The sequence below is a fragment of the Alnus glutinosa genome, chromosome 9, assembly GCF_958979055.1.
Source record: "Alnus glutinosa chromosome 9, dhAlnGlut1.1, whole genome shotgun sequence".
Taxonomy (NCBI): Eukaryota; Viridiplantae; Streptophyta; class Magnoliopsida; order Fagales; family Betulaceae; genus Alnus; species Alnus glutinosa.
The window spans coordinates 12,611,663-12,677,418 of record NC_084894.1 but is presented as its reverse complement, the minus strand read 5'-3'; the positions used below and the strand labels follow the sequence as shown (position 1 = coordinate 12,677,418).

Here is a 65,756-nt window from a genome sequence, read left to right as displayed (position 1 = left end):
AAATAAATAAAACAAAGGAAGAGGGGGTGGCTGCCGGAGGGGGTGGCAACCACCCTCTTAAGTAGAGGGCGTGGCCCCAGAGGTTGGTTCGGCCACCTTTGGGGCGGCTGACTGCCACTCCTCAGCCTGGGAGGCCATGCGGCCACCTTAGGTTTTTTTGGGGTGGCTACATGGCCACCCCTTAGGCCGGGGTGGCCTGCGGCTTGCGGCCATCTCAAAGAAAAACTAGGGTGGCCGTGCAACCCCTCAGGTTGCAGGGTGTTCGGACCCATGGCAGCCACCCACTTTCCTTTTTTTTTTTTTTTTTTTTTTTTTTTTTTGCTTTTTTTTATTAAATATATAAGTTTTAATATTTTTTTATTAATAAATTCAAACCAAATTAATAAACCAATTTTTTTATTTTTTTTTTATCAATTGAGGGCATTTTTGTCTTTTAATCAAAATTAACGTCCAAAACAGGCATAGGCAGCCACCCCCTTTCCTTTTTCCTTTTTTTTTGCTTTTTTGTTAAATATATTAGTTGTAATATTTGTTATTAATAAATTTAATCCAAATTAACAAACCAAATTTTTTATTATTATTTTGATCAATTGATCGAGGGCATTTTTGTCTTTTAATCATAATTAACATCCAACACAGGCATATTCCGTCCATGTTAACGGGTCTGACTGATAAAAGGGGGCAAAATGTGTAAAGTTGGTAGTTTGATACTCTATTTTAGTCAAGTTGGTAATTCGTATGGGTATTGCGCATTTTTTGATAGTTGCTAGAGGAAAAGGTAATTACCTATTTAATTAATTAAATATGATTAATTTTTTTTATTAATAAAATATCATTTTTAATTATTATTAAATATATATATATATATATATATATATATATATATATATATATATTTAAAAAATTAATAGGTTTAAACAATTTTTAAATGGCATAAATTAAAAAAATATAAAGAATACTATTAGCGTCGACTTGTAGAGGTCGACGCTGATACTACGAGTATCAGCGTCAACTTCTGTGTGTCGACGCTGATACTAAGAGTATCAGCGTCAACTTCTGTTTGTCGACGCTGATAAGTTTACATCATAAAAAAAAAAAATTACGCGGGTGTTTTGGCGCTACAATTTTTCGCACAACATTCTATATTTTTTTTTCGCACAAAATCAATTTTTTTCTCTAATATCTCACTTCAGGAATCCTCCACTGCCCTAGCTAATATCACGTCTGTCTCTCACGCTTCTCTCGTTCTGTTTCTCAATCTCTGGAGCCACGAAATCCTCCAGTAAGCCGCATCGTACCACTAGCATCCTCTACGTACGCAGCAAGCTCTCCCCAACTCGCCTCCATCGAACCCCCCGCAGGTGTGGAGAACTCCCTTGAAGTCTTCGGCTCTTTGATTAGACGGGGAACCCAACTAAAGGAAGTTTCTTCCCATTTTGTCCTCTGTTCTGTTCTTCAAGTCCGTCAACTGTGCAATCCAGCCCGTTGATCTCAGAAGTATTCAACTTTCCGAAGCAATCCAATGGCTGTACTGTAGATTTGTTGATTACACACTTGGGATCCCCCGATTTTTCCACCTAGGTTTTGCTATATTTCATTGACCAAAACCTTGATTCATGGTAGCTGATTGAATCGAAGGAACAGGGGACACAAGTTTCAGTTCATGGGTATCAGCTAACGCTAGCCCTGCGTGCTTTCAGTCTCAGTTTGAAGGTCTGTAATAGAGGTTTTTGATATTACCCTTTTAATTATTCACTCTGTTCTCAAATGGGTTGGCACAGTTTTTGTTGTTTGACACTAGTTTATAATCAAGTTTTGGTTTTTCCTCATTCGAGAATTTAGGCGGGTTTTATTTAATTATTTCTCTGAGCTCTGAAGTTAATGATGCTGTTATTGTTTTTTTTATTTTTTATATAAGAAAATGATGCTGTTATTGTACAATCGTTGAAACCTCTTTGGCACTTTGTATTTTGTTAGTGACTTAGTTTTATGGCTACTAACAAGAAACCCAATTTCAAAGTTGCGACCTTGCGTCATCTCTTGTCTGTAGTTTTCATCACATTGTTAGGGGTTTTGCTTCTGATATTTCTCCTTTGAACAAATTCAACTTCAGATTTTGTGTCACCGTCATTGGATGAAATAGATGAACTTAGTTATAATTATTCAGATTCTAGAGAAAAACTCGGTCTCCCTAAACAGAATAAACTGTCTGTTCATTTGGAGAAGCGAAACCAGTTGCCCCCAATTATGGATAGAGATAGCATAAGAAATTCATGTATTATATACAAACCATATCGAAATTAGTGAGCCAGATTAAATAAATTTTCATAAAATAAAAGATATTTAGGAAAAATATATATACTTTTCTTCCTTGGGTAAGCCATAGTTTTGGGTAGTCTTTTAGTACTGATTTAACTTGTTGGGCCACTTCACTCCATTTCTGTATTTATTTTTTTTCATGCACTATCAATCTTTTTTTTTTCCATGTTTGGAATAAATACACAAAAGTATACATTAAGGTGTACGTAAACAGTAAGAAAACAATAGTAGTGATTGTGATTGTGATTGTCGGAAATTGGAATACCTTCTCCTCAACACAGCGATAATGAACAGAAACACAGAACTTGTTGTTCTCCACTTTGGCCCTTGGAGTTGATTTCATTTTCTCCACCAATTGTTTGTAAACCTGAAAATTCATGTTTAAAAATGAGTTTGAATATAATCTTGTGGTTTGTATTCATCCAATGTATATATATATATGTTCAATAAAGAAAACAAACCTTGTCGATCATTGGAAGAAATTCACCGGCGGGTTGGAACAGAATGCCATTACCCTGAGGATAGTAAAGATGAAAAGAAAAGAAAACTATTAGAAATCAAATTAGGTTTTTTTTTTTTTTTGGGGGGGGGGGGGGGGGGGGGGGGAACAAAAAGTAGGGAAATCTTCACTTCAAAGATAAGATGAAAAGGTGTAGTGGCTGTTTAACAGCGACGTCTTTTCTTTGTTTTCCTAAGTTTTTAAATAAAAACTCAAACATAAAATCCCTAAGTTTCAATTTCAACACTAAGAATTGGGAGGATTCTTTTATTTTTTATTTTTTTTTATTTGTGTGTTATGATGATAGGAATTCTACAATTCTAAAAGCATAAAAAATGAAAAGAAGCAAGAGGGGAAGCAATTTATATATATATATATATATATATATATATATATATATATATATATATTGGCTGTGGTGACTAGACCATTAGTGTCGATTGTGAAGGGTACTGACCTGTTCTATAGGTTTGAGGAGATGCCTACAGACAGATTTGTTGAGAGCAGGTAGCTGTTTTTACCTTCTCTCATTGCAAACATATATTATCTCTATGATTAACACAAGGACTGAGGTGGTACATGAATTCTTTCTCAAATGTTCATATAGATGATGTAGATATGACTCTATGGTTGCGTTTGATACTTGTTCTCATACTTCTTTTTCTTAAAATTATTTCACTATTTTTTGTAGGGTTTGTATGGGAATAGCACTAAGAATTTTCATTTTAGACTTAATCTATTTCTCTCACTGATCCTTAGATGAGTTTGTGAAATTATTTATCGCTACTTTTTCTTCTCTTCTGTGCAATCATGTTTTGTGGATTTGGATTGCCTTAAATGTCAACTGCATTATTTGTTATCGGGTATTAATTGCAAAAGTTATGGATGGTTTTGGGTATTGATTAGGTTATGTCTAAGCAATATTTTAGCTGCCACTTTTGGTTGTATGTTTTGCATCTTTATCTATGGGTACGTTGAACGGAAATTGTAGTGTTTTGCTTTGAGATATAGTAGTGGAACCAAGTAGGCCCAGAAACAGCTTCTGTTTTGTTTCCCTTCAGGTGGACTTGCAATTTTCCGTCTCTCACCCGAAAACCAACAGTAAAATTGTATGCTAAATGAGGCTTGCATCTAAAGCTTTTGGTTTGATTCATCTGCCTTCCCTTAATGTTGCAGTTTTACAAGTGTTTTAACGATCTTGAATCAGCAATGAAGTCAGAGGTTAGTGGGTGATTTCTCATTGTAGCATATTAGTCTGCATCGTATGTGTGAATAAATGCTTATTTCACCTCATTCGTTTCTTTCCTTAGACAAAGGAGAAATATCAACAATATGTAAACTCTTTAACAGAGCGCATACAAACATGTGATGGTTTGCTTAGTCAGGTTAGTCTATTTCGACATCTATTGGTCTCCTAAGCTGCATTTTTTTTCGTTTGGATTTGGAGTTGTAAGATGTCTGAGTTCCCTTTTGAGCAAGTGGATGACACCTTACACTGCTTTGATGGACTACAGCTGGAGCACCAAACCGTAGCTACAAAGACAAAGTCAAAAACGTTTCATGATGCATGTGACCTGCTGGTATGTTTTTCTCCCATTTCCTATCTTAATGTCACTTCACAAGTCCACAAATCTTTTGATAGTTTTGTTGCATTCTCTGGAGGTTCAACAAAAAGCATGAGCAAAGACTGATTGAATTTGAAATACTGGAGGCAGTAACCTTTGTTTAAAATAGTTGACTTGTTGTATCACTTTTCTGTTCTTGTTGCAGGTCATAGAGAAGCAAAGAGTGATTGAATTTGTAGAAGCACTTCATAGTACGCTCAAGTACTTTGATGAATTGGAGAATGTAAGGTTTGAATGCAATCTTAACAAGAGTTTAAGTTTTTTTTGATATATTGTTTTTCTATTAGTCGAAGAGACCCACAATAAAAAACATTACTGAAGTAATGGGACAAGATTTGGAACATTATTTTGATATATAGCAACTAGCAGCTTCCCATTTAAAGTCATTGTTGTTTGTTGAAACCTCTTCCAAAAGTCACACTAGCTCATCCAAACTTCTACAAGCTTAAAAGAAAATAACTCTCTAAATGTTAGATTCTTATCTCCAAATTAGGTTGGTCATTCATGTATCTTCTGTGGCAAGATATGTAGTAGCTATGTGCTTACAATATTAATTATGGAAGCATCATCTTCATTAATTATCTATTTATTGATGCTGTAGTTTGATAAGCTAGTTTAATATGGAAAATATAACTTCCTGGAGGTTAACATTGCTGGCCTTATTGAGAATAGACGATTACTACCTCAAAAGGGTGTCCTTTTTAGAATAAACTTTGTGTAAAATTAAACTTTATTCATTGTATCCTTTAGCTACAGTAATTATTTATATATTTATCTAGAGTGGATGAAGATCAACTTCTCTAAAGAAATCTTGAAACAATATTGAAGTGGGTTTAAATCTTATAATATGTATGTTTTATATATATAGTTTCAAATTGTTACACAAGATCAAATGACAAATGGGTATTATCTGAAAGTCAAACTAAGTTGAAAAGACTTACTTTAGCATTTGTGAATGGTAAGTGGTATTCTGACACAAAACAAAATAGGATTGTAAAATGGCTGTTGTAAGTTAATGAATATCCAAAATAAAAAAAAACCCTTTAATTGTTAGTTCTACAACAAAGTAATAAACAGTAACTGTACATCTCGTTTATCCTTCTTCCTCTCTCTTCACTTGACATGCTTAATGACATCTAGTAGTTGTCAGATTCTGAATTAGAATGCACATTTTCAAACCAAAATCCACATTCAGATATATTATTATTGTTTATCCTTCTTCCTCTCTCTTCACTTTACATGCTTAATGGCGTCTAGTAGTTGTCAGATTCTGAATTAGAATGCACATTTTCAAACCATAATCCACATTCAGATATATTATTATTATTAATAACAACAATAACAACTCTTTTATTGTCTGCATTTCTGTTAGAAGCATCCAAAAGGACAATGCATGGTTGACAACTTCTTTTTTATTCTTTTGTTGAATGGCTGACAGCATATCTCCTATTAATAAGATAGATGAAGATTGAAATTTGAAAGCTATATCAAACCAAATGACTTTTTCTCCATTAGCTAATTTGGAAGTAGCTACCACCTAGACCCCAATATCTGAAAGCTACGTACGTACCCCTCACCTTCAATCATTCAAATGCTCTTGCCTCTGAAATGGGAATGCCAATTTTCTTCATCAAATGCACATACACAGTAATTGGTTTAGTGTGATTGAATTTATGAGTCCTGCAATAATAACAAGAGTACAATTGAGATGGGCAAGCTACTGGTTACTCCACCCCATAAAATGTTTGTAATCTAGGCTTGTATTAAATGTTACTTGTGATGCTTTGGTGTTTGCTATATATATGATGCTTAACATCTAGGTTTTATTAGTTGTCATAGGATATTGCTAATTAGTTTATGCGAGCTACTATTTTGACGCTAATGGCCTCTAAATATATATATATATATATATATATATTTTTGATTTATAGAGTATTAGCGTCGACTTAGTCGACGCTAATATGATTTTTATTTTTATTTTTTTATGTAATTAGTGTCGACTGAGTCAACCCTAATAGGCAATTTATTTTTTTATTTTTTTTTATTTCTTAGGTTATTAGTATCGACAAAGTCGACGCTAATAAGCTATTTAATTTTATTTTTTTTTAATTTTTTTTAAGGTTATTAGCGTCGATAAAGTCGACGCTAATAGGGTACTAAAAATAATTTTTTAAAAAATTAAATAGCTTATTAGGGTCCACAATAGTCGACGCTAATAGTCTATTATCAGCATCGACTTATGGTAAATGTGGTATACGTTTTAGCGTCGATCGAAAATAGCATTAGCGTCGACATTTGTTGACGCGAATAAACTATCATCAGCGTCGACTCTTATGTCGACGCTGATGATCGGCAGATGAGCATCAGGGTCGGTCTTTCAACGTCAACTTATTAGCATCCATTAGTCGACGCTAATACTTATTAGCGTCGACTTTTAGGCTTTTAGCGTCCACTAAGGGTCGATGCTAATGAGTGAATTTCTTGTAGTGCATGAATCATGGAACGAACCCAGTGGATGGATGTCCTATGGGAGGAAGTTGAGTAAGACCAGAGTTGATGCTCATGGCTTTAGAACTGTATAACCATAGAGCGGATGCTCTTGGCTAAAAAGTGAACCCTGTAGGTTGATGCCTTACGGGTGGAGTCAGTGTATGACCATAGAGTTGATGCTCTTGGTTAAGAAGTAAGCCCTGAGGATTGATGCCTTATGGGAAGTGTTAGTGTAGGACCATAGAGTTAATGTTCTTGGCGTGGAACGATCCTTGCAGATTGATGCCTAATGAGTGGAACATGTGTAAAACTAGAATTGATGCTCTAAGCTACAGAAACAGTTAGTCCAGAGTTGAGGCTCCTGGCACCAATGAGTTGATGCTCCTGGATTCAGATACAAGTAACAAAATAAAAGCATGCAATGTATGATAGTGTGTGATGTGATTTGAGATGATGTATGTATATGTATGTGTGCATGTTGGAATGAGATCATTATTGTTGTGATATGTCTGCGTCTACTCTATCAGCTACAAAACGTTTTCAAAACTAAGCATCATGCTATTGATGGCTGTTATTGTAAACGTACGGTAGGGTGAAAGATTGGTTCATTACAAACACCAATGTGTGATTTACTCCTGAGGTGGTGAACTCATACTTTCACCTGTATGGATGTGACTAACACTAGGACCATATAGATGATGATGCTTTGGCTGCAAGTACCACTGATGTTGACGACGACCGTGTGGCTAACTCGGGATACTATGACTAAAGCACGTCGTTTGGGTCATGAAGGTCTTTGACTTGGATGGTCCCTTTTGATGTACATTTTGTATATGGCTAGTGTCGCTTGTGAAACATAGTTGTTAGCCATTCTTTTGTTGTGTAAATAACTTATGTCTAAGCCTTAACAATAGACGTTAAATTACTCTTTTGTATAACTAACAATTTATGTTTATGGAGTTGATTTCTACTGTCTAGTTTTGCATTATGCTACATAGTTATTATAACACTGATATATCAAGTACAGGTTATGGAACTTGTGCTATGAATTGGCTGAATGACATATAGTCATACCACTGTGATGACTCATTTCTATGTTTTCAAAAAAAAAAGGGGGGGGGGGGGGGGGGGGGGGGTTGTCACAGCCCCAACAATTTGGCACCAAATGTGGGAACGATTATTCATTTCTTATAAAAATACGAAAATAAAAAATAAAAAATTCCATCATGATGATTAACACACATTCAGGAAGCCAGATCAATCGGCAAGGTAAAGTCTGCCAGAGCCGGTTATTCAGCCCAACTCGAATCTAGGAGTTCAGAACAATCCACAGCCTCCACCGTTTCCTCCCTGGGCAGCGGAGACCAGGATCTCATAGCACCGTTGAAAGCCTAGATTGAAGCCTTAACACAACAGAATGCAAAGTTGCTGCTTAGAATTTCAGAACAATCCCATCCCGAGGTGAACCGAGATGAGCATGAAGAAGAAGAGCGCAACAACCATACCAACGGCCACGATCTTTGAGACGACAAACACCAAGAAGATAATTTTCGGGAGGATAATTAATCACTGGGAACAGAGGAACGGAAGGGCCAACCGTCATGGAGACTGATGGGAAGATGCAGGAGATCTTAGTAGAATTATTGCTGAGTTGGAGAGAATGTGCACGTACATGGAGATGGAAAGGAAGAAGCTAGAAAAGCAAATTCATAGTGGTGGACAAGCTCTTATTAAGTACTGGCTCACCCTTCACTAGACGGGTAGCAAACTATTTGCTACCCTTATGCTGGAGATAGGGATCCTTTTGATTACTTGTAGAATTTTTGAGTTGATCAAGATCTTCACGAGACACCCGATGAAATGGCGTGCTGGGCCTTCCCTCTTATTCTCTCTGGGAATGCCCGGGACAGCTGGTTCAGGATGTTGCCCTCGAATTCTGTTTATAAGTTCAAGGAGTTGTGCAAAATATTCTTGACGGAATTTCTGTCTTTGCAGACAGGAAAGAATCCCTTGGGATATTTGTTAACATTGCATCAGTGCAGCAATGAAACTCTTAAGAAGTTTATGGCCCTGTTCAATCGGGAGAAGATGACAGTTGAAGAACCAACTAAGGATGTGGTCTTCACTGCCATCTATTGGGGAATTTCACCTAAGGAGCCCCTTATGAAGAAATTGGCCCAAAAGCAACCAAGTATATTGTTACAATGTACAAATGTATAGTACCACTTAATTTGCTATGTTTAGTACCCCCATGAAATGGTTTCTTTGCCTTTTTAAGCAAGTCATAGTACTTTAGCTCGTCACCTTTAACGGGTTCTTCATTAACAATTTCTTCACTCCCCTGCACCACGACCTCAGGCTCACTGTCTTCCTTGACTTCGTGCATGCCGAATGCATCACGCAACGTGCATGTCGCCACCCTGTTCTGTGCTTCAACCCGCTGCATCTGCAGCCAGGCGATTTGAATAAGAGCGTGCAGCAAGACCTTGTACATGGTTCTCACCATGCCAATATCAAGTAGTGTATGTAGTCATTATTCCCTAACCCCCCTGTCAAGTGGTCAAATATGAAACGGGGCGGGTGGCGCTGGTTATTTCAACACGACTTAAGGGGTCGTAGATGAATCCATTAGGGGTTCTATAATTACTAACTACAAAGTCCACAAATGATTTACACCCGTCTCTGTATTCCCTCGTACCCCTAGACTTTGTCATACAAGTCTTGTCCATCTTTTTCTCTAATGCTCCGTTTGTTTCGACGTAAAATGGTTTTCGTCGTAAAATATTTTCGACGAAATCAATTTCAAAAGAAATTATTTTCTCGAAAATATTTTTCGGCGTTTGGTTCGCACGAAAAAATTACGAAAAGTGAAAATACAATTGTCGCCGGAATCCGGCGAACATGTTTGGCCGGATCCGGCCAAAATTGCCGGATTCTGGCAGGAAACCTCCGGGCGCGGTCAGATCCGGCAGGATCCGGTCATTTTGGCCGGATCCGGTCATTTTGGCCGGATCTCGGCAGGATCAGTGGCCGGATCCGGCCGGATCAGTGTCCGGATCCGGTCATATCCGGCCGGATTCCGGCCATTTTGGCCAGATCCGGCCGGGTCAGTGTCCAGATCCGGCCGGGTCAGTGTCCGGATCCGGTCATATCCGGCCGGATTCCGGACATTTTGGCCAGATCCGGCCGGGTCAGTGTCAGGATCTGGTCATATCCGGCCGGATCCCGGCCAGTTTGGCCAGATCCGGCCAGATCAGTGGCCGGATCCGGTCAGATCAGGCTGGATTCCGGCCGGTTTCTGTCCATGGCCGGATTCCGGCCAGATTCCGCCGGCATTCGGCGCAGTTGCCGGATGTCGCCGGATTCCGACCGCCGGCAGTATTCCGGTGGTCGGATTCCGACGCCGGCATTATTCCAGTGACTTAATGATGCTGGATTCCGGTGCTGCCTATTTTCGAACGACCGACTATTGTCGGATTCAGACAATCAGATATCAAACGTGCGTGTAAGGACGAAGAATATAATTTTGGAAAACGATATACGATTTTAAAAACCGTAAATCGTTTTCCAAAAATTAAAGAAGGTTTTACGGTCAAACCGAAAATGATTTTCGTTGACCGTTATTTTCACCCCTACCAAACACCGTAAAATACCGAAATCATTTTACGCCGAAACAAACGGAGCATAAGTACATTACGAACAATAACAAATGAACACATAAAATTGATAAAAACAATATAACACATATAAATGTGTACAAACCACAATAAATGTGGACATATTCATCATTGTCTATAAACATTTAAAACGCGCATTTAGACCCATATAATGTTACTATATAAATAAATACTAAACATAGTATACTATATAAAAAAATAAAATAAAAAACTAAAACCTAAAAATAATGTTACCATATATATAATTAAATAAATAAACCTAAGGACCTTCTATTCCCCTTCTTCTTAGTTCCACTAATATTTGGGTAAAAAAAAAAAAAAAAATCAATGAAATTGCACCACACAAAAGAGAGGTTTAGTGAAGATGGTGATTATTAACATATAGTATTTTAAAAGGCTTTTTCTTATTCTTTGCTTTTCATCTATATGATAGTAATTAAGGTGAGAAACATGTGAAGAATTTTGACAAATAGATAAGTGCTACTAAATATGGGGTATGTGTTGGATAGAAATTTCCTATAAATTGGTTTGTAGAAAATTTCCTACAATCCACATATAAAAAGAACACATGCCCTTTAAACATGTGACAAGCATATGTTTTTTATTCATGCTATTAAAAAAACATGTAAAAAGTACATGCTATTTAAATAACATGTGTTTCTCACATGCCAGGGGACACATGTCAATCTTATATGTGGGTTGTAGGAAATTTCTTACAAACCAGTTTGTAGAAAATTTATGTCTATATGTGTTGACATCTCCATTACCCTCAATAAATGAAAAAAAGTTGAACTTTTGAAGCATCTTTCATATGCATATAAGTAGGCTTAAAAAATATAGTTCATATCATAATTTGTTGAGACTTGGTTTAATGATATCATATCGATGATAATCTGGTTCGTTTGGGTATTGAATCCGAATATTATTCGAATTCACTAAGTGAATTATGAGGTTTGACTTTGTGAGAAAAAATTTGAAAAAGTTGAATAAAATATAATTTATTTTTAAAAAAAGTAGAATATTATTCAGAATAATATTCAAAACAAACACACGTTTGTTAGCCATAGGCTAAACCTAATAATTAAATCAATTTCTAAAATTTTGACAAATTAAAATAGTTATTATTTCTTTCTTTTGTACATTCAAACTTATTTTCAGATTAATATATGCAATTAAATTTTATTAAAGCACCCATTAATTTAACATTTCAAATTTAAGCTTTATTCTGAATGTATAGATAAGATCAAAATTAATAAAAGCAACCCCAATCGCGAGTAGATTTAATTCAAATTCCCATCTATACAAAATGAATGATGTTCAAAAATAAGTTCACGGTCTAAAATCCCGAAGTTCTCAGAATTTTTGCTTTTTTTCACAGTAATTAATGTTCCTATATTGTTTTCATCTATTATGGAATTAAGAACAGAATGTTTAAACTGTCTTGAATCTGTATTTACACATAAAAAAAAAAAATAATAATAAAAAAAAATAAAAAAAAAGAAGATCCAACATAGCCTAAAAGAAAATTCAGATTTCTTGTTTTCTGCATAAAGAAGGTTTAATTCTTCATAGAGACCGAATCATCATTACAAAAAAACAAGACATTAGCCACGTGGCTACAGTAGTTGTTACTATAGCCACGTCGCCAATTAGCCACATGTCATAATGACCACGTGGCGAGATGTAGCAGAAAATATGAAAAAGCCAGTTAGCCACGTGTATTAATTACACGTGGCCAACTCGCAATGTGTATTAATTACACGTGACCAACTTGCAACGTGTATTTATTACACGTGGCTAATTGGCTATATGTATTATTTACAAGTGGCTAAAAAAATATTTTTGAAATTTTTTTCAAGAAATAAAATTTTTATAAAATATTTTTAAAATTTAAAATTTTAGCAACGTGCTTTATGAACACGTTGCCATTTGCATGTTTTGTGGGGAGGGTTTTAAATTTGTCTTTGATTTCAATTTTTTATTTTTATTTTTCATTTCTTTTTAAAAAGCCGGATCTGTCTGGCTTCTTAATTTTTTTTTTACTTTTTTTAGAAATCTCTCTATCTCTCGTCTCTCCTCATTTTCTTATTTTTTTCTTATTTTTTTCAACTCTCTCTCGTCTCTCCTCAGCTCCCACGTATGTCTCTCACCATTTTTCATCAAAAAAATGGCTCACTTTGTTTGTATTTTTTTCTCAGCAGACGACGACTCACCCCCACCCGGACGCACGACTCAATCGCCAACACCCAGAGAAGCTCGTTTTCATCGTCGGTGATGGAGAAGAGGCCAGTGGTTTGTGGGTCCTTTTGATGGTGATTTTTGGTCTTTTTGTTAATTTTTTTTTTTGCCCTTTTTGTTAGTCGCCGGAGTAGTTGGTTTCTTTTGGTATTTTCTGCTCATTCTCGGCCAAATGGGTATTTTTGAAGTGGGTATTTTCGTCGATAGGTGGCGAGGGTATTCTCGCCGGATCTCGACGACGAGTTGGACGAAAATCCGGCGCTGATCTCGCCGAATAGACCGGCCCTTTCTCCAGATTGCCGGATCTCGACGAAGTACACCGGCCCTTTCTCCGTATACCGTATACAATATTGGAAAGAAAGAAAAAAAAAAATGAAGAAGAAAAGAACAGATCGATATCTGTTCTTTTCTTGTATTTTTTTTTTTTTTAAAAAAAAAAAAATCCTGATTTTGGCGACTTGGGTAAGGAATAAGTGGCTAAAAATATATAATTTTCCATTTAAAAAAAAAAAATACATTTAGCCACTTGAGGATGACACGTGGCTAAAAGTCAAGTGGCTAAATAGCCACATATATAAAATGGGAAATGTTATTTTCACTACACCAACACAACATGTGCACAACACCCTCTCATATGAGGGTGAAACCTACACTCTGAGCTCCACCCTCATATGAGAGTGTTGTGCTGCTGTTGTCATACTGTAGTGCACCAATCATATCCCATATAAAATTACATGTTGCCAAATGTACATTTAGCAACAGCAGGATTCACTATGCGTAACCTACGTGACTAACTGCAAGTGACTAAAAACAAAGTTTTTTGTAGTGCATCTTAAATGTGTAAATCTATCTGCATAAACATTACCAAGTTGTGGTGGTAATACAAGGACGATGATAATGGTGATGATTGGTTTTGATAAATTATCATGTCAATGTTCTAAAAAGGAAAGCAAGAGTATTAATTTGTCTACGAGTTTCTTACTTTGAACTCAATCGGTAGCAAAAGCACAGTAAAGCAGCTAGAGACGGTAATCTAAACCCATGCATGTCGACATGGGGGTGTTTAGGTTTATCATTTTTTTTTCTTTTTTTCTTTTTTCTTTTTGTTTGGGTTTATCATTTTACTCATTCAGTACATAAGTCTAACATTACGTACCCAATAGAGTGTTGTTATGAGTACTACAGGTTTTACAACAAGTTTAATAACAAATTGATGTGATTACACATATTTAGAAAAATAAATAAATAAATAATTTAATAAAAAACTAGATTACACATAAGATTACACATATTTAGAAAAATAAATAAATAAATAACAAAACAAAACAAAGAAATTCAACCCAATAACTTTCAGCCATTTACATGGTTTGACAGTACACATCTAAATCTCTCTCTCTTAAAAAAAAAACTTCAATACACCACCGGTGATCGGAGGACAACCATGCAATTTTTTTCAAGCACAAGCGGGGAGAGAGAGAGAGAGATATGACAACCACAGGGAGTGATGGTGGCCAGTGATCGGAGGCAGTGGTGGTGGCCGACAGTGATTGAGAGAGAGAGAGAGAGATAGAGAGAGAGAGGTGAGAGAGTTCGACGCAAGGGATAAGTGAAATGTCCCGCGCAGCACACCCGCTACAAAAATTAGTGACTTGTCTGTTCGACACATCACTAGTTTTTTTAGGTGCCGAACAAACACGTCATAAATTGTTGACGTGCTAAACAAATTAATGACGTGTCGAACAGACACGTCACTAATTATTGACGTGTTAAATTTCGCTCTGTCACTAATCATTTAAATTACAATATTTTTTTAAAAAAATTATATTAAATTTAGCAACGTGGCAATTTTTGACACGTTGCTATTTATTAACATGTGGATTTTGACACGTCACTAATTAGTGACGTGGCAAATTCCACAAGTCAATAAATATTTTATTGGCGTGTCACTTTCACACGTCACTAATTATTGACGTGGCAAAAAGCGGATTACTGTAGACATGTCAAAAAACCTTGTCTCTCTTTTCTTTTTTTTCTTTTTTTTTTCTTCTTGTAGTGTCACTCTGAAGATCTGAACCACTACATCTACTATGGAATCAAAGTCCAAATAAACCTCTGACGGCACTCCTAGGTCAAGAAGGAGCATGAAATCTAATTCAGATTGACATTTACCTCTTTGCCTATAAATAGACACATACCACAGGTATAAGAGACAGACTAATTATTTTATGCATTGAACATACTTTTCTCTCATAAGGTAATTTAGACATCAAAGTGAGACTCCCGGAAGGGTCTCTTATTTTAGTCGTTTTGCAGTGATTGTGAGAGTGTGAATAACATTGAAGAAACGAACCGTTCACACGTGCCGAAAACTATTCCAACAATTAACAAAGTGTATTAACTTGAGAATACAATTATTATCCATTTAGAGGAACCGTCTTCTAAGGAAAAAAAAAAAGAAAGAACAAAAGAGGAGTACTTGGTGGTGGACATCAAAACGTCTTCTAATTAAGGAAAGAAAAGAAGAACAAAAGAGGAGTAGGTAATGGATCTACATCCCATAACCAACATAGTACTGTAGCGGTTACAGAAACCAGTTAAAATAACAGTTAGTATGATAGGGGCCAAATAACAAGTTTTGAATTCATCGATCTATTTGCTTAACATGACTTCAAAGAAGAGAAATCAATACAAAAAAAGTAATACACGAAGTAACTTGCTTCATATATGTTACCAGCTGCACGTAAATAAATTAGTATATCTAGTCCTGAGTTCCTTTTTTCTGGATAAGTAATTAGAATTTATTAAAAACATTGAAAAAACAAAAAGAAAACAGAAACAACCTCTACAAAACAAGACGGCCTAAAAGCCGGCCAACAGGAGGCTTAGTTATACAAACAATGCCTACAAAGAGGCAAACATGCATGCATAGGGACTAACTAAATTGAATAGGACCCAAAATATATAATCTTCAAAATAATGCACGTACTGTTTCTCCTCAGAAACAATTTAGCATTTATATATTAGCTGGTAGACTTCATTATAAGTACCTCAAATTTAAAACGTATAGCAGACAAAAGGGAAGGGAACGGTGAGATGATCAATATCATATCTAATATAGCATTTGCAGTGCTTGGTGGTGGTCTTCTTTTACTAGTTTCGACAAAGGCTTGCTTGCCGGGGTGTGCCCCACGAACAAAGCAACATGCCCCATAAGTTTGTCTTTCCTAGAAAACGTTGTACCGCATACGCATTGCCACTTCTGATCCCCGCAGTGCTTCTCATGCGTCCTTAAATCCGACAGAACAGAAAACTGCTTCTGGTTGCATCGCTTGCAAATGTACATCTTCGGGCAATGGCTCCTCTTGTAGTGATTCTTCACGCAAATCATTGATTTCAGAGGCTGGAACTTGGCATGCTTTTGATTCCACCGACACCCTTCTTGCGGGCACGAATATTTCCTAGGAAATTTTATCAGATTACTGTCGTTGTTATTACCTGACGGGCTCCCGTTAATATTGTTCTTCATGGGGTTGCTTAGAGCAGCGCTTGTCTTGTATTCGTCTCCGTGGGCCCTCATGTGCATTCTCAGATTCGCGTCTCGCTTGAACCCTTTCCCACAAACTTTGCAATAATGCGTGTACTTTGCCAACAGATCCGCGGCATCCAATTCAATGATGTCGTAGTTCTTCGGTGAAAGCCCTTCTAATGTTTCGCTGTTATCACCCGCTTGAAGCACTTCTCGATCGCGATCTCTCCCTTCCACCCTATTGACAACAGCACTCCGATTGTCTTCCTTGTTACTGCAGTTGTTATTATAGGCTTCACCGTACCAGCAGTCGAGCGTATCGGTAGAGTGGAAACCTTGCGCCGGCCGATTGCCGCCGAAGTTGGGTGGAGGAAATCGGATTTGACGCTGGTGGTGCGGCATTTCGTCGGGGCTAGCGCTCCTTGGAGACGAACCGAGGGCTATTTGTTGGCAGGTGAACATCATGGAGGAGGCTACCATGATGATTTCTTGGATTGCAGTGTTCATGCTGGCGACGGCTAAGGATATGGTTGACTCGCTAGTTTGAGTATAGTCCGGGGAGATGAGGATGCTGACGAGGGACTGCACCTGGTGAAGCTTGTCCTTGAGAGTTGAGAAACTGTAGAGGAGAGAGGTTGGATGAGATTCTGCGGCGGAGTTCGCTTCAAGAGACGAGGAAACAACGTCTTCGGTGATTGAGTAGCTCTCCACGCCTTGTGGGACATTTGGAAAGGAAGAAGTGGTTCCTAAAAGCATTTTCAATTACTTTAATTTGCTGCTTCCTGCTTGTATATATAGATTAATGTCAACTGACAACTTCTTACTTATTGGGCATTATAGATTGTTGCATTGATCATGCCCAAGAAATAAACAATATGAGATTCTTTCTTTTAATTAAGGTGTCAAAACTGTGAATCTTTGCGCCTGAGTTGAAGACTTGAAGTGGTCAAATGGGGAAAAAATTTGCTTACGCATGGGATGATGACAACCTTTTCCATTGATAATGACTACCAATGAATAAGATGAACATGATACTCATCTCTGACTCTAACCATCCATACAAATTATAACTCTTTCGGTCACGTAGGAGCACGCAGCTCTTGGATGAACCATGCGCGCAGCTTAAACAATTATTTAATCGCTTAATTTAATTACCGGGCTGCCGAACTTTTGTTCTTTTCTATATCTTATGAGTTCTGACCGTTTCTTGTAGCCATGCAAAAGCTCTAAATCAATTTCCCGCTGTTATAAGTTGCTGCCACTTCCAAATCCTACACACTGATGTAGACATTTGATCGATCTTTCACCACAAACTAAATTTTTTAAATTTCATTCAATTTGACTTTCAAAACATTAATTTCTATATATAATTATATATAAAATATATCATTTTCATTCCAGGTTATTGTTATGCATGCAAGTCACTTTTTCTTTTTCTTCATTTTTTTAAAAATAAATTTTCTTGAAGGAGATGTTTTTAGGAATTATTTCCTGTTAAAGTTTTTGGTATGCTTGTAAAATATGAAATAATTGCACAGTTAGTTCTTGGGGTTGACTTAAACATGTTTTTCATCCACTAAGTTAATAAATTCTGTTAGTCAACCACGTCACACCCAATAGAAAGCCGACACGTGTCTATTACAATAAAAAAATATAAAATATAAATAAAACAAAATATTTGTTTTAAAAAAAATAAAAATAAAAAATACTAAAAGGCCATAGGTAGCCGGGGGTGGCGCACGACCACCCCGAAAGGCATTTAGGGGTTGTCCGAAGGCCACCCCCGGCCACCTATGGGGATGGCGCGCAGCCACTCCCATTGGCTGGGGGTGGCCAAAGGGGTGGCTACCCAACCGGCAGCAACCCCTTCGATATTTTTATTATTATTATTATTTAAAAACAAAAAACAAAAAAACAAATATTTTTATTTTATTTATTATTTATTAGATTTATTATATATATATATAAAGATTTTATTGTAATAAACACGTGTTAGCTTGCTATCGGGTGTGACGTGGTTGACTAACAGAATCTATTAACTTGGTGGATGAAAAATATGTTCAGGGATTGATTTGTAATTATAGTTTACCATGAGGACCTTCCATGAAGGGAGTGATTTGTAATTTAGGCCAACCCCATAAACCAATTGTGCAATTATCCCTAAAAATAATGAGCAGCATTAAGGCTACGCGATGCAGTAGTACTATATATATATATACAACTTTGAAATGGTTTCGGTGACTTTATATGATATTGGATGCTTAACACGTGAAATATTTAGTTGAAAATATAAAGTAATTAATTAAATGGCTGAAACTCAAATTATATATGATTGCATTCTGATTATGCTCTCTTCAACCCTATCCTCAAGATTTGATATAAAAAGTAACTTTGAAGGAATCTCCCATGGTGGTCTTTTAATAATATTTCCTAATTTTATATTTTCTCTCTTTATTATAATAAAATAATAAAAATGTTATTTTACGGTCTACAGTAAATTTGGATGTCAAACTAACGGAAGAATCTATTACGAATAATCAAAAATTCAGACATCTAATTTTTAAAATAAAAAAGTTAAAGAGTAAATTTAAAAATCGCCCCTTAACTCAAGAATTTATCATACATTTATCTTAATAATAATTCTCCCCTAAGAAGGTGCACACGCGCGTGGAGGACACTGTCTGGACCACCTTTGCATTTAAAAAGCTTTTGAGTATAACCAATGGCAATGAATATAAAATTGGCAATTAATCATGGTTAACTTGTAAAATAAAAAAGAAAAATATGGTTTGCATACTTCTTTTATATATATATATATATTGTATACTTTTTATGCATACGGCCTCTTATTTGTAAAATTAATAATGAATGGTACAAATGAGAAATGAACATAAAAGATATATTCAGAAGGTAAATAAATAAAACTCTCTAATTAAAAAAAAAAAATGGAAAAATCCATTTACCTCCTTGAAGTATCAACAGTTTTACAATCATAACCTCGAATTATCAATTTTGCAATATTGATATCTCATATTTGAGCCCCTTTTAATTTCAACTATACACTTATGGTTTAAGGTTCAATCAAATGGCAAACAAGTAAAATGTCTTTTTATACTTCTGTAAAATTTAAAAAAAAAAATTTATATTTAGTTTAAAAAAAAAAAAAGAAAGTAAAACGTAGAAAAATTAATAAAATAAAAACCTAAAACTAGTCGTTTTGCGGGTCACCAAACCCGTGGCCAAAGTGGGTCGAGATTTTTTTCTTTTTCTTTTTGAAATTTGTAAAATTGGAGTATTTTTGACATTTTGTCGTCTTTCATTAGGATTATATTCAACAAAAAATTTTAACAGATGGGTAAAATTAAAAGAGTCTGAAACTTGAGGTAAAAAATGAATAATTTGATATTATAATTACAAAAAATTTAATACTTAAGGGGTTAGTAAAGTTTTTCCAAAAAAAATAATAATAATATACTAGAAAAAGAATCACGATCGACTTAGCTTGTAAATATTAATTAATTAATATTTTAAGCGTTTGGTGACTTTTGCAAAACATTTATACTTAAAGAAAGAAAACATGAACAACTTAATTTTTGTTTGGAGAGGAGACTTGCTCCCCTTGTCATGCCTATTGCCAAGGCCCTACATTAATCTCACACAAAAGCACACCGTTGGCTGGCCTACAAGCTAGCTAGGATCGAAGGTAATTATATATATATATATATATATATATATATATATATATATATATATATATATATATATATATACTCGATCCAAGGCATGTCTTCCCAAATTCTGACGATATAATTAAGTCTCTTTCGTTTTATTTAGTGTACGTAGCATGCGTGGTTCATATCAGATTATTCAATTTATTTGTCTCTTTCGCTTCTTTTATGCTCTATTTTAATATGTTAAGAGAGGTGGGTGCCGGGTTCATGCATGCGCGCTCACCAAAACCTTTTCTTGCTTTCTTTTTAATAAAATTAATTAGTCTTTAATTTCACATTATTTAATATTAATACAATATTCTATTTTCAAAAGAAACCCAAAGCGTGTGCGCGCTAGCTTCCATTAAAAAATACATATAATAAGAGAGGATTGTCTTGTCCTTTGATTCTCAAACAATCATGCTCATCTTAATTTCACTACAAGAAACTTGGTCTTTAGCAACGACAATTTATCGTTGCTAATAGTGTATAAGTTGTTGTTGATCACTTTTAGCGACGACACATCGTTGCCAATAAGTCCTTACGAAAAAATAGACCTTGTTGCTCATCAGCAACGACTTTGTGTTGTCACTGATAACTCCTTATCAGCAACGATAAAAGTCATTGCTAATAAGCTTGGTGTCATCGATAGTGTGTTCTTATCAGCAACGACTCAAATGTCGTTGCGGATGGTAGCTTATTAGCAACGACTTTCAGTCATTGCTGATAGTGGATTATCAGCCACGACATTTATGTCGTTGCTGATAGCTAGCCAGTTGGTTATCAGTAATGACACTTATGTGGTTGCTGATAGTATGGATTATCAACCATAACATTTATGTCATTGCTGATAGTGGGTTATTAGCAATGACAACCCTGCTAGAGTGGATTATCAGCCACGACATTTATGTCGTTGTTGATAGTGGGTTATCAACAACAACACTTATGTGGTTGCGCGCTAATAATCCACTATCAGCAAGACATAAAGTCGCCGCTGGTTACTAATAATAATATTTGTTTATTTATTTCTTCGATCCATGTACTTATTATCTTGTCGTTAAACGTTTTTTGTAAAGTTGAAGAAAGCACACCTTATACATAACTAGAGTATAGATTGCTATACATATAACAAATTATTATGATACCAAAAAAAACAAAATTAAGGCACTTGATATAAACAGAACTCACGAAACGGTAACCTATTCTAAGTATGTCAAAAAGCCACCAAAAATTTATCTACCAAGACCTCAAAAGGCCTTAAAAATTAAATATAAAAAATTAAGACCTCAAAAGGCCTACACCTTACACCTTACACCTTACACCTTACGCCTTGAGGCCTCAATTTATGGAAAATAAAACACATCATCTTATGTTTTCACTTTTTAAAATAATTGTTATGAGGTTGGGGGTACTCTTTTTTCGTGTACATGGATGTTCAAAAATTGACTCAAATTTTTATGCACAATAAACACTTCAATAATGTGATACCAGAATAGTAAGTGGTTACCCCAAAGAAAAATCACTCTAACAAAATATCTTCATAATTTTCTTTATTCAATTATATATAAGAAAAACAACTCGCTTAAGAAAAGCCAAATGCAACCTTCAAAACTGTTCTTGCAAGAAGAGAGAGCAATCAGGATGATCTCATGAAGCATGTGCAGTTTAAAAATCTAATTAAAGAGTACTACTGCCTGCAAAACATAATATCACTATAACTATAAGTTGTACTTACGACTAAATAAGCAAGAGTCCTGCACCATATCAGGATGGTATATATTCTTTTGCTCTGAAAAAATAATTAAAGGATGAAAAGTCCACTACAAGAGAATTAACAATATAATTAGACCAATATAAAACTAACAGTAGTTGATTAGCAAGAGGTTATATTTCAAAAATGAGTCTTCATATGCATGTATTTGTAGTACACGTTTTATCTATTGCCACAGAAAGCCACTTCAGGGATCACTAGTCTGTAAATCAGTGGAAGAAGTTCACAAGTAAACAACATTAATCACAAAATCAACTAAAGTTTTGCCTCCAGCAAAAACTTTGTAATCTGACCTGATTCATCACCTGCAATGCCAATAAGCAGCACATACAACTTGTTTTCACTGCTCAGCACCAGTGCCACTTCTCCTCATCTGGAACAATAAAGATAAACACAACATGAAAATGCCAACTTCTATCACTACAAAAATTCATGGAATTTGCCACGTGCATTTCGGCACGTGTACGGACACTGTACACATGTTGAACAGGTTGTCACGTGCATTTTGCCACACGTGCGACTCGTGTCAGATGTGGAAGTCACTAACTGCACATTTTGACACGTGTATTTCAATACACGTGTCTAATTTGTGTTTTTCTTTTGAAAAAAAATTCCAAATTGTATTTTTTATTTAATTAAATTTTTTATTTAATTCTTTAATTGTATTTTTAAATTAAATTAAAAATACAATTAAAGAATTAAATAAAAATTACAATTTGGAATTTTTTTCCAATTTAGTTTTGTTATTGTCTTTTTAAATTTGTTTGGGTTAATTAATTTTCTTATTTCCGACCACAAATAACGCAATATTTATTTTACCCAAAAATATCACAAAATCAAATTACACAAACCAATAATTAGTAACGTATTTGTTAACTATGCAAATCTTTACAAACAAAAATTAATTACACAAAATAATTACACAAAATATCTACAAATCTGAAGGGCATCCCTGCGAAGCACGAGGTACCGTCCCAGGCGTGTTCTCGCCAACCGGCGATTGCTGCGCAAGGGATGGTGTAGCGGGCGAAGGTGTAGCGACAGGGGAGTGCTGGCTCAGCCGTCGTCCAATAGGCGACAACGTACCAACCGTTGTCGCATTACCTGCAAATAATATAGACAATTAAAGTATATAATATTACTTGCAAAATTAAAGGGGTAATGAAAACAAATTGAAATTAATTTTGTCCTATACACAATATAAATCATACCTGCAGATGCACTACTAACTGACGACGTACTACCTATGTTTGCAGGTGAAGACTGAGCACCAAGACATGGTTGTGATACTCCCATTGAGGACATGAAGACCTCGAATTGTCGCATGCGCTGCTCCATGGCGTCGAACTGTTGCATGCGCTACTCCAACGCTTCATTCCTCTCTCGCTCAGCCCGTAGCTATGCTTGGATTTCTTCCATCTTTCGAGCGTGTTCAGCTCAATCCCGATACGTGCCCTCAGATGGTCCCCCCTGTGAGCGAGGCCTGTATGAGAAACATGTCCCCCGAACAGGTGTAACGTTCGGCCCAACCTGCCGAACCCTCCCCGTATACTCAGGCCTCCCAACCGCCAGTTCGTACTCGTCGTTCGGTGCCCAATGCACCGTGTCTGCTGAGACGCTCTGCGTGGCTGCTGGATCACTGGATAAACTCTGCGCCATCCTCTCCTATACTTCGGCAACATGAAAAACTCATATACTAAATAATGACATATCACACATAATTTAGAAATATTAGTAAATTAGATCAGTAGCATACGCATAGGACCCGTGTACGTTCATTCAAGTAAGTGCCGTCCTTCCTTGTGTGGGTCTTCACGAACGACGCGGCGCGAATGGAGGGCATGCCAGATGTACATGTCTATGAAATATATAACAAACAGAGAGCGAGAAAATAGTGTAAAGAAAAAGAAAAAAAATTAGCAACAAATATTAAAAACATAAACATATATTTTTTCATACCTCCTCGTGATTAAATCTGGCATAACTTTTGGATCCCGTACAATGGGGAAAGTCATTCTACTCCCGCAGCCTCTTCATCTGTTCAGAGGTCGCGTACGCATTGAACACGAAAATAAAAATGTAAGCATTGACACACTTAAAGTAGTAATAAAATTAAATGAACTGTTATTAAAAAACCACAACATTTTTTTGTCATACAATTAAAGACCTACATACCCTTTTATGCTCAGTGCACCAATCACTCAGCAGGAACTCTACATCTGCTGCGTCATACTTCGCAAAAAAATTGTCCGGGACTCTCGCACGGATAATCTCGAGCGTGTCACCGTCTCGAATATCTAGCTTGGTTTTGAACCTCGACTTCCACAAGCAGTGCTTACGGCCAATATCATTCCACGCTTCCTGTTGTGCCCTGCGCTTGTCTATTGATACAGGTAGATAGAACTCCTCCTGCACATTCAATTTAAGCATTATAGGTTTAAAAACTTCAAGAAAAACATAATCTTAAGTTTAATTCAAATAAATAAATAAATTAGATTCATAAACATACCATCAGCGCGTCCCACATAGCCTGCTTAATCTGCTTATCTACCTTCGCTCATTCGTCCCGCATATGAATGTAGGACCCGCTCCTGATAAGCATGCCCTCAGCCTGCCTAAAACGGTTGCAGGCTCGTCCTACAGGTTGTAGAGCAGCATTGTACTGCAACACAACCTTCTTCCCCCTCGGGAGCACCTAGTTTCTCTCTGGGTCCCTAATCACCTCATAATATATAGTTCCATCTGGGTTGTACCCTAATGAAAAAAATATACAACATTTAATTGGTTAACACTAAAAAACATAGTTATAGAAACAAATTGTAAATTCAATTTATTTTTGGTAACATAATATGAGTTTTAAGAATGTCTAAATATGTACTTATTCATCAACCAAATCTGGTCAATCTGTATGTGCTGGGTCGCTGGGTCGCCTGCGACCTCCTCGCCAACCCCTCCCGCTGGTGGAGGCTGCTGATCATCATCTGAAAGAATATCCTTGGGGCTATCGGGGGCCAACTGATTGGTACCCAACATCGCAACGTCCCCCTCATGGAGAATCTGGCTCCCCCCCAGATCTGGCATCTGACTCTCACCATAAAGTGGCACCTGGCTCTCTCCAGATATCGGCCCCTGGCTCTCCCCAGATAAAGGCACCTGACTCTCTCCAGGCCCCAGGCCCTGACTCGCTGCAGATGCTGGCCTCTGTCTCAACTCCATAATCTGGCCCTGCATCACTGCCTATGCTGGCATCTGTCCCAACCTCACAGCCGGTATCTGCATCTCTCCGGTCTGTGGCAGAGGAAACCTATCATCCTGTGTCTCACTATCAGATCCACATGGCATAGGTCCAGTATATGTATACGGAAAGTACGGCGCATAACCATGTGGCCCCATCCCCTCTCGCACCCACCATCGAGCCACGTTACCTGGTGGGGTGAACCCTATCTGAGATAATATCGGCAGCTCCGAATATGGAGAACTGGAACATCCAGCTGTGCTGGTCTGCCCGTGATCTGACGTGGGCACGGCCACCGTACCCCGCAACAATGGTTTGTAAGCGGCATCTGGGTGGTGTGGCCACGGCGCAGTATATAATGCGGTCGAATCTGTGGGCGTGGTCATGGGGGGCACGGGGTGGATGGGGTGCCCGAAATGCACAAAGAGGGGATCTCTGGTCCATCGATAGCTGCGAACAAATGTAGACAAATTAATTAAAATTTGTATTTTATATATTATTAATGAATATGCAAATTATACAATAAATTTATGCAAATAAAAAAAAAAGTGTATTGAGTTCAAGCGAATTGTACCAACAATAAATATATCAATCATTGTATCACGAGAGCTTCAATCGGATCAATCATTGTATCACGGGAGCTTCAAGCAAATTGTAGGGTTTTTTGCAGTATATGTAGAAATAAATAAATATTTCCAATATATTCATATATTGTTTATGCCCAAAATGCAGCTGTATCTCACTGATCCTTAGAACTTAAGGTAGTTGGGTGAATACATGGCACCTGACATCACCTCATGAAGTATATGAACAACAGGGTGATTCTCAAAACAATTGCAAAATTCTAAAAATACAATCCATTTACTTGTAACTTTGAAGCAAAGAATAAAATGACCCATAAATCCATCTAACATAAAGAGGAAGAAGAAAAACTACAAGTTACTAGTCAAACGATGAGCTTCAGGAGGATCCTAAGTACCCAATTTATGCACGCATGTATATTATTGTAGTTATTAGCACATACTGTGTTGCAAATACTAGCTAAGGAAAGCACAAGGCTAAAAGAACTGTATGGCTTACAGGATCACATACAGGACATCAAAAAAACAGTAAAAGTTTCTTACAGGGCCACAGAAAATTCCTGTATAGCCATATATATGGGTCATTCTATTCTTTGCTTCAATGTTACAAGTACTATATATATATATAGTATATATATATTGTGCTAACCATTAGTCCAAGCGTTGGGTATTCTTAGGGTAGTACTTTTTTAGTGAGCCCATTATATATAGCATGTTGAGATGTCACATAACCCAAAAGCTTAAGCCTATAGGTTTTAGCCCAACAATGACTATATAAACCACTCAACAACAAGCATCATTAATAAATGGTTTAAAAACATAATACCACAAAAGGAAATTTTTTTTTTCTTTTTTTTTTTTTTTCTTTTTTTTTTTTTTCTTTTTTTGGCTTGCAGGTGAACGAAAAACAGTACAATCTTAATGCTTTGAATTGTCAACATACCTAGCCAAAAAACCGATCACACTAGACAATCCATGCGCATGCATAAATACCGCCCTTCTTCATAAACTGTTATACTATATAATATGTGGGAAGGGGGGGAAAAGAATATTCAAAACTAAATAGAACACTAGAGGCTAACAGATATAAGAAGCTTCATAATTAAATAAAAATACAAAAAAGTTACAATTACATGAGCTTAGGGGGAAAGACATACAAAAGACAAACTACTACAAGGTATTAATGAGTTTTGTTTTTTTATCACAAGCTCAAGTGTCTTTCATCCCTGATCTTTACCATTGCAACAGCTCATATTTTAATATTAGGCGACTACGCATAAGTCCACTAACAATATTGTAAATTGAGATTAATAAGATTTACCTTCTATGATTTCTCATCATTAAAACTGGTTCAAGTTCATAAACAACTAACAGTTAAAAATTAAAAGCTGGTTTAAAACTTAAATTTACGTTGGTAATGCTAGTTCATAAACAACAACAATCTCAAGTCTCCTAACCAAGTCCTAGTTAATAAACAAAATTGATCGTTATGTGGCTCCAGGATCCCATAAATGAACAAAAAAAATTCAATTGATTATTTGATTTGACATCCAAACTTCTAATAAATCTCATGAAATATAAAATAAAAATAACAATAAATATTACTTTCACAACCTGTTCACTATTTGAATCATAGATCTAGATGAAATGATTAAATGGACATTGATTAGAATAGAACTCTTTGTTTGACATTTTAGATTCATTTTACCTCATATATTGTTAGTTAGTTAATTATTGAAATTAAGCGCAATTCAATATTAAGTTGCTTTTTATTATAACTTTGTTTGTCTTATTCTGATAAGAACAAAATTGGTAATTTTTTATAAGGTTTCTTTATACTTTGGAATTTTGCCGAGTGTCAACAAGTTTCAGTAGATTTTTGCCAATCTCAACTACATTGTTTATTATTGTTTGTTCCTTTTATTAAGACATTTTTGGTTAATTTGTTAAATTAATAGCTATCAAAATATGCAAACAATTTTATGAGAATCTTATTAGAGTATGTGCCATTAGCCATGAGTTAGTGTGAAAAGTCTTAAAACTAATAGATAAGTAAATTTTCAAGTTTCTAAAAATTCTTAGATTACATTATGGGCAAGTCAAAAACAATTTAGGATTTTTTTTTTTTTTTTTTTTTTTAAGAAAAAAGATGTTGATTCAAGTTTTAAAATGTTTTCTTCAACATCTAATTTTCAAGCTTCAACTCCGAGCAACGCCCTTCTAAGATGCTAAGAATTGAATTTCAAGAATTTGAGTGAGTTAACATTTCGACTTTACAACGTGATCCAGAGTTACGTCCTCAAATATGGAAATCTTCAGTTAATCAACGGGATGAAATAAAATGTGCTTATCTTAAAGCCAGTCCATATAGATTCACTCTTTTTGACAATTCTAAATATCCGTTTTTGGGAACTACAAAAAAAAAAAAAAAAAAAAAAAAAAAAAAAAAAACCGCAAGAGATTTCAATCACCTTGGTATAAGATGTTTTATTGATTACAATACTATCCTACAAAAGATACTGCTTATTGTTTAGCGTGCTATCTTTTTAGTAAAAAGCCAATGGAACGGCTTGGAGCTAATACATTTACTATTGAATGATTTTGTGATTGGAAGAAAGTTAATTATGGTATGAATTAAGCTTTTTTGGTGGATATGGGAAAGGGCACATGTTCACCCATAATAATAATGTTAAGTGTTGTGACACTTTGATCCACTCTCAACATATGTGATAGATAAGCAAAATTCAGAACAAAAATTGGACAATCGATTGCGATTGAAGACTTTAGCCAATTGCAGTATTTAACATTTCAATGATGTGCTCTTAAAGGTCATGACGAGGGGGGTTCTGATTCAAAAACTCGTGGTTGTTTCCTTGAGTTGATAAAATTTATGTCATGTACAATGAAAAAGTTGTTGAGCTTGTCTTAGAAAATGCTCTACAAAATGCTAAAAATATACTTCACATCATGTCCAAAAAGATATTTTATATGTCTTGACAAGGAGGGTATGAAGTGCAATTCTTGAAGAAGTTAATTACTCACAATTTTTCATTATTGTTGATGAGGCACGATACGAGTCTAAAAGAGAACAAATGACTATTGTTGACAAAAATGATTTTATACAAGAACATTTCTTTGATCTTGTCCATGTTAAAGGTATATCGGCATTGACTTTAAAGAATGAAATATTTGTTGTTCTTTGTCGGCATTGTCTTGATATTAAAAATATTTGCGGACAAGGGCATAATGGTGCTAACAATATGCGTGGTGAATAGAAAAGATTGCAAGCATTATTTCTTAAAGATTGTCCATGTGCATACTATGTTCATTACTTTACTCATTTACTACAATTAACATTAGTTGCTGCATCTCAAGATATAGTTTATGTTCATGAGTTCTTCTCAAATTTGAATTTCATTATCAATGTGGTTGGTGAACTACAAGCTGCCCAAGCAACAGAAATCACACATTCGCTAGCTATTGATGAACTTGAAACTGAAAAATGAGCTAATAAAATTGGCATTTTGAAACAAGCTGGTGATTCTCGTTGCGGTTCTCATTTTCATTTTATTTTTATCTTAGTAAGGATGTTTGGGTTCAGTGCTTGAAAATATTATAAAAGGAGGATTCACTTATTCTCAACGTGGGGATACTAATACTGCTTAAAAAGGATTACATCCTCCTAATTCATATTCATTTTACATTTAATGAAGAAAATCATGGGTATTACCGATGGTCTTTGTCAACATTTGTGGCAAAAATCTTAAGACATCTTGAATGGTATGCAGTGAGTTTCTAAAACAAAAAAGCACTAATCCAAAAGTTGAGAGATGATGATGGAGATAATTTGTTAGAGAAAGTAGTTGAAGGTCAAGGTCTTCATCAATGGGATCACATTACAGTGGAGTATCATTATTATTTTGACATATTCAATGCTACTATAGACTTTCAATTGCAAGAACTCGATAGTAGGTTTGGTGAAGCGGCCATGGAACTCTTGACACTTAATAATTTAGCTTTAAATCCGAATCATGCCTACAAATTTTTTAGCCATTGATATGTAGTCTTTCGAAAAGGTACTATCCTTTTGATTTTTCGAAGTACGAAAAAATTAATATGATATTTCAGTTGAAACATTTTGAATTTTAGACACTTAATATTTTATATTTAGTGCCTATATGTTAACTTACTTATATATATCAATTATGGCATATATTTATGAAGTCTGGTAGGTATATTTTTTGTGATACACATATTGTGTTATTTTTTTCTATTTTCAATTGTATTTAACATACTTTTATTTATTATAATAAAAAACTAGTATATAAAGAAAACAATATATATATCTTGCCATTACATTTTATTATTTTAGTCCCGCCACTACTAAGACAAATTCTTGGCCCTATCACTAATGTTTGGGGTCACATGAAATCTAATGGGATCAAGATTCCTTAAAAATTTTAGAGTATTTTATTGAGTACATTTCTTCACATCTTAACTATCATTTTCAAATTAAATAGTGGAGATTGTTTTATATCAATATTTATTAGGAAAAGTCCACATACCCCCCTTAAAGTACCACATAATTGACAATGCCTCTTCCTCCCCCCCCCCCCCCCCCCCCCCCCCCCCACCCCCCCGCTTGCGACTATAACGAATTATCAATGTTCTCCCAATTACAAAAATACCCCTAATAAAAATAATAATAAAATAAAAACCAACTTTCTTTTTAGGAAAAAACAAAAAACCATTGCTTGAACAGGACATTGTAAGCCTAAGATTCATTATTCTATCTCTGATTGTATTATCTCCAGTTCGTTGAACTCAAGGTCATTTCAGGAGGTATTAAAGCTACGTAAGTTTGTCTGTTTGTGGTGGTGTTCCTCCTCCTGTCCTCGCTCTTTCTCCTTCCAGAACAACAAGAATTTGCTCATTCATATGCGTAGGATCCATAATGATGAAATTTTTAAGCCTTACGAAAATTATGAGAATTTCGAAAAGTGCAGGAGGATTTTATGAGTCTAAAAGTTTTCTGGTAAGGGATTTTCATAATCCCCAAGAAAATTATTCGAGATATCATTTTAATCGGTTTTTATGGAATGGAAATGAGAGTGTTTCTGCGAAGGCTAAAGTTGCATGGAGTGATGTTTGTTTTCCAAAGAAAGAAGGTGGTCTTGGGCTGAAAATTTTGGAAGTTTGGAATAATTCCTCTATTTTGAGGCATATCTGAAACTTATTTGCTTGTGCCATTCCCTTTGGGTTGCTTGGACTAAAACTTACCTTCTAAAAGGTAGGAGTTTCTGAGAGTTTCAATATTCCTCAAGATTGTTCTTGGTGTTGGAGAAGTCTACTCAAGCTCAGGGTATTGCTAGGAGCTTTATTAAATTTGAAGTTGGGGATGGAAGTAATATCCATATGTGGCAGGATAATTGGCACCCTTTGGGTGTTTTGCTTGAAAAGTATGGTTTCCGAATTATCTATGATGCTAATAGTAATCTGAATTCCAAACTTTCTACTGTTTTGTGTGGAAGTCTGCCAGGTTTGAGGATTTGGTTGATATTCAGTGTTGTCTCCCTAAAGTTCATCTTGGTGCTATTGACATGCCAGTTTGAACTATTGGCCAGAATGGTTCATATGTAAGTTCAGATACTTGAGAGTTGGGAAAAAAAACTAGATGTTGATTGGTGGCATTTAATCTGGTTTCCTCGTGCCATTCTAAAGCATGCTTTTGTTCTTTGGTTGGCTATACAAAACCGGTTAACTACCGGGGATCGGCTACTGGTTTGGGGTTTTAAGGAAGCTCTCGGATTTGGCACTCATGTATGCAAAGGTGTCCTGTGTGGCTTGCTCTCATGTATGGCAGGATGTGCTGTTAGAGGGTTGTAGTAATTGGAAGAAGAAATCCATGTTAAGAGTTCTTTGCAGAATAGTTTTTGGCTCTGCTGTGTATAGTATATGGCAAGCCAGGAATGCAATCCGGTTTCATGGTCACCCAAAATCTGAGGAGCAAATTCTCAAAATGATTCTTTGGGAAGTTAGAACTCGGATTTTGGGAAAGGAAAGTTCAAGAATATGAGAGAATATTAGAATCTGTCAGCTTTAGAACTTAGCTGATTCTGTTCTAGACTAATTCTTGTTTTGGGTTTTGGTTTAGTTGTTGGTTGGTTTTTGCAGAATGTGTTACTGCAGTTGTGTTTGCTGTAGTTTGCTGTTCTTTTGTTTTGATTGTAATGTTGTTACTTTGATTGTGTGGTGATTTTTGTTGTTAATAATATTGATTACTTATTCATCTAAAAAGAATATTTTGATTCTTCTTCATTTCTTGGCAATCAACCAGAGAAAGATCGAGGAACGATTAACACCCACACGTCAAGATCTAAAGCAAACCGTAGAATTCAAATCCAAAACATGAAGGAAATAATGAGAAATAAAAGCTCCTTTTGGTTGCCCAATAAACAAAGTGAATGAATTCGTTTGGGACCATGCCTAAGTCAAGTGAGAGTTTCTTCGTTCTGAAGCATTACATAATATGAAACTTAAAATGTGGTTTTGCTTTCTTTTCCCCACCTTTCTCATAATAAACCAAACAGAGAGCAAGAATTCGAAATTAGCCAAAAGAAAACTAAGCATTACATTGTTTGGAGCAAATCAATGAAAATGACAAGTGGGAGTACTGATCATTCCAGACCTCAACGCAATTTTTTATTTTTTTATTTTTTTTTTCCAATTTATAGGGATATTTTGAATCTTTTGAAAAAAAAATTGCCTATTAGTGGGGAATCTGCCTATTCAGGGATATTTAGATAAGCAGAGTTGAGAATCTGCCTATTCAGGACAAGCCTGAGAAAGTACAACAAAGAAACAAACGGAATTGGATCCAAACTTCAATTTGTTAAATCAAAGTACAGCCTATGATATGTCTTGTGCCAGGTTCCAATACAAAATCAATTGAGATTGTAACAGGCAATGATCAACCGTAGACGAGAAGAAGAATTTACCCAAAAGTAGATGCAAAATTTACAACAGCACTTTGAAATTGAAACCTTCCATCTGCCGCAATCCCTTGCGTGCATCACTTCCTAGATTTGGGTGCTTTGAAAATATTCTCCTTGTAATATTTAAGTTCCTTTATGCTTTCTCTGATGTCATCCATGGCTCTGTGTTTATTGTCCTTCGAAGGGGCTTTCTTATTATCTGTGTAAGTGATGATAGTGAAAATGAGTAGGCTACAGCTCAAGGAGATTATTTAATACAATATCCAACAGTGAGAATTTTTTTGTTGACAGAGGTCTCTTCCTTTTTGTCAGTTAGTGTTAAGAGTTTGAATCCCAACAGCATAAAAATCAGGCTTGAAATCAGCATAATATTTAGTTTGGAGACAGACAACTGATTGACAGAAGTTGTTTTTCTTTGCACACAAACTCACCAGAAGATCCAAAGAGAATTTAATTTATGAACGTAATTGTTCTTATGGTTTAGTATCTTTCATAGTAGTGTACCTTCAAATGTCTTTATTGGTCAAGTAGATACCCCCTATTAATTATGATACTCACCAGAAGATCCAAAGAGAATTTAATTTGTTAACGTAATTGTTCTTATGGTTTGGTATCTTTCATAGTAGTGGGGAATCATATCTATAACTGATGTAACTTCAAATGTCTTTATTGGTCAAGTAGATAACCCCTATTAATTATGATACTCACCAGAAGATCCAAAGAGAATTTAATTTATTAACGTAATTGTTCTTATGGTTTGGTCTCTTTCATAGTAGTGGGGAATCATATCTGTAACTGATGTAACTTCAAATGTCTTTATTGGTCAAGTAGATACCCCCTATTAATTATGATTTTCTCAAAAGTTGAAACAAGGTCAAACCTATGTTAAGTGCATAAAGGAATTACATGCAACCTAGGGAGCAAGCACAGTTGGACTCGTCAACAACACCCATTCTAGTAACTTTCAAGCATAGCAACTTAATTAACAAAAAGAAAAACGTCAACATGCCATTACAAAAGCTAATAAAAACTTGAGTTTAATTAATATTCGTAATGTAAGATTCTTACCTCTAGGATACCAGCGAATGCATAAAGCTTTAACGCTGCTAACATCAACAAGTACATGAGAGAAAAGAGCGGCCAAATCTGGCATGTATTTCTGCAAAGATGGGCATGGTTAGGACTAGAGATAATGCAACTTAATGCAATAACCAAACAAATCTGATCTTGTAGAGAATTTCCAGCCGATTATTGTAGTAAATTCAAGAAGAAATCTCACAGTAAAATAAAGAAGCACAAGCATAGATTAAAGGAGAGAATAATGGAATTCTAGGGTTTGTTTCAAACCTAGAATGTCTCTCTATTCGTGACTGTTTTAGTTCATATACTTACAAACATTTCCCTGATACTTTCCCTGAGCAACAAATCCGGTGGCCATAGGTTGGAAGAAGCCTAACTCTGTCCTATCATCAGAATTGATGCCACTAATTCTGGTTTTTATTTTTTGGTTTTTTCCTCCTTTCTTTTGGCTGGGATGGACAAAAACTGAATAACGGCACATTAAATTGTACTTGATTCTTTGAATTATAAGAAATATATAACCATTCCATATCACATTGTTATTGGGGAAAATAATCAAGGCCTCATATTCAAAAGGAGAAGAGAAAATGATAGAACAATTTAAAAGGTGCATTTCAGCACATCAAGGTTTTTAGATTCTGCAACTGCTTTGGACACTGGACATAATGGGATTTTCTACTTCTAGTTAATGAAAGTCATGACCTTTTCTCCACATATTACTAAAGTTTTAAATCTGAAGTATCGGCATTCCATCTCCTATCAGAGTAACAAATTTCACATCCATCACATATGCAGCACTGAAAATTCAAGTGAAAAGAACTATGCTTTAAAGCATTTGTAGTGAAGTTGTCAAACAGACGAAATCACCAAAATCATACGAGTTTCATCAAAATCGTGTCTTTAACAAACTCGTCAGTGCTACAGTAAATTTGGTGAGGGTCCAAATCGCTTGTCTGGTCTGCTGAGGCAACTTCCTCTCGTCTCTTCATATTTTCCATTTGTTTATTAGCCTTCCCGCGTTCTCGATCTCCTGAAGCGAAAAAGTTGAGCTCCTTCATGCCCCTTCTCACAGATCACCTCTTGCAAGCTTCTGAATCCCAGGTTTAATTTGGTTTATGGGTTTTTATTTTGAATCACAGATTTGATTTGGTTTATGGGTTTTGATTCTGAATCTCAGATTTTGATTTTGGTTTGTGGGTTTTGAATCTCATGTATCTGGTAGTTTCGGGTTTATGGTTTTTGATTCTGAATGCTTTCCACGCCGTCGGTAACTTCTCTCTGTCACTTTATCTCTTTCCATTTCCATTTGTTTACCGAGAAAATCCCCAACATTAAAATTGGAATCCCGCATATATACATCCCCTCTTACCCTCATTTTCTTTTTAGTGAGTGATTATGCTTGTTTTGTCAATACGAAGGCGTTTTAAATGTGGCAAAGAAGCTTTTGAGAAGCGCGGGGTATGAGCAAGTCTCAGAGAGGGAGGATTGGAGATTGGAGGCCGGGGTATGAGCAAGTATGATTTTCTCTTTTCTTTCTCAATAAATTCACCCTAATTTCATTGCTGCATTTGTTCTTGTCTATTTGTTATTGGAATCTAGCCGTTGGTTGCTGAGAAAACATAGAAAAAGAAGAGGAATTGAATTTTGGAAGTCCTTTGATTTAAACCATTGGGAGCATCTAGTTAACATAGGACACATTTCACTGAGCTTAATGCAACTATTCGTCTTAGTGCAGATCGACTTAATAAGGCTGGAGAGGCATTTTGGGAGTTTTGTATATGCATCTTTCTAGTGCTATGTGAATGCGTAATTTGGGTTTGTTGATTCTGATGCGGGTTTTTCTTGTTTAGGCCATGACATGCTGACATGTAGCATTTTAATGAGGTACGACATCTACATATGAGTATTTATATACGTATTTCTGTTGCTGTTTTTATTCTTTCTGGTTGTTGATGTATTATTGAGGATTAATTCTTGTAATGGGATGTCTTGGGGTTGAGTGGGATTTGAAAGATTGAAAATTTGATGGGTTTTGCAGGGACTGGTGGATGTTGAATTTGGAATTGTCTTGGATTCAAGGTGTGGGGTCTAGTGGGTTTGCAGCAAATTTGGTGAATGATTTTGATGTGGTTCAATTTGGATCCAGTTTTGTGTTTACCTTGTTTTGAGACAGTTAGGTTCGATTTGACATCATCTTTGTGTCTATTACTGAATTTAGTCGCAAAAGATAGATCATAACATGGTGCCCTGTGACAAAGAGGTTCCCACTTCAGCTCTTAACTGGTTTTTGCTTTGAACCCAGGCTTGAAATTGCCCCCTAATTTGCTTCACTCTAGATTTATGTGGTGTTATTGATGAATTTGTCTTAGATTCCCATGGTTTTCTTTTGTTTTCATTTGCCTTATATTCAGTTATTATGAAATTTGTATTTGGAAAAGTTTATACACAAGTTTGTCTAAGCTGTTGAAGGGGTTGATGTTTGATATTCAATTTTGGTTTCATGATAGTTGAAAGTGGTTGGAAGTGCTAACTTTAAAACTAATAAAAAATAATATTTATTTAAAGTAGAGAATATTTAAAGAGTTTGGTATTTAGAGCTTTTGAAAAGTAGCTAGCTAAAATTTGCTTAAACTTTGACTAGTTCACTAGGAATGCTCTTAGACTGTATTCTAAATAGCCATGCAGTCAGTAAATGGGACAGAAATTATATAAGACAAAATTATGCGTAAGATTTACCTTTAGAAATAGAAAATCCACATAAATTGAATTTCCTGCCAAAAGAGGTGTGTATGTACCAACATTTCTCTTTACAAATTCCATAACCTGCAGTTTTCAAGCATATTATTACATAATAATTCAAGGAAAAAAAAAAAAAAAAGCACTTGATTTAATGGCACATTTGGGTGTTCGATTTTTTGAAATCTGAATTCAACTATAACTTAGTGCGCGAATTTAGAGGCAAATAAAGTTGAAAAAAATGTTTGGGTAGTTTGACTTTCTAAGATAAAATTAGAAAAAGTGAGATAAAATCTGATTTGTTTTTGAAAAAGTGAGATAAAATCTTATTTTGTTCTTGTTCCCAAACGTACAAGATTTTGAAGTTACATTCACACAAGAATAGAAGAAGGCCATGGTAAAGCATAGAAACTCAAACAAATACAATTTGATTCTAGATGAATTCAGGATTCAGAAATGGAAGGGAAAAAGGCAAGTATTATCAGCTAAATATTTTTTTGATAAGTAATTGATCATCATTAAAAGCGAAAGGCACTAAATAACCAGGTACACACACAAAAAGCATACAAGAGAAACAAATCATGAAAGCTAGGCACCAAAGGAGCTAAGAATGCAGCTGATTGAAAGTAAGCAAACTCCTAAACCCCAACCCTCCAAGATGAAGACGAATACAAAACTTCTACCAATTAACAAGAAAGAATTTACATTTGGTATCCAAACCACCCCACAAACTACCGAATCCTTGTTTTTTGGCCACTCCGATAGTGTCTGCCGTGCACGTGACTCTTTAAGCCCAAATAACCCAAAAATGCCCCTCTCCTTTCACTTTGAAATTCCGTCCGCTGTTTTGAGTTTAAAGCTGAAACTTTTGTTTTTTTTTTTTTTTCAATCTCCAAGACTCCATCACAGGTCATACAGATCTCCAAACACCCCAGCAACTCCGGTCACGGCAGAAGCTCGACGTCTCCTTCTGGCAGCCCCCGGCGTTTCCAAATACTGCTTAGAAATCTTCCCCGCCACGCGTCCGATGTTGGGCCGCATATCAGCCTCCACGTGTACGCAATCCAGCGCTAGGCGTGTCAGCTTCCCCGCCACCTCCACTGGAAACGAGTACTTCAACTTCCAATCCTCCCACCTTATGAGCTCGTCTCCTTCAATTGCTACTCTCGCTGCCTCAATCACTGTGATCCAAACAAACTCCCCCTTGGCCTTCTCGTATTTATACTTGAAAGGCTCCTCTCCCAACAACAGCTCCAAGATTACCACCCCAAATGCGTACACGTTGCTCTTTTGCATTGCCACGCCAGTTGATTGAAATTCCGGATGTGGCACAGAACCTAGTCTTTTCCCTGGTGTTGCATGCAGTCCTCAACACTTGCCACAAAAGTGTACTTCATGAGATGAGTAGGACAAGCACACTAGCACGCATGGGCGTGGGCGTGGGCGTGGGCGTGGGCGTAGGCGTGGGCGTGGGCGTGGGCGTGGGCGTGGGGCGTGAGGGTTCGGGGGCACGTGTTGAGTTTCTATCTGAAGAGGATGATGTAATGAGATTAAAGCTCCTGATCCTAGCTTTTGTTTTAGCCTCAGCTGCCATCTTTAGCATACATGGCGTCGTGAACCAGGAAAATATGGGAAAACGACAAGAAGTTGGAAAGAATTAAACCAATGGACCCATCTCATGATATTCATTTTGTTTTACTTCTTTTTGATGAGGAGAAGCAGAGTGTACGTAGTTTAAAGCTGCAGATGAGCATCAATGAGCAGTAGATTGGAAATACATATCAGCCAGCCATGCCCCCTCGCCCTGTGAATCCGTGTTGACAAATGGACCATTCCAAGCGATTTCTCGACCTCGGGAACGGTTTCATGAAAGGGAAAATGGAAGATCAGGTATGAAGGGAGCACAAGAGCAAATAGTGGAAGCCTACAGCCTAAAACGTCTACCACTAGTACATCCATAGGAGCCATGCCTAATGGGTGGGATGGTAGGATCTGTTTGAAGATGATGATGATCGAAGGGTTGGAAATTAGAGCTCATGATCAGCGCAATAAGCTATGGTGGGGTCACTAAAGCCGGGCTAATTGCCTAGAAGCCTCTATTTGGCCACGAGAAGATCTATTAGACATAGGATGATGTCTCTGTGCAACATTGGCAGTAGAGATGGATAAGTCGACTAACGATTGGTGCTACCCCAGACGTAGCTCATGACTCATGAGATAGCAGATGGCCATATAGGTCACCAATGGAGACCGGATCAACTCTGGTGGTAATTGACATAATTTATTTACATCATCGGCAAGGCGTTTGGCAGGCACCATCATCGATCATAATTTATTTACATATATGGACCATCATCGATCCACTATATAGCTTACCCAGATTCAACATTAATATATATCACACCTACAAGCACATGCACCGAACACACCATATATAACTACAAAATCCCATTCTGATTCAACCACACATGCATCATCACCGTGACATAAAAGACCCTATAACTCCGGCAATCAGAGTAGTCAGATCTCCGAGCACCGCCGATATAACAAACTGCACAGCTAATCCAGCCATCTCACAACACTTTATCACCTTCCCCTTGCTCTTATGGTGGTGGTTCTGAAGCATATTTTTGAGGCTAGGAATTCTGGTCTCCGAGCTCCTAGCTTTTCCACGTCCGACGTAGATATCCGGCCAGCTTTCCATGAGCATCTCCCTGACGCACGCCACATGCAAATTGTACTTCTTGCACGTAGACGTATAGCTCCAGCTCCGACCCTTCCGCCCGCACTTGTGGCAGGCTAAGCTCACTTTCTGATAAAGATACAGCTTGACTTCCCCATCCTCGAGCACCATGGGGAGCTTGGTGCAACATGGGTGGAGATCGAAGCCGCACATCTTGCAGTGGTAGACAAACCCTGTGATGTCCTTTTCGCAGGCGTTGCAAAAGCGCGCAACATTGCCGGGCAGGCGGGAGAGGAACTGGAAGGAGCATTTGGTGTAGAAAGGATGGGTGATGGAGGGGGTAGGGATTGCGCAGTGCATGTGGAGGTCGAAGTCCCATATGCCGCATTTGTAGCGCGACTCTATGCCTACCTCCTTGTACCCATCGCATTTGAACGGAAATTCTGTGCACTCAAATCTCAGCATGTGTTGCGAGTGGCTGAAGTGGGATATTTCATTGTATTTCAAGGTCGCAGATGCGTTCCAGCATGGCGGGTGCGTCGGGGTTCTTGGCGGGCATTTGGGCCGCGATCTGAGCAGCGGAGAGCGTGGCACCAGGGAGTTTGTGCATTTTTTGAGTTGTTTGGGTAATCTAGTAATTCAACGTTTAAAGAGAAGGGTATTTTCGGGAGTTTGTGTACTCTTAAGTCACGTGCATGGCACGTGACTCACTTTCCATCCATTTAGACAGTAGACACTGATGAAGTGGCCAAAAACAAGGATTTAGTAATTTGTGGGGTCGGAGTGTAAACCTTGGTAGTTTGGAGAGCCATCCGGAGAAAGGGTGGTAGTTTAAGGGGTTAAATTGTATTTTTCCCATATATATAATAGTTCAATTTCAGTATTCCATCTTAAGCCAATACATACACGTTTTCTTTGCATATTACACACACAACATTTCCAAAACTTGCCTAAATTTGGTGGAAGCCAACAAAGGGGCCCAAAAAGTACAAAAAGAACAATATGTAGAATTCCTAAGATCTCATAAATAGTGATCTTTCCAAGTGAATAAACAAGTGAAATTCTTTATTCCCACTGGTACTTGCAATCTATGCTCAAGGTTAATATCGCAAGCAATAAACAATTTTCCAAATCGTTTTTCTTATCAGATAACTAAGGCAAGGTTCGTTAAAATATTTGTTTTCTGTTTCTTTTGTTCTCAAGACAAATACATTAGCAAACATCTCAAAATGCAAAACACTTCTTATAAATCTATCTAATTCTCTTGTTGTAGGAATATTTTGACAAAACAGATGTTTAACTTTTCCAGAGGTAAGAACTAATTGATCTCGTTGGGGTGTCCATGCGGCCACCCCGATGGTGGTTGGAGCAGCCGTACGCCACCCAAATTTGGTCAGGGGTGACCGCACGGCAACCCCTGTTCTTGTTGGGGTGGCCACGCGGCCACCCCAATCTAGTCAGGATTGGCCGCATAGTCACCCCTATACTTCTCGAGGTGGTCGCCCCTGTGGTGGTTGGGATGGCTACGCGACAACCTCAATGTGGTTCAAGTGGTAGCACAACAACACCTACCTTTTTTTTATTTTTAAATTTTTTTTTTAGGATTTTACAATTAGAGCTTTACATCTGTTTGGGCTTTTCAAAATAAGACGGTGTACCCTATAGAAAACATTTTTTCAATTGTGAACCACACCCGAAAACACTTCTCAAAAAATATTTTTACTTTTATATCACATCAAAACACTATTCCAAAACCAAAACAACAACAACCAAAAACAAAAACAAAAACAAACAAACAAACAAACCCTCAAAACACATTAAAGGGCATGCCCTAAATTATGCAAATGCTCTTCTTAAGCCAGCATACACATGTTTCCTTTCCAAGTTACATACCCAATACACATCGAAAACATGCCTAAATTTGGTCGAAACCAACAAAAAGAGAGAAAAAAGACAACAACAAAAAAAGAAAAAAAAGAAATCATAATAATAATAATAACACCTAGTATTCCTATGATCTTATCTCAATGTCTTACCCCGCAGGAGACAACAAAAGGTTGTCAAGACCATTGAACATAACATGAAATTATAATTTAAATGGTTGATAAATGAATACATAAAAATAAAAATAAAAATAAAAATACATATGAAGGAAAGCTCACCACTTAGATTCTAACACACCTGCTTTTCAGCTTCATTTTCACTAATTGTACTTTGAATCACCTTTTTTGTCAACCCTAAATTTATTTGAAACCATCAGCAATGGTTCCTTGAATGATAAGCATATAGAAAAATACAGCTAACAGAAAACAATTAAAATACAAAGTAAAATCACAATATGCACCACTTACCACTTGCTGCATGATGGCTTTGACACCATTCACCCATCCCATCTAAACACTCCTTATTTTGATGGATAACAAAATCAGGACCCTAAAAGATTAAAAGTTCTTCAAAATATAGGATAGGAGATTCACATATGTAATGATTCCTGTTAGTCAAGACATGATTGACTGCAGATTGTATAATACAACCATTTTTTCTTTTTCTGATAAGTATAGCACAACCAAGAACTTTTCTGACTCAGTTTTTAGTTATTATCTTCACACTCATACTTGCGCTTTAAGAGGAGTCCATTATAATATGCCATTCTTAACAGAGAAAACAAGGCAAAAGTATGACATGTCACCTTATCCCAGGTATCCTCAGCAGAATCAAGTTTTTCCCTCTGTTTAACTTCTTAAACTACATTTATAAGCATAGGTCATAATAGAAAATCATATTTGTCAAAAAAAAAGAAGGTGGGGTCATAATAGAAAATCATGACTTACACAATTCCAAAAGAATTCACGGCATGAAGATCCTTTCATGGTAGTTAAAAGTCCCAAGTCTGATCCTAAGTCACTGGGGTCGTTAGAAACTTATTCCAGACCTATTCTCACTTATCAGCACATTGTTCTTTCTTCTTTCTTTTACTTTTGGATTAATTACACTTTACCTACATTTGATTTGGGTTGAATTCGAATTGCCATGTTATTATTTAAAGTTACACTTTAACCAGCTGAAGTCACCAACGAGCTCTTTTCAGCTCATTTCCCTCCCTCCCTCTCCTAGGGTTTGCCTATAAACCCTAGATCCTAGTATTTTAAAGCCTCCAAACTTAAATCCGACGCCGGGAGAATCTACGTTTTCACCGATTAGTTTGAGGTAAATTCGAAAATCCTAGTCCCTCCAGATTTTGTGTTGATTTTTTAGAGTTTGTACTTAATCTCTCAATTTTCTTTAGGTATCGTGTATTTTGAAGTGTTCTAGACAATTTCCAAGCATCCCTCCCTCCCCCCCTCTCCTAGGGTTTGCCTATAAACCCTAGATCCTAGTATTTTGAAGCCTTCAAACTCAAATTTGATGCCGGAAACGTAATCCTTGGGGTAGAATCTACATTTTCACCGATCGTTTTGGTAAATCCAAAAATCCTAGTTCCTCTAGATTTTTGTGTAGATTTTTGAGAGTTTGAACTTGATCTCTCAATTTTCTTTAGGTATTGTGTATTTTGAAGTGTTCTAAACAATTTCCAAGCGTTGGGTTGCATTTTTGTGAGAAATCAAGGTAAAACCCAAAATCCTAGATTTTTTCTAAGTGTTGTAAATTGATGAATTTTGTGTCTAATCCCAACATAATCTTATGGGTTAATGTTATAAGTTATTGGGTTGTTAAATGGAACCCTACAAATTTATGGGTTTTCCATCGGTCTTACTTCTTGAGAAATTCAAGAGTTAAGTGGAAATTCAGAGTTAGAAAATATTATGTGTTAGTATTAATATGTCATCACAATGTATTGTACAGTAATACATTGCGGAGCTTACAAAGAGGATTCCTTTATAGCCAAATTGTCAAGCAGCCAAAGTGAGTATTTTACTCAGAGAAAAAATGTTATGGTTTTATTATATTTTACTCACTGAGAAAAAATGTTTTGCGAACCAATGATATTTTAGTATGATATATGTTTGTGATTTGCTTTCAATGTGTAGTAAGCCATGTGACTCTAGATTTGTGCTTCCACAACAATTCTTCCCGTTTGAGCTCCTCTTGTAAGGCTTTCCTTCAATTATGTTAAAGAGATGATTTGATGATGTTTGAGTTTTAAGATATGATTGTGAATATGTGGATTGAGTTATGTTTTATGTGCTTTATGAGAAGTTAAAAATGCATGCTATGATGGAAAGGTTTTAAAAAGCATGAGATGATATGAGCTGCATAAGTGTTAAAGCATGTACGCAAAGCATAGATAGTGTGGAAGCACTAACATGTACGAAATCATGAACACTGAACGTAAGACCCTGGTTGAAAGACACATTGGCAGAGCAAGTGTAAAACCGGTGGGTATTCAGTCCCACGGCATCAGAAACAAGTCCTAGGGTCGAAGCCTGACAGGCACTAGAAACCAAGAAACAGAACAAGAGCATGCATAGCATGATGGTGTGTGACATGTTTTAGTAAAGTGATTCATACTAAACGTATTAGTATGCATATGATTTTGGAATAGGACAGAACATATGTATAGTGATAATCGGCTAGATTGCATGTGATTTAGGAGATGTCATATATTTGGAGTGCATGTATACTTGTTTTCCCAAAAGGTTTGGAATGACATGTATGCATGTGAGGTCGAGTTATGATGTTGATTGACTTGTTAAGGTGTAATGTTTAGGTGTATACGTATACTTGTATTCCCCAAAGGTTCAGAAGAAATGTATGCGTATATAACCGAAATGTTATGTCAAATGCTTTCCTGTGATTTAATGTTGGGTGTGCTCATATACTAGTATTCCCCAAAGGTTCAGAAGAACTATATGCGTGTAAGTCGTAATGTTATATCCATTGTTTTCTTATGATGCCATGTTTGGGAGTATGCGTATATTAGAATTCCCAAAGGTTCGAATGACTTGTATGTTAAGGATACTACAGTAAACTCAAACAACACAATCACGCCGATTGATAGCAGATAGCATCTACACAAATCAGCCGTGATTCAAGGAAGCTTCCCTCAACTGGACAACAGAATCTTCTCACCATATCAGACCTACAGCTAGCATATCTCCGGATCCCCTCATTAATCCTACTCCTCTCGATACACACCAAAGGCTATATTGCCTTCCAAGACAGGAAACTACTTACCATATTCAACCTATGTAATTATAGAATGCCATATACACGGCACCTTGTATAAATCTATAAATACTGTATCAATACAATACCTAAGCATTTAGTGCTAAGGCATTTTACCCTAATATTCTTTTACTTTACATGGTATCAGAGCCTCCCAATAGCCAACGCTCTTCCATGGCCACCACCAATTCCGCAGCTTCTGATCTCACCTCTTTGATGCCCAACGTTACACAGCTTGGAAGCATCAAACTGGAGGGACCCAACTATCTCAGATGGGTTGCTCAATTCCAGCCCATTCTGTGTGGTTATGATCTCCAAGGTTTACTTGATGGAACGGACCCTTGTCCTCCGAAACTCATCGCCAATGCAGCTGGTGATCCTCAAATCCCAAATCTAGCCTATCTTTCATGGCTGTGCAAAGATCAGCAATTACTGAATCTCATCATCTATTTCTTTTGCTCCTTTGGTGCCATCAATGTACAGTTTAAACACATCACGGCTTGCTTGAAGCAACCTGGCAACACTTTTTGCCGCAATCCAGATCCAGAATTGCCCACCTCAAGTGACAGTTGCAAAACTTGCAGCAAGGGAATAAGACCTGCACCGAATATCTCAATCAAGCCAAAGCCTGGGCTGATGAGCTCTTTGTCGTAGGTAAACCCGTTGATGATGATGACCTTATCTCACTCATCATCAATGGTATAAACCCTACTTTTCAATTCTTTTCTTACTTCCTTTACCCAACGTGATCGTGAGACCACTTTTCATGATTTCCAATCTAAGTTGCTTAGTCACGAAATTCTCCTCCAGAACCAACAGCAAGCTCTCACTCCTAAAGCAGGTTCCTTTGCCCTTCATGCCCATAGATCCAAACAACCTTACAACCCCAACACCTTCCGAAACAGCCCCAACACCTTCCACAAACCCAGATTTTTCCCCAAACCTCCTAGCCAATTTCGGCACCAATCTCCACCCAACCCGTATCATAACTCTTCTTTTTCCCCAAGGAATCCGCCTCCACCACAAACCCCAAGTCTCCATTGACCACTCCCTCTCTAGTACTGCCCCACCTCCACACCAATACTCCCCTTGTCAGATTTGTGGCAAGAGTAGTCATCGCGCCCTAGATTGCTATCATCGCATGGACTACACCTACCAAGGCCACCATCCACCCATGCAACTTCTTGCCATGACCGCTCAGACAAATGAAGAGTTTGCCAATCATGAATGGCTAACCGATTCTGGTGCAAATACCCATGTCACAGCCAATTCTTCCCTTCTCACCGATCCTCAGTCCTTTGATGGTCCAGACACTATTGGAGTAGGCAATGGTGCACGTTTGGATATTCAACACACTAGTTTCTCTCTTGTTAAAATCTCATACTACTAACTCTCCTAATTTTCTTCTCTCACAAATTCTGCATTACCCCTCCGCATCCGCCAATTTACTTTCCATTAATAAGTTCTACAAAGATAACAAATGTTGGTTTGCTCTAACTGATGTTGATTTCATTGTGAAGGACAATCTGACAGGAACGGTTCTGCTCCACGAGCCCAGTGAAAATGGGTTGTACTCCAACTGGTTGCATCCTGAATCTATGAATAAGACTCGCAGGTTTACTGCTCTTCTTGGTATAAAAACTACTAACATGGTTTGGCATCAACGGCTGAGCCACTCGTCTGCTTTTGTCTTCCAGCACCTCCTTCGTCACCAACACCTTCCTCTAGTTGGTTCTGTCAGTCCATCTACAATGTGTTGAGTCCTGTCAACTTGGCAAGTCCAAGCAGTTACCGTTTTCCCCATCTATTAGGAGTTCTAGTAATACCTTAGAAGTCGTTCACTCGGATGTATGGACCTCCCCTGTGCCATCTCTGAGTAGATGCAAGTATTATGTTGTGTTTGTTGATGAATACAGTCAGTTTTCATGGCTTATCCCTTAATCAATAAAAGTGAAGTTCTTTCCTATTTTATTAAATTTAAATTACTTGTTGAAAACTTATTTGATACCAAAATCAAGTACCTCCGATCCAATAATGGCAGAGAATACACCTCCACTGCCTTCAAACAATTCTTAAGCCAAAATGGCATCTTCCATCGTCTCACATGCCCTCACACCTCTCAGCAAAATGGTATTGTTGAGAGGAAGCATCACCATATCCTAGAAACCGGCTTAACCCTCCTTGCCCAATCCGGTCTACACCCTAAGTACTGGGTTGATGCTTTTACGACCTCTGTTTTCCTCATTAACCGATTACCCTCTTCTGTTTTAAATAACCAATCTCCCTTTTCTAAATTAATCAAGAAAGAACTTGATTACACCCTGCTTCGCACCATTGGTTGCCTATGCTATCCCCTCCTTCGCCCTTATGCAGCTCACAAATTAACCTTTCGAAGCAAACCTTGTGTCTTCCTCGGGTATGGCAGAAATCAACGCGGCTGCCGTTGTCTTGAACCTAACTCTCAAAAAGTTTATCTTTCCCGTAACGTCATATTTGATGAATCTAAATTCCCTACCAAGGGTACCATCCTCACACAAGGCACTTCCAGTATTACCACCCCTCCAGGTACACCAATCCTTTTTCAACCAACCAGCCTCTCCACTTACCCACCTTCCCCATCCCAGTCCACCACCCCACAATCTCCTCCTCCTACCTCAATTATCACTAATTCTTCTCCAATACTCCCTGACCCTACCCCTGCTTCCCCACCTGCCTCTCCTTCACTCCCCCACCTGCCTGCCACTCCGCTCCAAACCTCCTCTGCTCCTCCCCTGGCCCCCTTCGTTCTTATCCACCTTGCTGCCCCAAGCAACAGACCTGTCACTCGATCCCAAACCGGGCCCTCCAAACCCCAATCCTTTCCTAGTTTCACCTCATTCCTTGTCAGCAAACATCCTCTTCTTACCTATACCAGTGTCACCCTTCCCCCTAAATCCTCCACATACTGCCAAGCAGCCTCCAAACCTGAATGGGTTGCCGCCTTGACCGCTGGATTCCAAGCTTTGTTATCCAACCAAACCTGGTCCTTATGTCCCCGCCCCTTACACCACAATGTTGTCCGCAACAAGTGGATGTTCAAAATTAAACAAAACCCCGATGAAAGTATTGAACAGTACAAGGCTCGCTTAGTCGCCAAAGGCTTCGATCAACTTTGTGGTATTGACTATCATGATACTTTTAGTCCAGTCATTAAATCGGCTACAATCAGGTTACTTTTAGCTTTGGCCGTCCAGTTTGATTCGAAAATCAAACAATTGGACGTCTCCAACGCGTTTCTTCATGGTTTCCTTGATGAGGATGTATATATGGAACAACCCCAAAGGGTTTGTGGATCCAAAGTTCCCTAACTACGTGTGCAAATTGCACAAAGCTCTATATGGTCTCAAACAGGCCCCTCGGGCTTGGTTCACACGCCTCTCTCATACTTTATTAGAAATTGGTTTCTCTAGCTCTCAAGTTGATCCTTCATTAATTGTTTATCACACTAATGGTTCTCACATTTTCTTCTTAGTCTATGTAAATGATATCATTGTCACAGGTAACAATGAGGCCACCATGCAAACTGTTATTGCCAAACTCCAGGTTGACTTTGCAATGAAGGACCTCGGCTCCCTCTCCTACTTCCTCGGCATCCAAACCATTTGGGACTCCACTGGCCTCAATCTCAAGCAATCCAAATACATTCAGGACCTCCTCAACCGTGCTGGAATGACAGACCCCAAGCCCTACCGCACACCTTGCACTGCTGACTCCAAAATGTCGAAGTTCACTGGTGAAGTGCTCCCCAACCCATCAGAATATTGCCATATCGTCAGTGCTCTCCAGTATGTCACACTCACTCATCCGGACAATGCATAATCCGTCAATCAGCTCTGCCAACACATGCACGCCGCTACTTCAGTCCACTGGACAGCCGCAAAGCGTGTCCTTCATTACTTGAAAGGCACCGTAGACTTAGGCCTCTACTACACCAAAGGCCCCTTCACACTCACTAGATTCTGGGACTCCGATTGGGCAGAAAATCCCGACGATCGCCTCTCCACAACCGGATATGGTATCTTCTTTGGCCCAAACCTCATCTCATGGTCTACCAAGAAGTAGCATGTCATATCCAGATCCAACGCCAAAGCCGAGTATCACGCCATGTCCCTCACCACTGCCGACCTCTACTAGCTCCGCATGCTCTTCAGCGAATTACAGCTCTCATTACCTTCACCACCAATCATCTGGTGTGACAGTTCAAGCGTCCTAGCCCTGGCATCAAACCCCGTGTCACATGCCCGCACAAAACATATCGAAGTCAACGTCCACTTCATCCAGGAGAAGGTTACCAACAAGGACATCCAGCATCGCTACCTCTCCACACTTGATCAAGTAGCTAACGTCTTCACCAAGAGCCTCACCGCCAATCGATTCTGCTTCTTGCGTGACAAACTTCCAGTTGTTCCTCCCATCAGTTTGCAAGGGGTGTTAAGGATACTACAGTAAACTCACACAACACAATCATACCGATTGACAACATCTACACAAATCAGTCATGATTCAAGGAAGCATCCCTCAACTAGACAACATGATCTTCTCACCATATCAGACCTACAGCTAGCATATCTCCGGATCTTCTCATTAATCCTACTCCTCTCAATACACACCAACGGCTATATTGCCTTCCAGGATAGGATACTACTACCATATTCAACCTATGTAATTATAGAATAAACCTATGTAATTATAGAATGCCATATACACGACACCCTGTATAAATCTATAAATACTGTATCAATACAATACCTAAGCATTAAGTGCTAAGGCATTTTACCCTAATATTCTTTTACTTTACATTGTATGCGCATAAAGCCAAGACATAGTGTCAATTATTTCCTTAGATATTTCTATATCCCTGTATTTCCCCAAAGGTTTGTATAGCTTGTTTTTTTTTATTTGAAAAAAGGGTTTAACATTAAAGTTTGGATAGCTTGTATACGAGTATATCTAAGTCACATGAGATATATATATATATATATATATATATATATATATATATATATATATATATATATAATGGTGTGTATATTGTAAATTATTGATTTACAAACCAAATGTCATTGTTATATTATCGGCTACCAAACCTTTTATGAAAACCATCAATCAACGAAATAGCAATTATCGTAAACATACGATAGTAATTAAGAAATTGGCTCAATGTAAAAACTCCGTGTATTTTATACTACTGAGTCGGTGAATTCATACTTTCACCTATGCGAATGTGGCTGCCACCACGATCGTGTATATGTTGATACTTTGGCTGCAGGTACCGCAGACGTCAATGAGGACCCTGTGGCATTGTACTTGGGATACTACGACTGAAGCTAATCGCGACAGTTGTATGTGATGGGCTTGAGGATAGTTCGTATTTTGTATAGACTTCTGTATATGGCTCATGTCATATGTGACACATAATTTGTACAGCCATTCTTGATGTAGTTAATATTTCAATTAAGCCTTAAACAGATAGACAGATGTATGGCTCTAATATTGTAATTAACATTTGTTAGCTTATGATAATAGTTTCCGCTGCATTGTTTATTATCTCTAATGTGTTAGGTACATATTATGGGATATGTACGTTGAGTTGGCTTATGACTAAATTGTCACGCCAATGTGATGATTCCGTTTTGTATAAAAAAAATAAAAAAATTGGTCGTCACAGATTCTCCATTTTGTGTAGGATATTTTGTTGCATAACTCTAGGTTTATATTGCTCCCTTTTGTTTGGTTGCTGAAAAAATTGACGAAATTAAGATGGACTTACTTGGATGTTTGAATATCACATCCAGATTCTTTTGGTTACCAAAGCATGATTTCAAATTGCAAAAACTTAGATTCGAAAATTTAAATTCAATTTTTATCTTGCATTCTTGGCATCCAAACAAAGCGCTCTTTAATGTATAAGAGAAGAAGAAGAAGAAGAAGAAGAAGAAGAAGAAGAAACACTACAATGGGTAATCTGGTCATTTCACAAAATAAGGATGTAGGGGCAACACACATGTTGCATTTTCCGTCCAAATTAACACATGATTTTAACAAATAAGAGGTATTGAAGCAAATACTTCAATTTAGGGAATCAATTACAAAAACTTATAACTCAAAAGATAAATTGCAAATGATATGGTTGTTTTTTTGTGGAAGAGATTAACACAAGCTATTATCACATATCTCAAAATAATAGGCAAGCATTAAATTTTTAAGAATATAGAAAATAAGTAAATAGAATTTCTAAAAATGTTAAAAAAGAAAAAAGGTACATGACAACCACACATGTTAGAGAGAATAATAAATATCAAACGAAAAAAAATAAATAAATAAATAAATTTTGATAAGTAAGAAGATTTTATTAAAAAAAGCGTAAAGCGCCCTAAGTACACAGGAAGTATACAGAGGAACAACCCAGCTAACCCACAAAAACAAAGGAAAGCCAAAAGACAAAGAAAAGCCCCAAAAACCCAAAAAACAAAGGTAAGCCCCCAACAAACACCCAAGAAGCAAAAGAAGCACCCCAAAACCACAAGAAACCCAAAAGAACTCACAAAAAAGGTAAGCCCCCAACAGACACCCAAGAAACAAAGGAAGCTCCCCAAATACAATAACAACCCCTACCAAGCACCCAAAAAAATTACAAGAACGTGATAAGAAACCCAAATATATATATATATATATATATATATATATATATATATAGTACGCATATGCACTAGCAAATAAGAAAATACCTCCAGTGTTTTGGACAGATTGCCATCTGTAATAATACAAGCAATCTCCAGTATTCTGTCAACTTCAACATTTAAACCTGTATATCCCAAGACGTAAAAGAATGAAAGATTAAAATGTATTTTGAATTTTCTTTTGCATCATTAGGCATCCAACCATTTAGCTTACAAGTGGAACATCATAACAAACAATATGAAAATTCACTAAAAAACAACCTTTTGCTTAGACTGATCCAAACAATACGTAATATGAGCAGTAAAGTTAAAGTATAACCAAGTTACTTGTCTAGTATTTAGTGTGAATGTTAGATTTATTAAATCTAACCAACAAATCTAACATTATAACAATACATAAACAGGAACAGATAAAACATGCAGAAGGGGTGTTTACTTTCTTCCCTTTTTCTTTTTCCTTTTTTTTGGTGGAGTCAGGGGGAATAAAAAATCAGACACTGAAATGGAAGATCTAGAGAGCGAAGGAACACAAAGTACACAAACAATAAAATGAACATGGCCAAAATCAGGACCTTTTTCCCTTTTTTCCTCCAAGCAATAAGATAAAAACCCAAAGTATTTTCTCCTTGATTCTGGTAACTTACCACTGGACCAAAATAGTTATGGCTAAGTACATAATTGTGTTGGAGGATGATGACTTCAGAAACACAGATTATGTTTGTGAGCAAGGCAAGGGCTGAATGTGGCAAGCAATGCCTTTAGGCAGGTTGAAGGGTCAAGGCATATGCAAAACATCCAAATAATATACATGTTTTGTCTCACGTTCCATTTCTTAAAAGTACGAGTCTTTTTCTTTTCTTTTTAAGGATCATAATGTAGAAGTTACTACATTTTATAGAACTAAATTATGTTATATATTACAGATAACATGTATTTCTTTCTTTTTTTCGTGATTAGTAAAATGCATTTCCTTCATAATTTTAGCTATCAATTACTTCACAGACAAATAAATAACTATCTTCAAATCTTTGACAACTCAAAGTTGTCTCCAAGATTTTAAAACATTAAACTCGGACCTGTATCAACTTCTCTTAACAAAAACTCAAACTGTAACTGGATTCTACGTAGAATTTGCCTAATTTCATTATCAAAAGAGGAGTCTCACCTAAGATAAAAGACTGACAAGTACAAACGAAACTTGAGACTGGAACTAAAAAACATATTTGAAGGCTGGTTTTCCACCACATTAAGCTAATTTCTTTATAGATCAGCATAATGATTAACTACGAAGACTACTCAAGGATCCTTGACGATGAAAAAGAATATTTGTAGGCTCCACTGATCAAGAATTACTTTAACAAAGAAATAGGTATTAAAATATAATGGATCAGATAAAGATGCACCAAGAATTAGTCCAAATTACAAGGATATTTACAGTTTCTTTTGCCAATTACAACAATTGTTCCATCCCCTATCAAATTTAGGCCTTTGGTGTGTCACCATTTAGAACCAAAGCCAACTTATAAATACCCTCTCTTCTCTTCTAATTTTGCCTATCATTATAGAAGTTCCTCCTATCAGGATAGAGGTAGGCAAAAGAGAGATTAACTAGGGGTCGTTTCTCTCTGATTCCTCTCGCCTTCTCTCTTTGCTAGCATCTTTCGTGCATTTTTGGGGTCCGAGTTTCGGTTTGCAGGATTTGTAGGTTGTGTTTCTCGTAGGGAAGTCAGTCGGTGCTACTCTGGTTGGGTGTATCACTGTCTCGGCGATGTAAACATTCAGGTTTGGACGTCTGTTTTCCGGGGGTGTAGCGAGATGGAGAAGAAATTTTCTGTGGAGGCGAAGTCTTTTGCATTCGTGGCTTTGGATGGGGCGTCGGTACTGAGGGTGGTGGAGAAGAGAAATAAATTTCTGCGTGAGGTCGTACTGAGTGCTCAGTGCTCTAATTGGTTAGCGTCGACGTTGGAGGTGCTAATGGGTATTCCGGAAGATCAAGAATTTGTCAAGTCTTTCCGAGAAGGTTCGAAAATTCTGATTGCTCGGAGGGGTGGGAACAGAACTGGGCGATTCTTAGAGGCAACAGTATTTGGTTTGGGCGGTCAGAAAGGCTTCATTATCATCCCTGAGGGTCGTGGAGGGTGGGGATGGCAAAAATTCTCCGGCGAGTTGCGTGAGGCTGTTGATTTCCTCTCTGCTACGGTGGGTAGCGGGCAAGGCTCTTCGTCTTCGTCGACCAAGAAAGATGCGAAGGTGCTAGGGCCGAGTATGGGCTTGGCCTCAAAGTGGACGGGGCCGTCCTTTGCAGAGATGTTGTGCTCGGTTCCGACCTCTGCTGTGAATAAGTTGCCCTTGGTGGGGGAACCTCGTTCCGGGTTGAGGGTTTCGCCGGAGGAGCCGAGTGCGCTTGATCCCCTCCTGGCGCCGACTCATGCTGAGCAAGTTTTGAGCTCGGCGGTGGGTTGCCCACATGATCCGTTGGTTAAAGACCAGTCTCTTGATTTGCTGGACAAGAAGCCTTCCTCACGTTCAAATTTGAATTTTGAACGTTCTATGATGCGCACGTGAAGCAAGCTGGTCAACGGTTTGAAAGTGGTTTTGGGCCGGACTATTAGGATTTGTTTGGGCCGGCTTGCCGGGTCTAGCCTGGGTCAAAAACGTTCTGGTTTTCGCTTGGCCCGACTTCTGCCGAAACCTAAAGCTCATACGGCGATCGAACCAGGGACGCCTCCTTTTCCAGCGCCGTCTCGGCCGGAGCCCTCATCGTCAGCAGTTCCAGGGGCTCTTCCGGTTGGTTCGTCTTCTTCTGGGTTCTCTCTGGTGCGTCCTCCTCCTAGGGGTTTGGAGGCTATTTCGTCAGGGAAGGGTATAGCAGTTCCAAGGGCGTCTTTTGCCTTTCCGGCGCCGTCTTTTCGGCCGAAGACCTCATTGCTGGCAGTTCTAGGGGCTTTTCCAGTTCGGTCTTCTTCTTCAGGGGGAGGGTCTAGTAGTTTGAAGGTGGATACTAGCCGGGTCACTGCCTCTAAGTCTTTCGGTGCTTCTCTGGTAGTATCCCAACTCACGGCCTCTCCTTCCGCTGGGGCTACTGAGTTGGGGGAGAAGCTGTGCTCTTCTCCTCCCGTGGTTTCTAAGCCTTTTCAGAGGTATATCAGTAAGGCGAGGGTTCTTAGAACGGGTTTCGTGGAAGTGGAATGATGTGCTACTTTCAGATTCCCTGAAAGCCTCAAAGATGGTCGCCGACTTAGCTGTTAAGAAGGCTTCGGTTGCAGAGACTCCAACAAAGAAGGTCGCTGAGCCTCCAGTGAAGGACTTTCTTAGAAAGGGGTTTCTCAACCCTCGCCCGGTTTTGCCAACCACTTCCTCTTTGCCACGGAAGGTCTTTGATGGGGGGATAGTCGGGCATTCCTCCCCTCCTAGAGGCTGCTCCAGTTCTTCTCCTGTTGAGGGTAAGGGTTTCTCCCAATCTCGGAATTGGCCAATCGGTTTTGATCATAACGGGGAGATTGTGGTTTGGGAGAATAATGTTGATTTTTGGGATGTTTTGCCTTTGGATTGGGCGTCAGAAGGTGCTTTTGGGGAGGAGGCGTTGGCAATTCGGGATGCCATGGAAGAAGAATTTCAGCGTGACAAGATGATATTGCACCAAAAGTCCAAAGGCAAGAAGGAGCTTCTGAATCTACATAGCTCTATCAACTATGGCGACACTAAGCCTTCCGCTAGGAGTAGGAAAGGAAAGAACCTTATGTTGTAGAGTTGTATGCTTGGGTTGGTTTGTGGGTCGTTCCTAAGGCTTTTGGTTATTGCTCAGGATCTTGTGAGAGTTGTTGTTCTTGGGTTGTTCCCTCTGTTTTTTGGGTTTGCTTGTATTTCGGGTTTAAGGTTTTGGGGGTGTTTTCATGTTTTTTGGGTGGGGGTATCTTCTGGGATGTATTTTGTAGTTTGGGCTTTATGGGAGTTTCTTCTGGATTTTGGGTTTTTGGGGCCTTCAGGATTTGTGTGTACATAGGTTCTTGTGGGTTTTCTTCTGTGGGCTAGCTGGGTGTTCCTGTGCATACTTCATGTGTACTTAGGAGCGTTTTTCGCTTATTTTAATAAAGTTTTCTTAACATCTTGCACGCTGTTACATGCAGTTCTAAAATTTAGTGTTAAAAAATAAAAAAATAAAATAAAAAAAGAAGAAGAAAATATGAAGATCCAAAAGCCCAAAACCAATAAAAAGTTCACTACGTAACCTATAGAAATGCAAGTGATTTATTTCAGATTCCTAAAAGAAGCTGAAAACTCTAAAGAACTGTAACATATTTATACACTACTTACTTCGTTTGTAATTGTCTATTTCTATGGCTTTCCGAATACCTATTACTGTATTAATGCTAATTTTTCACTTTCTCATACATTATGTCTATACAATATTCTTAATAACCTAGATCACCTAATTTCTAAAAGGACCATTAAATTAATCTTATCCCTTTTCAGAACTCAAAAGAAACAAGCCAGATCGGCATAGCCTTATCCCAAGTACATGGCATCACTTAGAGGAAGTCAGACCATTTTTAACCAATTGACTAAGCCAAAGATGCACCTTCTGCGAATAATAGAGCATTGCTTAGTTCATGGCATTTGACCTTCCATGCCTTGTTTTAAGGGATCTCCTCTTTCAAATGATATTAATCAGCAGCATTTAAGAAGTTCCAAATTTCTTTGAAGTTCTTCTATCTTAAAGTTATCGCTATTCTGAAATTCTGACCTACTTCGATGGTTCTTGCTTAAGAATAAATTGTGACTGCGACTATAGGGAAAATTCTTCTTTTTTTTTATTAGTAAGAACCCAATCTTACTAAAAAGCGTAAGGCACCTCTTAGTACACAAGGAGTATACAAAGAAAACACCTAACTAGAAAGAGAAAAGCGAGTGAGAAAGTTAGGAAAAGAAAGAGACAAAGGGTGGACATAAGTCGTAGGGAAAATTCTAACTTTGGATAATTTATGCAAGAGGAATAGTATTATGATGGAGTGGTGCTATATGTGTAAGTCTTGTGAAGAGTCCATTAATCATTTGTTTCTGCATTGTATAGTTGCTACATAATTGTGGAGTATGATCTTGCAGTTGTTTGGTGTTGTGTGGGTAATGCCGCGATCGGTGAAAGAGATGTTGGGGAGCTAGAGGGGACAAAAGGGCAACCGGTTGTTGATGCCAATTTGGTGAATGGCTCTATTGTGTTTGATGTAATGTTTATGGAACGAACGGAATGCATGCAGTTTTGAAGATTGTGAGACTGATTTGATTAAATTGAAGAAGTTGGTGATACAAACCGTGTCTATGTGGAGAGTGAAAATACAGTCTATGTCTAAGTATTCTTATTATGATTTTCTCTTTTCTCTTTAAATTAGGGTTTATGTATACTTCATGTGTACTTGGGTTGCGCCCCTCTACGCTTTTTTGAAATATACTTATTTATAAAATAAAATAAATAAATGAATAAATTGTGATATTGCAGCAACTATTGTTGCTTCTCGTCATCAATGCTGAAGCCAATGCTTGATTCCTCCAATTGAAAGACAATAAATAATGATATAATAAGGTTTGTGAACAATACCAACAAAAAAATAAAATAAAATCCCAAGTCACTGTAAATGGTCTATAGGCATATCTATTTATAATTCAACAACATATGCCTACCAGTCATTTCCAAGTCGATCCACACAAGGGGCAATTTGTACGCGACCGAAGGCATCACTATGTTTTGTTGACACTGCTTTTCGTTTTCTACCAGCAATTTGTCGTCAAGGCGATTAGCTTTCTTCTTATTTTTACCTGAGTCAACAAAATACATAATTAGTATGACAACTATTCCATCTCTGAGCAACTTTTCCAAACAATTATCTACTTAGAAGGCATTTATATATAAATTGATAAATAGATAAACCAATAGATTATAGATAGATAAATTGACAAAGAGAGAGACAAATAGATAACTCTTTGCCTTTGAATTATGCCATAATATGGTTCATAGAGAAAAGAGGATTGGCATATTTAAGAAGAGATGCTGGCAGCAAAAACTAAATCATAATTAACAACAAACAAAACCAAGGCCCTGTTAGTGTTGGCGTAAAATATTTTCCAAAAAATGTTTTCCTGGCTATCATGTGTTTGGGGTGGCATAAAATGGTGGTCAATCCGAAAATAATTTCCATTAATAGTAAAACACATAAAGCAGTGGGCAAAAAACATTTTAGGCCTTAAAAAAGAGTAAAACGTTTACCTCAGTAGAGAGACGCTTCACACAACCACGAGCGCTTTCTTCTATCTTTTTTGATGAATAATAATAAGTTTTATTGAATAAAGAGTAAAATCCTCGTACACGAAGAGTGTACAAGAAAACAAGAGCGCCAAAACTAGATGTTGTTACAATCTAGAAAACAAATCAGATCTACCAAATTCCCTGAAGAGAGGATAGGAACATGAGCAAGGGCCCAATTCAAGAGAGATCTTAGAAATGAGGATTTGAAGTAGCACATTGAACTCACTATCTTCAAAGATCCGACGGTTTCTTTCTCTCCAAATGCTCCACATTAAAAAGGCTGAAATAACTTTCAAGATAACTTCTCTAGGATGGATGTCCATGCCCAAGGAATTTCCAACAATGGAGCAGTTGAGGCACGTTACCAATTGTGACTCAAGAGACCCCAAAGCTGATAAGCTATAAGTGCCAAATATCCACAGAAAACTCACAATAGAGGAGAAGATGATTAATAGTTTCCTCACCCTTCCTACGAAGGCAACAACGAGCACTTTCATCCATCGTACCTTCTTCTGCTACTTTGGCTTCTTTGCCTCCTCCTCCTCGTAAGCGGCTCTCATCTTCAGCTTCAGCTGGTAGTGGCTCGGGTTCTTCATTCCATGTGCCGCCGTTGGCGATATATGTGGTGCCTCGAGTTTCCCAAGAAACAAACGGAAAACCGTAGCCCTCACAATGTTCAAACTAATCTTCAATGGTAGTTTCAGAGGAAGAGTGTTCCTCAACCAAGTCCCGATCATCTTCGTCCAAGTCAAGCAGCAGTGCTCACTACTTCACAAAGTGCATCCTTAGAGGAAGCAACGCCCTCCAGGTCCTCTATGGTCACATTCCCTCACCAATCTCCCTCAACATCGTTTTTGGCAAGGTCAGCCTCTTTTGAATTTCGTTTTTCATTTTTTGTTGAAATCATGTAATCGTTTTTCACTACCATTCCATAACAAATTGCTTCAATTAGACTTTGGTTATTACTCTACTAGATTTGAATTTTGACCCATTATTTGAACGCACTATGCATATTGTATGGTTGTTTTTGTGCCTTTAACATGTTTGAAGGATTGCCTTTGTGGCTCATTAGTAATACAATCTTGTAGGTCTCCTTATCATAGACAATCTTCGAAAGCAGCACGTCATTGTGGTTGATTGGCGTGTTATGTACAAAAAGAATGGAGGAGTCTGTGGACCACCTTCTTCTTCATTGTGAGGTTGTTTATGCCATTTGGACTATATTCTTCAAACAATTCGGGTATCTTGGGTCATGCCTAGACAAGTAGTCGATTTGTTTGCTTGTTGGTGGACCGCTATTAGCTCTCGAAGTGTTACTGTTTGGAAAATGGTGCATTCGTGCCTTTTGTGGTGTCTTTGGAGAAAAATGAATGATAGGTGCTTTGAGAACCGCGAGGACTTTGGAAGAGTTGGAATTTATTTTTTTCAACACTTTGTATCTTTGGAGAGCGGCTTATGTTTTTCTTTTAGTGATTAGTTATCATAGATTTCTTGTTCTTTTTACCCCTTCTACCTAGATGACTTCTCTTGTATACTCCATGTATACATATATGGGAACGCTTTACGCTTTTAATGATATTTTGATTCATTATTAAAAACAAAACAAAAATCACGTGGTTCTCCATATCAATCTTTTGTTCTTTTCTGGGTTTGTTTCGTTAATTCAAAAATTTTACTCAATTAAATCATTCTTGCTATGAGATAAGCCGAGTTTATGATTCTTCTATGCCTTTTGTCATTGCCTTCTGATGGCTCTAACGCAGTAGCAAGGATGACAATCCTCACTGCCACCAATGGTGCTAAGGACATAGCTCAAATGAGACATTAGAAGTAATCACCATGGAAAATGGGGAGAGAAAATTCATTTGATGGAAATACTAATGCTGACTAGAATTCTCATATATTGGCAACAAAATGTATGAGAAAAAGTCAAAGAAAACAAAGCAGGAAGGATTGAAGGAAATGTGCAATGGCAGTAGGGATGAACTTTGAAAGATTTGGGTATTATAGATATGTAGAAAAACAAATCATTAAAAAAAAAATAGATATGTAGTAGAACACTTTTTTTTTATAAGTACGTAGTAGAACACTAACTAATGTATGCTATTACTTGTGAACCATGATGGAGACTGCTTCATGTATGGTAGTAATTTGGTGAACTTGTTAGACAACTATTTATGGCTGAACTTGGATGGTCTTATTTTGGTAGAACTTGGATTGTAATATATATATGGTAGAACAGAAGGTTATTTTGGCAAAACATTTTGTAATATTTAAGGTTAAACTTGAATAGCAATAGTTATGGTTGAATTTTCTATGGTACTTCGAATGTGTTGTTGAATGTTATTTATGGCTCTCCCAACTTGAAAGTATACTTTCCTATCCGTCTCTGAGGACTTTGCAGTTCGGCAGTTGGAGTCTTCTTAGAAGTTCATGAGTCCTATTGATTCTAGGTTCTCTTTCCCACCCCCACCCCCCCTTAGGTGCCTCTTCTTTAGGTATTGCTTGTTCGGTTCCTTAGTCCATCCCTAACGTGCTGCCTCTGCAACTATCCTCTTCTTCTCAGCCTTTCATCGCCTCTTCACAATCTTTTTCAGGGGCAGCTGAGTTGGGAATGAAGCTTTGTTCCTCTTCTCATGTGTCGTTGGAATCTAAGCCTTTCCAGAAGTATTACCGGAAGGCTAGGGAAGATAGAAAAGTGCATTTGGACGAGAATTGTTTTGCAGATTCTATGGAAGCTTTGACACTAGTTGCTCAAGAGCTGGCGTTTCTTTCTCTACTTCCGCCTATCAGTGATTCAGCTGAGAAAGTAGTTGTTGAGCTCCCAGTGCAAGATTCCGCTAGTGTGGTAGTTTACGTGAAAGATATGGTTAAGTCTCCTTCTCCGGCGAGAGGTTTTCTTCGGCAGGGGTTTATCAATCTAAGCCCGGTTGTGCAAGTTAATCTCTCGCATAAAGTGTCGATTGTGTCTACGTCGACTCTGGTTTAAAGAATCCGCCGTTAAGGGAGAGGATTTTAGGGTTTGACCCAATCTCAAAAGTGGCCAATAGGTTTTGGTCCGTCTGGGGAGGTGGTTGCGTGGGAGCAAGGCGACGAGGTATGGGATGGGGAGGATGGCGACTCCCCATACCCTTTGAGTGTTTTACCTCCCGAATTGGCCTTGGATTGGGAGTTGGATAGTTATGAGGACATGGATCCATCCTTGGCAATTTGGAAAGCCATTGAAGAGGAGTTTCATCAGGGAGTTACGGCAGCGCGTCCAAAGACCAAAGGTAAGAGGGAGGTGTCGAATCTAGTAAGCTCCATCAACTATGGTGATTCTAGTGAGTCCTCCCGGCATAGGAAAGGCAAGGTTCACGTGGTGTAGTGTTGAGGGCTCCCGAAGGTTTTAGGATTGAGGACTTGGGTTTTTTAGGGTTGTTTGGTTTTCTATGGTTTATAATCCTTCAGGAAAAAAAAAAAAAAAAAAAAGTAAGTATACGGTTTTCAGGTTTATACATTTATGAATTTTTTTTTATTGGTCAACATTAGGTAATATATGTATTTTTTTAATTAAAAATATTTTTTATTTATGAATATACATTACTTATTAAAAAAAAATACTTATTTTAAATTGTGAATGAAAGTTGTTACTTATAGGTTAATATGATTATATGAAAATATAAGAAATATTTAGTAATTTTTCGTACGAGCCAAATGCCGAAAAATGTTTTTTGGACTATTTTTTGGGTTGCAAACAAACAACAAATAATTGCCAGTTTTTCTGAAAAATGTTATCACCTAAAAACATTTTCCAACAAAAAATATTTTACATTGAAACAAATGGGACCTAAGAAGAAAACCAAATAAGCAAAATATGTAACAAAGCATAAGGCTTGTAAACCAAACCAGGAAGTAAATATGACTATACCATAGATAATTGCCTTATCTACATTGTTTTTTTTATATATATAAAGTAATCAATCTCATAAAAAGCGCAGAGATGAACAACCCATGCACACAGGAAGTATACAAGAGAAACCCCTAATTAAGGAGAAATATAAGAACACAATTTTAAAAATTTCGAAAAAGTAGAAAAGTGAGGACTATTGTACACCACTAACCAAGCATAAAGAGATTTAAACATTATGACTTTTAACTCTATCACTAATCTCTCACAGTCTTCGAAACTTCTCGCATTCCACTTTCTCCAAATGCACCACATTAAGCACAAAGGAGCCACCCTCCAAGCCTCTAAAATGCATCGGCTTCCCAATTGGCCTATCCAACTAGCCAACAACCCCACCACCGTTCTGGGCATGACCCACTCCATACCAAATAAATGGAAGATTGAAACTCACAAATCTCTAGCCACCTCACAACGTAGAAGAATGTGATCAATAGTCTCGTCACCCCTCCTACACAAACAGCATCAGTCTGCCATAATGACGTGTCTCTTTGCCAAGTTACCCATAGTTAATATCTTCCCTAACGCTGCCATCCACAGAAAGAATGCAACTCTTGAAGGAGTTCTAACTCTCCAAATGCTCTTCCAAGGAAATGAGGAGCCAACGAGAGTGCAAAGCGCATGATAGAAGGACTTAACCTCAAACTTCTTCCTTTTGGAGGGGATCCATCACAATTTATCCTCACCACCTCATCTCAATCAACGAGAGTACAAAAGATTAAAGAACGAAGTGACCAAGTGCACCTCCCAATCGTGCACGATTCTGGAAAAAGTAATATTCCATTGAAGGTCGCCATTAAGGAACTACACATGATCTGCCAATAGAGCCTCCTTTTATCAGGCAATACTAAACAATTCAGAAAAAAGAGGACTTCAAAGGATAATCCCCACACCACAAATCATACCAAAATCTTATCTCAGACCCGTCTCTCACCTCATATCTGACAAATGTAGAAAACACCCGCCACCCCCTCCTAATGCTTTTCCACACCCCCACCCAAAATTCACCAATCGCCTCTGGGAACACCAACCTCACCCCATGCCATCAAATTTGGTTTCCACCACCAATCTCCACAACGCCTCTCTTTTGTGGCATACCTCCATAACCACTTCCTCAAGAGAGCTCGGTTAAACTTAATCGAATTTCTAACCCCCAAACCACCCAAGCAAACAAGAGAACAAATTTTAGACCAACTTACTCTATGGAATTTGAATTTGTCACCAACTCCACCCCATGGAAAATCCCTTTAAAGTTTCTCAATCCAGTTGGCTACTCCTACAAGAATGGGAAGACTGTTCCAAAAGAGGGTTCCTCGTTTGTGCTCTGACCACTTTCCTATCCTTCTTGTATGTGGTGGTTTCCAAGGGGGAAAAAAGACTTTCTAAGTTTGAGAATATCTGGCTGAAGGAAGCGGGGTTTATGGATAGGGTGAGGCTTTGGTGGGCGTCTTATACCTTTCAAGGCTCCCCTAGTTTTGTTCTTGCTCAAAAATTGAATGCTTCAAAGGTTGATCTCAAATTGTGGAATGAACAGGTGTTTGAGAATGTGGACTCTCTTAAAAAAGCTTGTCTTGAAGATCTGTGCGCGCTTGATAGGCTTGAGGAAGAGAGAGGATTAGACTCTGAAGAGTTATTGAGAAAAAGCCTGATTGTCAGTGATCTGGAAAAAAAATTTTCTCCAAGAAATTAGTTGGAGACAAAAATCAAGGGTTCTTTGGCTAAAAGAAGGTAACAAATTCACAAAGTTCTTTCATTGAATTGCAAACTCAAACAGAAGATCCAACTTCATAGAATCGTTTTCTGTAAACGGCTCAATTTCTTCAGATCAACCGGCCATCAGCAAACATATTGTTCAATTTTATGAGCCCTTATTTTCAGAGCAATACAACTCGCGACCTAGGTTGGATGGCCTTATTTTCAACTCTTTAGTTACAAAGGCAGCCTCCTAGTTGGAGCTTCCTTTTGAGGAGAGGAAGGTCCTAGAGGTGGTAAAAGGTATTAACAGAGATAAGGCTCCAGGTCCTGATGGCTTTCCCATGACATTTTTCCAAGACTGCTGGGATGTGATCAAGTCTGATATCACGTGGGTCTTTTCTAATTTTCATGATCATAGCAAATTTGTTAAAAGCCTTAACGCCTCCTTCATTGCCTTAATCCCTAAGACTCCTCGGGCGATTGATCTCACGGACTTTTGGCCTATTAGCCTCATGAGTTGTATTTATAAGATCATTGCTAAAGTCCTTGCTAATAGAATGAGTTGTGTTATGGAGAAGATCATCTCAATGCCTCAAAACGCATTTTTCAAAGCCCCAGAAAGATGGATGCACATCATTATATGTCCAGATCAATGACTAGGGCATGTCAGAATCACATCTAAGCGTGTCAAAGCCAAAATACAATGAAAGGAACAGATTTAATTTCTTCATAAGTATCCATAATACTAAAAAAAATGAGAAAATCTATCAAGCTAAAATATGCAATTGTCATTATTTTCAAATGCATCTGCAAAAGTAATACCAAAACGAAGTTTCACAAAGTCAGTAGGTTTAAATTTATAAAGTACGTTAAATGTTTAAACGAGAACCGCAAAGCATAAAAAGTAAGGGTTTGGTCCTTTAGATGAAGCCAACATTCAATATCATTTCCCATCTTCTTAACTACCCCAGTTTAAGAGCAGTTAATAAGTCAAAAACATTAGCCAGAACAAGCACTCAAAAGTTCACATTAACAAACTCGTCATCAACTTCAACTTCAGTCCATCAATACAGACAATCTACATCAAGTTCCATAATATCAACCCCCCTGATTTCGTTTCCTTGATCTAGCAGCCGCTGAAACCCTAACCCTAAAAGACTTTGCGAGTGACCATGTAAGAGTGATAACCAAGACCAAAAAATAAAAAAAAATAAAAAATAAAAATAAAAAGGAAAAAAGAAAGGAATTGATAAAGTAAAACCTGGAGTGGCAGAGCAAGTGGACTCTTTGACTGGGGAAGCAGCAGAGGCGGACTGCAATCGATCATCTTCAGCGTCTATCTCTAGCACCGAAAATGCGTTTGAGAGGCCGTCCATTTTTTCTTTTTTTTTTCTCTTTTCCCACACAGCTACACAAGATGAGCTCGAAACCTGTCTTACAAGTTTGCAGGACCGGTGTCTTTTTATAATTCTATTAAAGGTAAGGCTTTTGCTGTATCCGTTTATTTAAAAAAGTGAGAAATGCTACTTCTTTTTCTTTTTTCTTTTTTTTTATCGGATGTCCCGAAGGACGAGTAAGGGTGCGTTTGAGATTGTAATTTTGTAGATAATAAGTTCGATTTTAAACCAAATCGTAGAACATAAATCGTTTGGAAACTGCGTTTTTAAAAATTGCGATTTGAAAACGCAGAAAATCTGCTTTTTCAAATTGCAAGTGAAATGATGCTTTTTTGAAAACGCAGAATTTTAAAGGCTAATTTGAGATTTTAAATGATAAACTTTAATTTTGCCAAACGTTTAACTGCGTTTTTAAAAATCACTTTTTTCAAATCGCACTTTTTGAAATCGCAAGCTCAAACAAACCCTAATGCTACTTTTATGATAAAGATTTAAACTTGATAGTTGATATGTCAAAACCTGTATATTATATCAAATTATTTAAATTTAGGAAAATAAAATGTAGCAATATCGACATAATATGTATCTTTAAATGTATTAATTTTAAATTATAACCTTGGAATGAATAGGTCTTATTAACACTCTTCATACCATTAGCATGTTTTAAGTGATTTAAAATAAATAAAAATAAAAATTAAATTAAGGAACTGATATATAAAAACCACTTAAAATATGTTACAGTCAATCAATATAAAATAGGCATGACAAATCAATATAAAATTAATGTGAAAAATTAAAAATAAAAATAAAAATAAAAAATTGCACGCTCAAACAACTCTTTCTAAACCAAACGGCTATAGAGTAACACAGCCATGGCAATTAGTGGCGGAACCAGGATTTTAAGTAGGGGTCAAGAATTTTTTTTTTATGAATAAAAAAAAAACTAAAGTTGAACAAAAATTAATTAAAAATTTTAACTAACGCAACAAAAAAATAATTCATCAAAATTTAATTATTTTTAAAACATATAAAATGTAACTTACAATTTAATTCAGTTGTCATTGACGAGTCTTCATACCTTGAAATCACTGTATGATTTTTTCATTGATAATAATCTTGAATATATCATTCTCAATGTACGTGACCAGACAATCATTCATTCACTCATCTCCCATTCTATTACGTAAACAATTTTTAACAATATTCATTACTGAAAATGCTCTTTCAACAGTTGCTGTCGCAATTGATAGAATCAATAACAATGTCACCAATGAATAAACCAATGGATACACGATATCTTTTTTCATCTCTACCATCTTCTCAGCAAGTTGTCTAATCCCTTTAAGTGTTGTGAATTTTTCAGTAGAACG

The 65,756-nt window shown here is 37.3% G+C and overlaps 3 protein-coding genes across 3 annotated transcripts; all 3 read right to left on the bottom strand.

Moving 5' to 3' along the window:
* Positions 1–15,808: 15,808 nt before the first annotated feature.
* On the bottom strand, positions 15,809–17,225 carry LOC133876679 (protein SENSITIVE TO PROTON RHIZOTOXICITY 2-like). The gene has a single exon (XM_062314937.1). The coding sequence runs from the start codon at positions 17,128–17,130 to the stop codon at positions 15,958–15,960; it is 1,173 nt and encodes a 390-aa protein (XP_062170921.1). The 5' UTR covers positions 17,131–17,225; the 3' UTR covers positions 15,809–15,957.
* Positions 17,226–32,529: 15,304 nt separating this feature from the next.
* Positions 32,530–64,439, bottom strand: LOC133878237 (oligoribonuclease). Its single transcript, XM_062316768.1, has 8 exons — positions 64,251–64,439; positions 56,727–56,861; positions 51,099–51,175; positions 41,517–41,598; positions 41,347–41,402; positions 36,483–36,569; positions 33,735–33,825; positions 32,530–32,865 (listed from the first exon to the last, which is right to left on the bottom strand). Exons 1-8 carry the CDS (start codon positions 64,363–64,365, stop codon positions 32,744–32,746), a joined length of 765 nt encoding a protein of 254 aa, XP_062172752.1. The 5' UTR covers positions 64,366–64,439; the 3' UTR covers positions 32,530–32,743.
* Positions 36,652–41,062, bottom strand: LOC133878312 (uncharacterized). The gene has a single exon (XM_062316844.1). The coding sequence runs from the start codon at positions 39,628–39,630 to the stop codon at positions 38,959–38,961; it is 672 nt and encodes a 223-aa protein (XP_062172828.1). The 5' UTR covers positions 39,631–41,062; the 3' UTR covers positions 36,652–38,958.
* Positions 64,440–65,756: the final 1,317 nt, after the last annotated feature.

Coding starts and splice junctions, on each gene's coding strand:
- LOC133876679 (XM_062314937.1), bottom strand. CDS start 17,130: ATGCTTTTAGGAACCACTTCTTCCTTTCCAAATGTCCCACAAGGCGTG.
- LOC133878312 (XM_062316844.1), bottom strand. CDS start 39,630: ATGCTGAGATTTGAGTGCACAGAATTTCCGTTCAAATGCGATGGGTAC.
- LOC133878237 (XM_062316768.1), bottom strand. CDS start 64,365: ATGGACGGCCTCTCAAACGCATTTTCGGTGCTAGAGATAGACGCTGAA. Junction 36,570..41,346: donor AAAATGAAGCTGAAAAGCAG/GTGTGTTAGAAT, acceptor TGAAAACTGCAG/GTTATGGAATTTGTAAAGAG. Junction 33,826..36,482: donor TGGATTTTCTATTTCTAAAG/GTAAATCTTACG, acceptor CCATCTTTGCAG/AAATACATGCCAGATTTGGC.